The sequence below is a fragment of the Scyliorhinus canicula genome, chromosome 6 (assembly GCF_902713615.1).
Source record: "Scyliorhinus canicula chromosome 6, sScyCan1.1, whole genome shotgun sequence".
In the NCBI taxonomy this organism is placed as follows: domain Eukaryota; kingdom Metazoa; phylum Chordata; class Chondrichthyes; order Carcharhiniformes; family Scyliorhinidae; genus Scyliorhinus; species Scyliorhinus canicula.
The window spans coordinates 90,519,370-90,591,458 of record NC_052151.1 but is presented as its reverse complement, the minus strand read 5'-3'; positions in this window follow the sequence as shown (position 1 = coordinate 90,591,458).

Sequence of the window (72,089 nt, the reverse complement as noted above, 5' to 3'; positions counted from 1 at the left end):
GGACAAAGCAGCCCGCTTGATTGCTCTCCCTTCCACAAACATTCAAATCCTCCATCACCGACGAACATTGGCAGCCATGAGTACCATCTGCAAGATGCACTGCAGTAACTCACCAATGTTCCTTAGACAACACCTTCCAAACCCATGGCCACTACCATCTAGAAGGACAACAGCAATACATACCTGGGAACCTTACTACCTGGAGGCTCCCCTCCAAGTCACTCACACCCTGACTTGGAAATATATTGCTGCTCCTTCACTGTCACTGGGACAAAATCCTGGAACTCCCTCCCTAACAGCACAGTGGGTGTACCTACAGCTCAAGGACTGCAAGTAGGCTTATATTAACAGTGCAGTGAAGTTACTGCGATTATCCTCAAGTCACCACACTCCGGAGCCTGTTCAGGGACACTGAGGGAGAATTCAGAATGTCCAATTCACCAACAGCACATCTTTCAGGTCTTGTGGGAGGAAAGCAGAGCACACGGAGGAAACCCACACAGACACGGGGAGAACGTGCCGACTCCGCACTGACAGTGACCCAACCAGGAATCGACCGGGTCCCTGGCACTGTGAACCACTATGGCTAACCACTATGCTATTGTGCTGCCCATTCAGGCGCCCTGCTCATCTGGAGTCTTTGGTGTCATGCCCGGTCCTTGAAGGGCAGGCACTGCTGATAAGCATGTGGCCTAATGCAGTGCCCTCTTCCCTCCTCCTCCTCAGCCTGTTGGTCAGCCAGCTCTCCACTCACACCAGCTGTTTCCTGTTCCTCTGGGGAAGGCACCGCTGCTGCAGGGCCTTCCCTGAACAGTTCCTGCTCGTACAGCCTCAGTGCATCCCCCAGGGCTGATGCGGCTAGGATGATACAAAGAACAAAGAAAAGTACAACACAGGAACAGGCCCTTCGGCCCTCCAAGCCTGTGCCGACCATGCTGCCCGGCGAAACTAAAATCTTCTACACTTCTTGGGTCCATATCCCTCTATGATGGCAACCGTTCCTGGCTGGATCCCAAATCCATTATCGGCAGGAGGTGAAAGGCAGATATTTTTGCATGATGTGCACCCCCATGCCCAACCAGGTCCACCAGGTTGGGCCCAGCCTGCACTACAGACCCTGTCCCTGCATGTTCCCCCTCTCCCCCCCCCCCCCCTCCTCTCCCATTCCCATCCCCAACCGTGGTCTTTCTCCCTAGCACTCCATCCTCCGCACCAGACACCTGGCACCCTCTGTGCCTGGCACTGCGGGGGCCTCTGGCCCCGACACCTGTCTCTGCCAGCAGGGGTACCAGTGGCTGGTGATAGCCATGCTCTGTGGCCCCTGTCTGTAGGAGCTACTAAAGGCGTTCCCCCTTGGGGGGTGTTGGCCCATTCAATGGGGATTAATGGGTGTTTCTCTGGTTGGCAATCAGTAGCTAGTGGTGTCCCTCAGGGATCAGTGTTGGGCCCACAATTGTTCACAATTTACATAGATGATTTGGAGTTAGGGACCAAGGGCAATGTGTCCAAGTTTGCAGGCGACACTAAGATGAGTGGGAAAGCGAAAAGTGCAGAGGATACTGGAAGTCTGCAGAGGGATTTGGATAGGTTAAGTGAATGGGCTAGGGTCTGGCAGATGGAATACAATGCTGACAAATGTGAGGTTATCCATTTTGGTAGGAATAACAGCAAACGGGATTATTATTTAAATGATAAAATATTAAAGCATGCTGCTGTACAGAGAGACCTGGGTGTGCCGTGTAGCCACCGAAGTTGGCCATTTCCTAAATACAAAATGGAGGAACACAAAGCATACAGGATAAAATGGACAATGTTTGCAGCACCAGCAGGCTGCACCAAGCAGGTGTGGATTCTGTCTGCTAAGAAAGCAGACAGCACCGAAATGAACATTCCGCATACGAATGAGGCAATCTCCGGGATAGTTAGCATATTAATGGAACGATTCCAGAGACAATGGACACAAATGGGGAAGTAACTGCAACATTGTAAAGAATAGCAGACACCCCGGCACCAGTGGAGTTCGAAAACAAAGAGCATGAAAGCCCGCCCAGTAGCTAAGGAACAGCCCCAGTATTGGGGGGAATCAAACATATCGATTGGGAAGAGACCCAATCGATTCTGAGCAGGTAAGGGACTCTGCCCAAAGGGGCGTGGATCCCTGGGACCTATAAAAGACAGGTCCCACACATGGTTCATTCTTCTTGTCCAGCCCCCCTCTCTCCTTGACCAACCCTCCCTTGTGGACCAGCATCTCGACCAGCTTTTGCCAAGAAGACCTTGAAGGAGCGAGAGAGAGGTTTGGGGACAGCAGCCGCCAGCAAGTAAGTGTCTCACAATGATCGCTACCAGAGATAGACACTCCTGACCCTTTTAACCTATACCAACCTGAAGTCTGCAGACCAGAGCAGAGCAAGAGGCCTTGTTCCCTGGTCCGGCAGTTCCTTCGAGATAAGTATTAGTTTATTTAGCGGTAGGAATAGTTTAATCCTTTTAGCGTGTGCATGGGTAGTTTTATAATTGTATTATAATAAACTCAGTTGTTTGAACTTACTAATTGGTGTATGGTTTTATTGCTTTGAACTTCACCTTGAAATTGTGGCGGTATTTTAACGATACCTGGCGACTCCAGAGCTAAGTAAAGAAACAGAGCCAAATTGCGTGTTAAGCACACTCACCGAGAACGAGCAACAGCCAGTGCATGAGTCGCAAAAAGTTGGTTTACAGGTGCGACGGGTGATTAAGGCGGCGAATGGAATTTTGTCCTTCATTGCTAGAGGGATGGAGTTTAAGACTAGGGAGGTTATGCTGCAACTGTATAAGGTGTTAGTGAGGCCACACCTGGAGTATTGTGTTCAGTTTTGGTCTCCTTACTTGAGAAAGGACGTACTGGCACTGGAGGGTGTGCAGAAGAGATTCACTAGGTTAATCCCAGAGCTGAAGGGGTTGGATTATGAGGAGAGGTTGAGTAGACTGGGACTGTACTCGTTGGAATTTAGAAGGATGAGGGGGGATCTTATAGAAACATATAAAATTATGAAGGGAATAGATAGGATAGATGCGGGCAGGTTTTCAAAATAAGGGGAAGTAGATTTAGGACTGAGATTAGGAGGAACGTCTTCACCCAAAGGGTTGTGAATCTATGGAATTGATTGCCCAGTGAAGCAGTTGAGGCACCTTCATTAAATGTTTTTAAGAAAAAGATAGATAGTTTTTTGAAGAATAAAGGGATTAAGGGTTATGGTGTTCAGGCCGGAAAGTGGAGCTGAGTCCACAAAATATCAGCCATGATCTCATTGAATGGTGGAGCAGGCTCGAGGGGCCAGATGGCCTACTCCTGCTCCTAGTTCTTATGAGTCCGCACCTTCCCGTGGAAAAGGACCCGAGCTATGCCCATGCCTCCATCCCACCCCCGCAACCCAGCAACCCCACCTAAACCTTTTGACAGTAAGGGGCAATTTAACATGGCAAATCCACCTAACCTGCACTTTTTTGGACAGTGGGAGGATACCGGTGCACTCGGACGAAACCCCCACAGACACGGGGAGAAAGTGCAAACTCCACGCAGAGTCACCCGAGGCCGAAATTGAACCAGGGTCCCTGGAGCTATGAGGCAGCAGTGCTAACCAATGTGCCACCATGCCGCCCACTGCACTGTACATGCAGTGTAGAATCATTCATGTGGCTGTCAGGGAATCTGAGCATGGCATTCCTTTGGTGAACCGGTGCCAACCTCAATTTTCGGCTGATGCCATATTCTAAACCTGATCGTAATTTGCATTCGTTGCTGATGGAAAATGCTGGCCCATATATTTTCAAGGAGTTCAATATAGCTCTTGGGGCTAATGGGACAAAAGGATCTGTGGGGGAAAGTGGGAACAGGCTACTGAGTTGGATGATTCAGAATGAACAATGGAGCAGGTTCAAAGTGGCCTCCTCCTGCTCCTATTTTCAATGCTTCTATGTTTGTCAGCATTTGGCTGGGATACCCCCAAATTATTATAATCGTGCGTGAGGAGGAATGAGCTGGCTCCCCATCACAATTCAGCACCCTCTGCCAGTCACAACAAGATTTAGGGGTGAATTCTCCCTTTGGGAAGCTATGGGCGGGATTCTCCATTGCCGAACGCCGATATTGTAATCTGTTTTTGGTGCGGGAGCCCGGAGTTTTACCCGGTGTGGCTGCTCGCCCTTCACCGGTCCTGGAATCGGTGAGGGTTCGGCGCCAATTTTAGCATCATAAAACACCACATTTCTGGCATTGCCACATAGCCACAAAACTGGAGAATTCAGCCCCTTCCCCTGCCGGAGGAGATTTGCAATCAATTTATATTCTTCCCAGGAGTGCAAATTGAGAAGCAATTCAATATCCTTGCCATGCAAATTTATGAATGGCGAGGAATATGAGGGATTTCTGATGGAATACCACTATCGGGCCGCAATTTTGAGTGGGTGGCCTGATCGTGAAGTCCTGCAGGCGGCCACCCATCCCGCACCACAAAGTAACCCCCCACCCGCAGATTGGCTGGCTGTCACCGCCAGAAAAGAGACCCCTGTCTGGAAGTTAGAAGTCTGGAAGTCTGGAAGTCACCTGAGGAAGGAGCAGTGCTCCGAAAGCTAGTGTTTGAAACAAACATGTTGGACTTTAACCTGGTGTTGTAAGACTTCTTACTGGAAGTTAGAGAGCAGTCCAGACAGGGGCACTGAAAATAATTCCAGCTGTAACACTTACTTGGAGACTTGAGGTGCTCATTCCTTAAAGGAAAACATCTGTGACCTGTGTTTCAACCCTTCAGATCCATTAGCTGCAAGCCATTCATTCCTTTCTAATAGTGGGCTGTGATTGGCGGCTTCCATAACCAGCTGCAGATTTGATTCATTCATCTCCCTTCATGGATGAGTAACTCTAAGTGATGAAGCCCCAATGTTTACGAATAACAACCAAATCAAAGAGAGGTAAGTGCATTGCAATCACATGCTTGTGTGATTGGAATGCACTTAATGACTGGACTGCATTCAGACCCATTTGCATTCATTTACATCCTCCCACTGGTGCGTGGTCGTGCACCTTGATCCCGGTGCAAATGGGGATTGGAGCATCATGTTTCCCCTGACACCCGATTCTCCGTCCCATTGGGAAACATGCTTCAGATATTGTGTGGCAGAGAATCCAGCCCTTAATATAAAAAGTATCCCTTTTCTTAGACACCCAATAGTTATGTTTTAAAAGGAACCAATTTATTTATTTGTTCTTTTTTAAAATAAATTTAGAGTACCCAATTTGTTTATTTTTCCAATTAAAGGTAATTTAGTGTGGCCAATCCACCTATCCTTCACATCTTTGGGTTGTGGGGGTGAGACCCACACAGACATGGGGAGAATGTGCAAACTCCAGACAGACAGTGACCTGGGGCCAGGATGGAACCCGGGTTCTCGGCACTGTGAGGCAGCAGTGCTAACCAGTGGAGTGGTGTAACGACAACAATCTCTCCCTCAATGCCAGCAAAGCTAAAGAGTTTGTCATTGACTTCAGGAAGCAAAGTACTGGACACACCCCTGTCAGCATCAACAGGGCCGAGGTGGAGATGGTTAGCAGCTTCAAATTCAAAGTTGTGCACATCACCAACTATCAGTCCTGGTCCACCAACGTCAATGCTACCACCAAGAAAGCACAACAGCGCCTATACTTCCTCAGGAAACTAAGGAAATTCAGTATGTCCAAATTAACCCTTACCAACTTTTACAGATGCACCATAGAAAGCATCCTATCTGGCTGCATCACAGCCTGGTATGGCAACTGCTCGGCCCAGGACCCCAAGAAACTACAGAGTCGTGAACACCACCCAGTCCATCACACAAACCTGCCGCTGCTTTGGGAAAGTGGGCAGCATAATCAAAGACCCCTCCCACCCTGCTTTCTCACTCTTCCAATTTCTTCCATCAGGCAGGAGATACAAAAGTCTGAACACGCATGAACAGATTCAAAAACAGTTTCTTCCCTGCTGTTACCAGACTCCTAAATGACCCTCTTATGGACTGATCTAATACACAAGCATTGTGTACCTTGTGCTGTCCTATTATGTATTTTCTAAATAATCTGTTTGAGATGCACGCAGAACAATGCTTAACACTGTTCCTCAGTACACGTGACAATAAACAAACCCAATCCAATCCATTGCACCACCGTGCTGCCGCCTAACAGGAATTAATTCAACCAGGCTTTCTTGAGTTACAGATGGAGTGAGTTTAATAACTACTGAAGGCAAGAAAATTGTAAAACAAATGCATTCATATAGGTTAGTGGAGAATTGAGTTCTGGAGACTTTGAATTCCGAATTGATATTGGCAATATTTAGGTCTAGTGGGTGTGAGAGTACATAAAACCCCTCGACACAAATTACCTCTCTGGCTGGTGTCAAAATGAGCATGGACATTGAAAGAGGATACATTTCAGCTTGCCAGCAAAAGCTAAAAATTGTGTGTGCCATTTGTTACTCAATGGAATCATGATTTGTGTAATTATCAAACTGCCTCCTTGTCTAACTGATGTTGGCCGCACAGACAGAAAGTAATCAAAGAGTGTGCGAGGCGAACATACATTTCTGCTCACCTCCAACTCTTAAAAGCAGTCAGTCCCTCTTAAAAGAAAGCTGCACTGGCTAATGGAAAGCTATAAATAACTCATGTTGATACAGTCAAAATGAAGAAATGTGGAAAACTAGACCAAGGGTGGAGGCACTGGTATCAAGCATAGACTCAAGAAGTGAGGCTATGTTTCTGTGGGTGAGCCAGGACACTCAGCAGGTGGAAAGGAAGTTAACCATCCAGAATCTGGTCCTAAGGACCTGGCAGCAGTGCCAAAAGAAATTCCTACATCTCACCCCAATATCAAGGGTGGGGTCCAATCATGTACCAAATTTGATGGAGCCCTGCTACTGGCACAGCAGAGCCACATTTTTTCACCCTGTTTGTCCCTTCTTAGCTCTTGTCTTGAGTAGATGGCTTCTGTGTTCTTCTGGATGCTGTGAAGTCGGCAATGTCTCCAGCTTCCAACAAAGAGGCATAAAAAAACAGAAGCATTGAAAAAGGTGGTGGCCTTTATGGTACTTAAGGACTTCTAGACCTGCTGTCAAGCTTCAGGTCAGGTTGACGATCGTGGTACAGTTCAGCAACCACCTCCTTGTTGAGCCTGAGTTGGCTGAGGCACTGCTTCGGAGTCAGGTATGGGTATGAGAAGTGCTCTCTGAAAAGCTATGGCGGAATCAAGCCTTCTGTGCAGTGTTCACCTCCTCTTCCATTTCAGAGAGAATACATTTTCTTCATTTTCTCTTTATTTCCTGACCATTTTCAGACCAAGAGAACCTGTAATCTGACTGTCCACTGTGATTGGGAGCACTAGCTCTCAAAAATCAAATGCAAAAATAAAATAAACTTTCTTCATGAACTCAAGCTGGGCAAAATTGAGTCAAACACACCTCACGTGCATCTTGATAACTGGTTCTTTATAGAGCATTAGTGCAGGGCCCACCTTGCAACGAACATATTGGGCGCGATTCTCCGATGCCACGGCCGAGTTTCACGACGGCGCGAAATGGCCCCATTCCCGATCGATTCTGGCCCCAGAAATTGGCTAGGAGCGGGGCCGGGGAAAACACGTGGGGGATGACGACTAAAGCCCGCGACGCCCGAATGACGCCAGAATGATGCCCGAATGACACCGCTCCGCGTCGTAAAAGGGCGTGAGCGATGACAACAAGGGAGGGGGTAAAAATGTCGGAGCCACGGAGGGCCGCCCCGAGGTTCGGTGAGACTGACCTCGAGACCCTCCTCGATGAGGTGGAGCAACGGAGGGGCATCATATGCCCCAGACCAGGGCATCGCCACCCTTCCAGCACCGTGCGACGGGCCTGGCGTGAGGTGGGCATGGCAGTCAGTGCTGTGGGGCAGACCCCTCGGTCTGGGGAGCAGTGCCGGAAGAAGCTCCACGACCTCACAAGGGCTGCCAGGGTAAGTGCCAAGAGGGTGCCCCCGGGTCACCGGAGGGAGTTCACCCATTCTGCACCACCTGACAGTCTTTGAACAGAGGGCACTGGACCTTGTTGGGGGATCTGGCACCCGGGAGGTCGCGCAATGCGAGGTTGGAGGTGCAGAACCAAGTGAGACATCCCTGCATGACATCCCCCCCCCCCCCAGCCCATACTCTGTCCCCTCACACTCTGCCCACTGGAACCCCCCCATCCTCTATCCCCTCACACTCTGCCCACTGGACCCCCCCATCCTCTGTGCCCTCACACTCTGCCCACTGGACCCCCCCCCCCCCATCCTCTGTGCCCTACTGGACCATCCTACGCCCGGCCGAGCGTGTCGAACTAACCCCATACTATTCTGTTCCCTAGGGCGTGGTGACGAACGTCCAGGGCCATCTGGTGCCACACACAGGCGCCCATCTGCCACGACCACCCCACCCAGGGCCGCACGCCAAAGGGTGGTAGGAAGTCAGCCAGGAGTGCCATCCTCCCAACCTGGGACCGTCGAGCAGGACGCACACAGGACGGTGACACAGTCAACAGACTCACCTGACGCACAACCAGACATAGGCCGCATGCAGCCTGCGCTCGGATATGACTGGGACCAGGACACTGCTGGTTTTCTGATGGACGAGGACCTAGAGCTTGCGGCACTGCTGTCTCCCACACCATCCACCATCCCAGAGACACTCACCTCGGTTGGGCAATTAAGTAATGAGGCTCCTGGGTCACGGTCTGGTGTGCACCACACAGCTGAGCCGGTACAGCAGGTGGAGGTCGGAGCAGCCGAGGGCCCGGACTGTCGGAGGGCAGGCTAGGCCCAGCATTCAGCTGCCGCCCAGACGTTTCCCGGGTTCCTGGATTTACTCGACCCACGTGGACAGCCGATGCATTTTGAAACCCAGGGACACAATGACGGGATGAGGGCCGTCTTCCAGCAGCTGCAGACGCAGTTAGAGGAGTCAAACCGCGTCCAGGAGCAGGGAGTGGTGCCACTCATGGCAGCCACCCAGGCCGACACCGCACGGGTGGCGTCCGCGGTCGAGGCAATGGGTGAAACGGTTTCGGCCATGGGTCAGGTTCTGCAAGGCATTGGGCTTAATGTGCACGCGTCATCCTCGGACCTGGAGAGAGCTGCTCTCTCACAGGCAGCAATGAGCCAGAGCCAAAACGACATTGCCGGCGCGCTACGGGCCCTGGCCGAGTCTCACCAGGCCATGGCCCAGTCCCAGCACGCCATGGCACAGTCCCAGCAGGCCATGGCACAGTCCCAGCAGGCCATGGCATGGTCCCAGCAGTCAGTCGCGGAGAGCATCGACCGCCTGACACATGTGCTGGATGGCGTCGTGCACTCACAGGTTGTGGTCACACAGTCCCTGGCGGGAATGTCTCACTCCCCGGACTCCGTCTCAGCGAACCTTCGGACCCTGGTCGATACGGTTGCAGGCCTCCAGGACTGGCAGCGCCAGGTGTCGGTGGGGCGACGGGGCACCTCCCCGCTCGCACCTCCGTCCCACAGTGAGGCCCGGGGGCCACCGGGCTCCCCGAGGGAGGAGGAGGTTCTGGGGCCCGTCCCATTAACTCCATCACGGGACGTCTCTGAACGCTCGGCCTACCCCCGTCCCATCCCTGGTGCATCGGGTGGGCAGCGGGTAGAGCAAGGTGGCACCACATCATCCGAAACGTCCGCGGAGCTGCCTGGCCCATCAAGGCCGCGCCGCCCCAGGAAACGAGTGCCGACGGGGAGACATGTCGCAGGGCGTGATTCTCAGCAGTCCGCCTCCACTCCCGCTGTACCATCTGGGGATTCACTTAGACGTAGTGGTAGGGCCTGTAGGGCAATGAAGAGGGACACATAGTAAGTTGGCATGGGTGAAGGGCACAGTTTATTTGTAGGGGCTAGGGCATCTGTACATAATATTCACCATTAAACCCACTGTTGCACCTAACTTGTAAGACTGTGTGATTTTTTCCGTTGCCACGGGAATCGTGATGGTGACCGAGTGTCGCTGGGGTTGACGAGCAGTGAAACTTCGGTGTCGGATGTGCAGTACCTTCTCCCCCACCCTCTCCCACAGCAACCCCACGCGGGCACGTGATGGAGTGTCCCTGACGAACTCAGCGACCACCGAGATTGATGGTTCAGCTATTGCCATGGGTCAGACTTTGTCTAACGATTCTGAGCTCACAGCTCATCGCAGAGCGGGCTGTCATCATTCAACATGGCACTGATCACACCCGCTGACACAGCCATCAATGTCGTGCCATACCGTTGTGCCGCAGTGGTAAGGGTGATGTTGAAGTGGAGCAGTGTACGCAGAGCGGGGATGCGGTGGGGGGTGGGGGGGGGGGGGGGGGGTGGTGGTGGCAGTTGTGTGCTGAACATCTGCACGACTGGCGATGCAGGTGGTAGTGGTAGTGTTCAGCGGTGCCATCGCACGCAGCGCGTGAATCTTGCTGGCACCAACGTGTTGCGTGCCCGCTGTCCTCGCCGGTGCCGTCGTGCAGCCTCCTGGACATTACCAGCACCTGGGTCGTGTCTGTGTGCTGCGCCCGACACACCACCAACCTCCTCCACCTCCTCCTCTTCCTCCTCCATCTCCGTGTTGGCACCACTGCCAGTGGCTTCTCCCTCCGACTTCTCCACCAGGGCATCTCCCCTCTGCATTGCGATGTTGTGCAGCGCACAGCAGACCACAACAATGCGAGCGACCCTCTCGGGCTGGTACTGCAGGACCCCTCCGGAGTGGTCCAGGCACCTGAATCTCATTTTCAACAGACCGAAGCAACGCTCCACCACACCCCTGGTTGCTGCATGGGCCTCATTGTAAAGGGTCTCCGCGTTGGTCTGAGGCCTCCGTATGGGCGTCATCAGCCAAGACCTCAGTGGATAACCCCTGTCGCCCAGCAACCAGCCCCTCAGCCAGGGGGGCCGTCCCTCAAACATAGCAGGGATGAATGACTGCGCAAGAATGTACGCATCATGCACACTCCCAGGGAACCTTGCGCACTCGTGCATGATCTTCATGTGGGGGTCGCATACCACCTGGATGTTCATGGAGTATGTCCCCCTCCTGTTTGTGAACACTTCCCTGTCCCCTGCAGGCGGGCGCATGGGGACGTGAACACAATCAATGACCCCCTGCACCATCGGTATCCCGGCCACGTTAACAAATCCACGGGCTTGTGCTTCTTGATTTGCTCTGTCCTCGGGAAAGGTGATGTAGCGGTTGGCGATGGCATACAGGGCGTCGGTCACATCCCGGATGCACCTGTGGACCGATGACTGCGAGATCCCGGATAGGTCCCCACTCGGAGACTGGAAGGAACCGGTCGCATAAAAGTTAAGTGTCACCGTCACCTTGACGGCAACCGGGATTGCGTGTCCTCCTCCCGTTCCACGTGGGGTGAGGTGCGCCACGAGGTGACAGTATGTGTGACCGTCTCTCTGCTCAACCGGAGTCTCCTCCTGCAGGTGATGTTTGGCATTGTCTCGAAAGAATCCGGCCACAGTACACCCTAGGCCTCGCTCGTCGCCTCTGGCACCCTGGTTCCGCCATAAATGTCTCCTCCTCCTCCTCCTCCCCCTCCTCCTCCTCCTCACCCCCCCATGCTGCTCGACGATGAACCACTCCGCGGCCATTCCCTCTGCTGCTGCAGCTGCCCCTGCATCCACTGTGGGATGTCGCTGTGGATGCTGCTGGATGTCCAACTGCAGTGCAGCGGCCCCAACCACTGCGGTGAACATTGCCGTTCTGTTCAAATACATTATGGTCACCTACAGAAGGGTGGTGGGGGGCAGAGAAACGACATGTTAGACGGAGGTTAGTCAACACCTCGGCAGCCGCCTGCCACGGGATACCCGTGTGTCCCGGTGGCCTGGTCAAGATGCTGACACACAGCCTGCCTAACCCCTGGTCACTTTCTGCGTCCAACGGGCAGTTAACAACACGTCCTCCTCACCGGTGCGTCAGTGGGCTATGGCCATCACCACAGGGCAACCAGCGGCAGTGTCCTCGTCACCGTCCTGCCATGGCAGGGTGGCTGACATGTTGCATCCGGGGGTGGACGACCCACTCCACTCACTCCCTCTGCCCCCCCCCAGTACTCTCTCTCCCCCCCCACTACTCGCTCTCTCCCCCCCACTTCTCTCTCTCTCCCCCCCCACTATTCACTCTCCCCCTCTCCCACTTCTCCCTCTCCCCCCCCACTACTCGCGTTCCCCCCCCCCTCCCACTACTCGCGCTCCCCCCCTCCCACTACTCGCTCTGCCCCCCCTCCCACTTCTCCCTCTCCCTCCCCCCCCACACTGGCCGCTGCATTCTCGGGGATGACTTCCCCAGTTTGCGGAGACTCCGGGACGGTTCGCTCACCTCCTCACTCCTCGTCAGCCAGCACGACTGGCTGGTGACTTTAAAAAGCAGGGGCGAAATTCTCCGACCCCCAGCAGGGTCGGAGAATCGCCTGGGGGCGTCTAAAATCCCGCCCCCGCCGTGGCAGAGATTCTCCGCCACCCGAGAAGTGGCGGGGGCAGGAATCTCGCCACTCCGATCGGAGAGGTCCCTGCGGTGATTCTCCGGCTCGGATGGGTCGAAGTCCTGCCGCTGGGAGGCCTCTCCCGCTGCCGAGGTTTAAACCACCTCTGGAACGGCGGGCTCAGCGGCGCGAGCAGGCCCCCGGGGTCCTGGGGGGGCGGGGGGGTGATCGAACCCCGGGGGTGCCCCCACGATGGCCTGGCCCGCGATCGGGGACCCCCCTCAGAGTCCGGGCCAGTACCCTGGCTGCTCTATTTTCTTCTGCGGCCGCCACGGCCTCCGCCATGGCGGAGGCGGAAGAGAACCCCACATCGCACATGCGCCGGCAGTGACATCAGCGGCCTGCTGCCGCTGATGTCACTGCCGGCGCATGCGCGGACCGGCTAAAGCCTTTCGGCCAGCCCCGTTATCGGGGGCGCCGGTTTTTTGCGCCTGTCTTCTGGTGGCAACCGCTCCGGCGCGGGGCTGGCCCCCAAAGGTGGGGAGAATTCCCCACCTTTGGGAAGGCGCGACCCCTGAGTGGTTGGCGCCACTCCCCTACTCCGGGACCCTCCGTCACGCCGGGTAGGGGAGAATGCCGCCCCAGGTGTGGACGGCGACGGCGTGACCTGGCATCACGAAGTCGGGACTTCGGCCCATCCGGGCCGGAGTATAGAGGGGGTGCTGGAGAATCACCATTTTGGCTGCATCGGGCGATTCTCCGTGTTATTTTTGCGCAAAACACGATGAGACAAATTTGGCCGGTTGGGAGAATAGCGGGAGCACGTCAGACCGGCATCGGTGAAAAAACGGCGCGGCCCGCTATTCTCCCAACCGGCGTGACATTGGAGAATCACGCTCTTGATCTTTGTGACTGGCAAGTGAGTTTATCAACGAACCTGCATCTTGCAAGTTTAGCAGTTGGATATCATATTCAATGAATCATAGAACCACTACAGTGCAGCTATTTGATACATGTTGGTTCCAAGTGGAAGGAATATAGGTGACTCCAGATAAATTGTACACTGTAGTTGTTCTTTTTTATATTTTTAAAAAATAAATTTAGAGTACCCAATTCATTTTTTTCAATTAAGGAGCAATTTAGCATGGCCAATCCACCTACCCTGCACATCTTTGGATTGTGGGGGTGAAGCCCACACAGATATGAGGAGAATGTGCAAATTCCACAGGGATAGTGACCCAGAGCCGGGATCGAGCCTGGGACCTCGGCTCCTTGAGGCAGCAATGCTAACCACTGCGCCACCGTGCTGCCCACCTTTTTTAGATTTTTACCAACTATGGGAGTACATCATTAGCTAAAACTTTTAATGTTTCAGACAAATTCAGGCCATCAATTCCTGAAAAAGATTCTTCATCATGTTCAAAACTCTCACATCAATTCCAACGTGTCCACCAGAGCAACCTGAAAAATATTTGCAACCAGATCCAGCAGTAGTGCACCAACTGTCTGTTCCAAAAGTTCCTAATCATGCACAATCACACTTATGAATAAACCACATAATGAATTTGTGTTTGAATTATGTGGCTTGATTCCTCCCTCAAATTAACTACTTGGATAGAATTGTTCAATCCACAATATTGTATCAAATTGTGTGGTGTGGAAAATGGTACAGCATGATGCGCCACGACAAGTGTCAATTAGTTTTGAATCAGAAGCTAACCGAGAAATGTTTCATCATCAAGTTCACAGGTGAAGCACGGGTTAGAAGCAAAGAACCCAGAGGCTAGTGGTGGAGCAGACTCGATGGGCTGAGTGGCGTAATTGTGCTTCTATATCTTATGATCCAGTGATAGCACTCTGTGAATCCCTGAATGGTGAATTCATTACATGAAAGAAAAATATGGTCCGAGATTTTCTGGCACCTCTGCAAAGGGCCTTGGAGGTGGTGGGGTGGAGCGGGGCGCAGGGACAATGAAAGATCATGGAGTTCTGCATGGCTGCACTGCTGACTGGTGGTTCAGAGGTTGGCTGAAGCAGGTATGGGGCAGATGGCTGCCTGAGTTGAAGCAGGACTTTGGCTGCATTCCTGAGCTGGCAGCTCTCTAAAGATGGCGCAACACATTTGTCGCTGACAACTGACGACACGGCCATTGCCTCATTCCGTACCTCCAACTGCTGAATAGCCGGTCACCCAGCCCGACAGCTGTTAAACTGACAACTTGCGCAAGGTTTCAGTGAGATTGGGAATTGGAATGACTGCATCATACTCTTCCAGCATGGCCATACCCTCACCAATTCATGCAAAATCATGGTGTTCATTAAAATAGAAAGTGCTGGAAACACACAGGACTATGATGAAAATCAGGGTTTCACTTTCAAATGCTGACTAACTTAATTTATCTCTTTAACTCTATAGTAGTTAACTAATTGGGACATAATTTCCTCTTTTAACACCTGGGCATAAGGCACCAGATGGAGAAAAGAAATGGGTGAAAATTGTACCAAGGAGATGGCACACACATTGGAGCTCCCTCCCTAAATCTCTCTGTAGCTCCACCTTTAATTCCTGCTTTTAGTCGCATGTTCACCGTACCTGTTTTGATATCGCTTTATATAGTTTGTTGTCAGATTTTGTTGGTTAATGCTCATGTGAAGCACCCAGAAATCCTTCTGCTTATAAGCTGGGTTTTCTGTCTCTAGTCCCTGGCCATAATTCTAGCACGTTGTCAGTCGGCATTGGAAAATTGTCGTCCGATTTCCCATGATGCTCTCTTTATTGACAATATGTGGGAAAATCACAGGTGAATGCCATTGTGAGTGAACACTGCTTTGCATCCATTATAATGGTTACAAATGGTTAAATGTATAAAATTGTTATATGTATAAAATTATACATTTTTGTTATAAAATGTTTATATGTATAAAATTGCACTTCCGTAGGCGATAAGTCATGCTGTATTTATTGTAAATTATTACCTGAGAAACACTGATAATTGTCTTCACTGAAATCATTCTTGACAGAAAATAACTGTAATTTGTAAAGTCCAATTTTTTGTTTCCAACGTTGATGCAAATTGCTCCTAGATTCTCTGTACTAAATCTTTTGCAGTTGCCAGTAAGATTTTGCAATCTGATGCATGATGCTGCCAGTATTTCAGTGGGCAATCCTGTTAAAAGATTATGTACAGAGGCAGCTGAGGACACTCGGTTATTCCCCATGACTTGACTGTCAGACCTCGCTTGAGTCACTGTTGCTGATATTCAGTTTCTGTTTTTATCTAAACCAAGACTGGATCATCTTCCTTCCTCTAACATTTATTTGTGGTTATTTTTAAAATTCCCCTCAGTTCCTCATTCAACCAAAACTATTTGTAACAATGCAACTCAGATACGTTGCAGAATTTTCAACAGTTTTTGCAGGCAGGCTGGTGAATAGGCAGATGTTTGGCAGATGAAACTTTATGCAGAGAAGTGCAACGTGATATATACCTCGGGGAGTTCCATTAGCCTCAGGGAGTTTCTCCCCATCAAAACCGCACTGAAAGGGATTTAATTGCTGGTGAGCGTCAATCTGCCAGCAAGGAAGGCTCCTCACAGATGGTGGCTCCCTTTTGTCCAGCAGACCCGACATTTCCCTTCCTTTCCCATTAAGGCTCCCCCTCCACTTTTTTCAACCCCCTCCCCACCACCCCCAACCTTGAGGAGGTGGCCGGAACACCCCGCTACCCCCACCTCCTTTATTAGGCAAAAGTACCCCCAGGCCTGACGACTGAAAATGCCACCTGGGCACCTTGGCATTGCCACCATGGCATCCTAGTTGTCTCCTGGCACCCTGGCAGTGCCACCTAGTGGATCCGCGCTGAGCGCAATGGTGTTGCTGAATCATGCCCACCGTATCCAATTCTAGGTACCACACATTAGGAAGAATGTGAAATCATTCGTGCCATTGTACAAGGTTTACAAGAATGATGCCAGTGATGAGACTTCAGATCTCAGGATGGATTGGCAAAGCTGGGACTGTTTTCTTCAGAGAAGACACGATTGAGAGGAGATTTGAACAATGTGTTCGAAATCATGAGGGGCCCAGTGTAGCCATCTCATAAGGCCACCTGCAAAGGACCATGGGAATTATGACCAACCCAGGAGTCAGACAGACTCAGGGCTTGTGTGTGTATTTGCAACCCAGATAGCTAGACGCGATCAAAACCCCCGCTCGTTTACATTCTAATGGCCCATTTCCCCAGAACAAAAGAACTGTACTCAGGTAACCGATACAGATACAGACTAATTGGCGTCACTCCCTTTACTCAGGGACTCAAAACAGCCGCTTTGATGACCGCTAAGGACACTCCCAGCCATCAAGGCACCTGCCCCTTTATTGGCCAAAATCGAAGGCAGTGATCGAAGCCTGTCGAATTATTGCGTCCAAGTTAAGGACCACCCCAAAGAGCGTGAAATCCCAGAGGGATAAGAAGAGACACAGCCATGTGCTCGGTCTCTCTTGGATCCGGCCTATGCCAACCCAAGTGTGGCATAACGACCAGACAGACAAGTTCAAGACCAACGATCGCTCCCAGACGGATGAGCCCAGCAGAAACAGAGCCACTTCTTCCACCCAGCCACGCAAGATCCGGACAAAGGCCTTGTCCATCTGCATAGAGCCGGTTGCCCTGCAGTTAAGTATAGGTATTGTAGCTGTTAGGTGTAGTTTAACTTGTAGTGTTTTGTGTTGCATGTCGAAGTAATCCTTGTATGTAAATAAACCATCTTTGAACTTGAACTGACTAACTGGTTGTGTGGTCCTTTGATCGATATCTGGTACAGCTTTGTGGTGGTACCATTTGATACCTGGCGACTCTAAAGAGCATCATTATTAATTGGAAACATTACTCTGGTGCCGATTGGCAACATTATTGGTGGCATCTGACAGGACTCGAATTAGAAGTGATTTTGTCACTCCGCGAGAACCGACAAACTTTGAAATCCAATTTTGTGAAAGAGAAAGAACCACAAGTGCAAGCCCATATCGACCAAATCACTGAATTTCGGAAGTGTGCACTAACCTGCATGCGTACTAACAGGGATATGAGATAAACTCGTTAGATTATGTCAAAACTATCGATCGAATTGTGAACTGGAAAATAGCTTCGGCCATACCCGCAGTTCAAATCACCGCCTTATCCCTCTGTCCCAAATTAAAGGTAGGGAAAGAGAAATCAAAGTAGTGCAAGAGAAATTAATGATAGGAAACAGAGATTAATGGTAGGAAATAGAGATTAAAAGTAGAGCAAGAGAGATTAGAAGCAATGGCCACAAAAGAGATGGAACGTTTAATGAACCCACAGGAACCCGAGGTCGCAGCAACCAACAGAACAGAGCAGTGCCCCATGTGGGAAAAAGAGTTAAGGAAGTATTTGAAGGGCAAAGGATGGCTCCTTTGGTCCGATTTTGTTCAAATGAAGAGTCAGGTCCAGGGAGCATAGGACAAACTTGGTGGGATAACCAAACCGAGGCGCATAAGAAAAACACAGCGAAAGTGCGAAAGCCGATGGCAATATTGTCCTGTTTGGTGCAGTTGCAAGGCACAGAGGAGGTCGTGAGGATGCTCCGCAGGCAGCTAGTTGAGAAAGAAGAGAATAATGAGGAAAAAAATAGTGAAAGCAAAGAGATTATTGAGCAACTCCAGGATCAGTTGGCAGCTAAAGTTAAAGACATGGCTGATGTCAAACGGGCACACCAATCTTGTTTTGTTCACCTTAGCAGCTTTCAGACCCAGTATGATAAAGCCTACCAAGATACACAGCACGTAGTCTTGGTACGAGAAGAGACAGAACAGCAGGTAGTACAGTTGACGAGACAATGCACGGATTTAAAGGCAGCTTTACGAGCGCTCCATAGCTCCACTACAGAACAAAGACAGAGCACAGTAGACCATGCGAAATGTACACAACAAATAGAGAAATTGCAATCACTGCTTTCAGTGGAAAACGGATTTAGAGATACCTTTGGACAAAATTTAGATGAGGAAGGTGCCCCCAATTGGCAAGAACTAAATGAAACTGCCCAGAGATATGTGGAGGACACAGAAAAATCACAATAGAGCCCCCCATGCCCCAAAAAGGAAAGCACCCGCACCACCGACTGCACAGGCAGCACACACCCCCATGAATCCGGTCACCACACAGAGCAAGTCATCGGATCGGAAGGAGCCCAATTGCGTTTACACCACCCCATTATCCATCACCCAATTGAGAGATGCCTATGCTAAAATTGATCCATTCAAACCCACTGCAGACCCGCATAATTTCTTTGAGAGAGTACGACAGCAAAACGTTATGTACGGTCCAGATGAAAGGGAGGAAGTTAAACTTACAGTAATGAGCCTTGACCAGTCCATCAGCCCAGCTTTGCCAGAACCCCAGAATGTAGGAGGAGGAAGCCTACAGGAGATGAAAACGGCCATTTTAGATGCATTCGGGTACAACAAGGGAGAGACTCCGTAGAAGGTTTGAACAGTTGTAGGTAAAAGAAGGGAGAGCATCCGACCGCATTTCCAGGTCGCCTTTGGATCCATTTTACAGCAGTATTTGGGGATTTGAACAGCGCACACTTAGATAATGACGACACAACTAAATGGGCCCGCACTTTAGTCTCCCACGCCACAGAAGCAGGGCAAAAGACTTGTGTGAATTACGACCCCGCAGACTCCACACACAATGAAGTTTGGGTTTTAAAGTGACTCTCCAGAGCTTGGGAACAATCCCGACACAGGAAGGCAGATCAGGAACAGGTTGAAGCAAATATGCACCCAGTTAGAACTAACCAGAGGAGAAGTCCAATATCTCAGGGAACCATACCCAAGGGAGCAATACACCAGAGAGCCTGCTCCACCTTATGTGCCCCGGGGGTCATGTTACAACTTTGGGCAGTCAGGACACGTTGCCCAAGATTGCAGGAGACCCCCACCACCAGCTAGACTAGCCCCCAGATATGAAAGAGAACACCACCCACAGCAGCTACAAGGTCCCAGCTGCCCCATACAAACGGTGAGCGCTTACCCGCCACATCTCATGGCAGGGACACCTCAGCAATGCCACTTCATTTTTGTTTCTCTCCTCCTTCCTCTCCTCTTTGGTCACACTCCACCGACTCCATATGCTAGTTACACCCCAGGCCAAATGTGATTGCGGCTAACAAATATATAAAACTGGCCGCCCCGAAATTCGGCTGGTTAAGGTAAGCGTTAAATCCCAGAGGGATAAGAAGAGACACAGCCATGTGCTCGGTCTCTCTTGGATCCGGCCTATGCCAAACCAAGTGCAGCATAACAACCAGACAGACAGGTTCAAGACCAACGATCGGGACCAGATGGCTGAGTCCAGCAGAAACAGAGCCACTTCTTCCACCCAGCCACGTAAGATCCGGACAAAGGCCTTGTCCATCTATATCAGGGGTGGGCAAAACATTTTTTTTTTTTTCAAATTTTTTTAAATTATTTTTTTTTAATAAGGTTAATTGGGGGGGGGGGGGGGCTGTTGGGTTACTGGTATAGGGTGGATACGTTGACTTGAGTAGGGTGATCATTGCTCAACACAACATCGAGGGCAGAAGGGCCTGTTCTGTGCTGTTCTATGCTGTATTATGGGAGAACTGTACACAGTTCTCCCATAATAAAGAGAAAGTCTCCCCACCCACACCCTTTAAACAGTCTGTCAATATGCCAAGTTCAAAGATCTGTGAGATGAAGGTAAAAGTATTCCCTGTAACATGGTTGAAACCTTTGACGTGATTTTCTCGCAGTCAATTTCATTGCCCATTAAAGTATCAAAGAACATAGAACTATGTTCTATATGAGGCACCCAGAATCATAACCGGGTGAAGCGCCATTTTTGGAAAGTAGAGAAAAAGAGGGCTAAAGGCAGGATGCCGCCGGGGGAAGCGCTGAGGTATATGCCGCACGCTAATTGGTTACAACCGGGACTATTAATTAATATACTATGCGGCCCTTTAAAATTGTGAATTTCTGAATGTGGCCCTTGCACGGAAAAGTTTGCCCACCCCTGATCTATATAGAGCCGGTTGCCCTAAATATAGGTTATTGCAGTTGTTAGGTGTAGTTTAACTTGTAGTGTTTTGTGTTGCATGTCGAAGTAATCCTTGTGTGTAAATAAACCATCTTTGAACTTGAACTGACTGACTGGTTGTGTGGTCCTTTGATCGATATCCGGTAAAGCCTTGTGGTGGTACCATTTGATACCTGGCGACTCTAAAGAGCATCATTATTTTTTTTTTCTATATGTTTTTATTGGGTTTTTGAACAAGGTATAATTACCATTATGTACACACATATTTGTGCCGGGGAGAAAATCACAGTGTGCGATATTTGGCTGTGCTGTGTGTTGTTGCCGTCCGCCCCTCCCGGACGGGTCTCGCTGCCGTCCCACGCTTGCCCCCGCTTCTGCCGCTCCTCCCGTCCTCCATCTCCATTTTCCTCGTTCCCCGCTCCTGGAGGTGTCATGCACGTTTCAGCATCCCGTGCCCTCCCTCCGGCTCCCGCTTCCTTGCCCCCACCCCACCCCGCCGGCCCTCCTCTCCCATACCCCCCTCCACGGATCGCCTCCTTCTCCCCAGGTTTAGCTGTCTTCCCCCCTCCCCCCCCCCCCCCCACCGTGGTTCGCCCCTCCTCAAATTTAGTCCCCCCCCACCCTCCCTCCCAGTCCATCTCTCCCCTCCATGCCCGGCTACCTTCCCCTGATTCCCGACCATTTTCCCCTGATTCTTGGCCACCCGGCTATTCTTCCTCGTTGGCCACAAACAGGTCCCGGAACAATTGCGTGAATGGCTCCCACATTCTGAGGAAGCCGTCGCCTGACCCTCGGATGGCGAATTTGATTTTCTCCATTTTGAGAGATTCCGATAGGTCGGACAGCAAGTCTGCAGCTCTGGGTGGTGCTGCTGACCGCCAGCCAAACAGGATTCTACTGCGGGCGATCAGGGAGGCAAAGGCAAGGGAAGAGCATCATTATTAATTGGCAACATTACTCCGGTGCTGATTGGCAACACTAGACAGAGTAAGGAGACAGAATCGCTACCCATTAGTGGAAGGATTGAAAGCCAGAGGTATTTTTTTTAATAAATGTTTTTTTATTGAGTTTTCATATTTTATATATGACAAATTACAAGTTATTAGAGAGAGAGAAAAAAAAAAGGAAAACACAAAAATTTTTTACATGAATATTTACAGGTAAGCATCTTCATAACAATAATTGTGGCCGCCCCCTTTAGCCAGCATACATATTTTACATTCCCCAATATGGCCGAGGCACATGTTTATAGGCATTTATTTACAGTTTGGTTTTGGGCCTTAGCTAGCCATCAAACCCCCATAACGAACGAACCCGTAGCCCCCCCCCCCCCCCCCCCCCCCCCGGGCAACCTTCCCCCGATTCCCATCCATTTTCCCCTGATTCTTGGCCGCCCGACTATTCTTCCTCTTGTTCGTTGGCCACAAACAGGTCCCGGAACAATTGCATGAATGGCTCCCACGTTCTGTGGAAGCCGTCGTCCGACCCTCGGATGGCGAATTTGATTTTCTCCATTTGGAGAGATTCCGAGAGGTCGGACAGCCAGTCTGCAGCTCTGGGTGGTGCTGCTGACCGCCAGCCAAACAGGATTCTACGGCGGGCAATCAGGGAGGCAAAGGCAAGGGCGTCCGCCCTCCTCCCCAGGAATAGATCTGGCTGGTCTGAAACCCCGAAGACCGCCACTATCGGGCATGGCTCCACCCTCACCCCCACCACTTTGGACATAGCCTCGAAGAAGGCTGTCCAGTACTCCACAAGTCTGGGGCAAGACCAGAACATGTGGGCGTGGTTGGCCGGGCCTCTCTGGCACCGCTCACATTTGTCCTCCACCTCCGGGAAGAACCTACTCATACGGTTTCTCGTTAAGTGGGCTCTATGTACCACTTTTAGTTGCGTCAGGCTGAGCCTTGCGCACGTGGAGGTGGAGTTGACCCTATGCAGTGCTTCGCTCCAGAGTCCCCACCCTATCTCCATCCCCAGGTCGTCCTCCCATTTCCTTCTTGTTGCGTCCAGTACGGTGTCGTCCCTGTCTACCAGTCGGTCATACATGTCACTACAGTTCCCTTTCTCTAGGATACTTGCGTCCAGTAGGTCTTCCAATAGTGTCTGTCGTGGCGGTTGTGGGTACGTCCTTGTCTCCTTTCGTAGGAAGTTTTTGAGCTGCAGGTACCGTAGCTTGTTCCCCCCAGCTAGCTGAAATTTCTCTGTCAGTTCGTCCAGTGTTGCGATCCTGTCGTCCGTGTATAGGTCCCTGACTGTCAGTGTCCCCCCGTCCTGCCTCCACCTTTTGAAGGTGGCGTCGGTCAGTGCTGGTTTGAACCTATGGTTGTTGCAGATGGGAGCCTTGTCCGACATTTTGTACAGGCCAAATTGCTGCCGCAGTTGGTTCCAGGATTGGAGGGTGGCTGTCACCACTGGGCTGGTGGAGTGTTTTTTGGGTGGGGATGGGAGTGCTGCCGTGGCGAGGGCCCGGAGGGAGGTTCCCATGCAGGAGGCCTCCTCCGCACGCACCCACTCGGCTTCTGGTTCCTGGATCCATCCCCTTACTCGCTCGGCTGTTGCCGCCCAGTGGTAGAATTGTAGATTCGGGAGGGCTAGCCCCCCCCTGGATTTTGTTTTTTGTATGACCTTCTTTGGGATCCTAGCATTTTTACCCCCCCATACGAACGCCATGATATGTTTGTCCAGCGCTTTGAAAAAGGCCTTGGGGATGTAGATCGGAATGGATCTAAACAGGAAAAGGAACCTGGGCAGTACGTTCATTTTGATCGTCTGGACTCTCCCCGCGAGGGAGAGCGGGAGTGTGTGAAAGCCAGAGGTATAAGGTGAATGGCAAACAATCTAAACAGAGGGGGAACCTTTTGTTAACACACTGAGTGATCATGCTCTGGAATGCATTGAGAGTGTAGTGATAGCAAATTCAATCATTGATACAAAATAGAAGTGGATAATTGTCCAAATGGAAAAAAAAAACAGGAAAAGGACAACCTTTGGGACTGGCTTCATCGCATCTGCAGAGAGCCAGCATGGACACTTTGATGAAATAGACTGTGTCTGTAACCAAGAGGAATCATCCGTTCTCAAGGAGTTTCTTCGGAGTGACACCTCCTCCTTTTCAGGAGGGATGTGGAGGAAGGGAGGCCTCCATGTCTGCCTACAACTTGGCATCCTCCCTCTCTTCCCACACACCCGAGCTTGGCCGTGGGATGTGAAAATTCCACAAAAATGGACATGGCCTCAGGCTCAGGTTTGGTCACAGCATCATATCTAGGGACTCATAGGAATACATGCTGTCAAAATCAGAACCACAGTCTGGTTTTCATTACTTGGTGACTCACCATAATGTGTTTGGTTATTCATGACGCCTTTCTTCTATGTGCCTGTTCCCCTATCCCCAGCAGTAGTTGCAGTGAAATTGACCATCAGAATTGACTGCACACTCAAGGATTCTGATGAGAGAATAAGAGTGGGGGAAGGGGGTGAAAGTGCCAATCTCGGACACCAAGATTATTTTGGCTTCCCAGAAGGCATAGCGGATGTCCCCCACCTCCTTACTAGCATGACACTGCACACCGTCCACCATACAGAAAATGCAATAGATGGTTTCCTGGTACTGGATAGAGAATACACTCACTATATCATTTTCCCACACCATGTCCACAAACATTAGTCACCTTCTGCTCTGAAGTTGAGGAGAATTGGCACATCCTCTTCTCACCTGTCCCAGTTGCCAAATGTGGAGTAAGAGCAGCTCAGCTGGGTTAAAGGACGAGACATTTGAAATAAGATCTGCTGCACAGTGGCCTCAAGAGGGTCCACCAGCTGGAAGGTCCTGCCCACCATGAACCCCTCTTGAGGGTCAGATGCACTGCCCGCTCTGTTTTCAAATTTATTTTTTTCCAATTAATGGGCAATTTAGTGTGGCCAGTCTTTGGATTGTAGGGGTGAAACCCACGCAGACACAGGGAGAGTGTGCAAACTCCACACGGACAGTGACCCAGCGCCAGATTTGAACCCGGATCCTGAGCGATGTGAGGCAGCAGTGCTAACCACTGTGCCACCGTGCCGCTCTCGCTCTGTTTTCAAAATGAACACAGCCTTCCCATACATCTTTGCGCAAAGTGTAGAGCACCTGCACATCAATCTGTGTGGTAGTCAGTCATTTCAAAAGGCTGTTCAAGATTTTGTCTTGTCCTGTCCCCAATTAATACTCAGTTACCCTTACACCTCTATTACTGTCCTGCTTCCCAGAAAGGCCTTGACAAAAATTTGGACTTAACCCCTTTGACTTTTACGGAAAAGCATACCTCATTACGTTGACAATTATTCCAGGTAGTTAGAAACACTGCGATGATTGAGACCGTGATAAGGGCTTTACAGAACATAGGCTCCACTCACAAGTTTAGAGGTGGAATTGTTTCGGATGAAGGGCTGCAATTCGTCAATGAACACTTCAAAACATTTACAGATGACTGTAAATGGATCACCCATTTTACCAGTTCTCCTCCCTACACACAGCCAAAGAGAGAGGCTGAAAGGGCCACGAAAACCATCATGGTGTGAATGACCAAGAATCCTGACTGCAATTAAGCCTTGCTGAATTACAGAGCTACACCTTTAACACTGGCCGATGGCTGAAGACACAAATCCCTTTTTTGCCACTTAATAATACAGCCACTGACCACAAAAGAGTGAGGAACATGGAGACCAGTTTACATGAAAAGCATAAGAACTGGTATAACTCCAGACACAGAGTCAAGACTTTAACCCATTTCATAGCAGACCTGAAAGTTCAGATTTGGGATCAGAAATCTGAAGGCACAATCCTTCAACGAAGAGAATAATCATATTCCACCCCCTTCCGAACTCCATCAGGCACTTTCAGAAGAAATAGGATGAACGTCCAAAGATTATGAACGTATGAATTAGGAGCAGGGTTTTTATCCGCCATTCGATAATATTATTGCTCAGTTAATTTTAATCTCAACTTCACATTTCTGCCTACCCCGATAACCTTTCACCCCTTTGCTTATCTTTTGCCTTAAAGATAGACAAAGATTCTGCTTCAACCACCATTTGAGGAAGAGAAAGTCTCACAACGTCCTGAGAGACAAAAAATTCCTCATCCCTGTCTTAAATGGGCGACCCCTTATATTTATCAGTGGCTCCTAGTGATAGATTCTCTCACAAGAGGAAACATCATTTTCACAAACACCCTGTCAAGTCCCCTTAGGATTTTATATGTTTCAAACAATTTGCTTCTTACTCTTCTAAACTGCAGCAGGTTCAAGCTTGGCCAGTCCAGTACTCATAAGCCCATTCCAGGTATTAATCCAGTAAACCTTCTCTGAATTGCTTCTAATGCATTTACACCTTCCCCTTTCCTTAAATAAGGCGACCAATTCTATGCACAGTACTTCCGATGTGGTCTCAACAATGTCCTGTATAACTGAAGCATAATCTCCCTACTCTTGTGTTCAGTTCCCCTCACAATAAACAATCACATTTTATTAGCTTATCTAATTGCTTTCTGTACTTGCATACTAACCTTGTACTAACCTCTAACCTTGCACAATTACTGCACGAGGACACCCTGATCCCTCTACATCTCAGAGCTTCACAATTTCTCACTATATAGATAATATGCTTCTTTTTTATTCTTTCTGCCAAAATCGGCAACCTCACATTTTCCAACAGCATATTCCATGCCATATCTTTGTCCACTCACCTAACCTATCTATATCCATTTGCAGCACCCTTATGTACCCTTCTCAACTTATTTTCCTACTCGTGCGGTCAGCCTAAGTCGAAGGTGGTTTGTGGAGAGGCTGTTGGCAAGAGACAGTTAAACCCGAAACACTTCGTGAGTGTTTCCCACCCTACCTCCTCCTCTAACCAACCCCCCCACCCCACGGTGGTGGGGAAGCGGGAGCAGGGGCCTGTCGTGAAGGTGAGTGAGTGCCTTTAAATTTGCTTACCTTTCAGCGGGAGCAGGGTTTGAGGTAATATCAGGTAAGCTCTTCCTTTCTTTTTCTTTTTCCTGTTTTTTTTTAAATCTAGAGGTGATGTCAGGGAAGGCAGTACAATGCTCCTCCTGCAGAATGTTTGAGGTGAGGGACGCCATCAGTGTCCCTGCTGATTTCATCTGTGGGAAGTGCACCCAACTCCAGCTCCTCAAAAACCGTGTTAGGGACCTGGAGCTTGAGCTGGATGAACTTCTGATCATTCGGGAGGCAGAGGGGGTCATAGATAGGAGCTTCAGGGAAGTAGTTACACCAAAGACTGGAGATAGATGGGTAACTGTAAGAGGGACTGGGAAGAAGCAGTCAGTGCAGGGACCCCCTGCGGTCGTTCCCCTGAGTAACAAGTATACCGTTTTGGATACTTGTGGGGGGGACGACTTACCAGGGGTAAGCCATGGGGTACGGGCCTCTGGCACGGAGTCTGTCCCTGTTGCTCAGAAGGGAAGGGGGGAAAGGAGTAGAACATTAGTAATTGGGGACTCAATAGTCAGGGGCACAGATAGGAGATTTTGTGGGAGCGAGAGAGACTCACGTTTGGTATGTTGCCTCCCAGGTGCAAGGGTACGTGATGTCTCGGATCGTGTTTTCCGGGTCCTTAAGGGGGAGGGGGAGCAGCCCCAAGTCGTAGTCCACATTGGCACTAACGACATAGGTAGGAAAGGGGACAAGGATGTCAGGCAGGCCTTTAGGGAGCTAGGATGGAAGCTCAGAGCGAGAACAAACAGAGTTGTTATCTCTGGGTTGTTGCCCGTGCCACGTGATAGTGAGATGAGGAATAGGGAGAGAGAGCAATTAAACACGTGGCTACAGGGATGGTGCAGGCGGGAGGGATTCAGATTTCTGGATAACTGGGGCTCTTTCTGGGGAAGGTGGGACCTCTATAGACAGGATGGTCTACATCTGAACCTGAGGGGCACCAATATCCTGGGGGGGAGATTTGTTAGTGCTCTTTGGGGGGGTTTAAACTAATTCAGCAGGGGCATGGGAACCTGGATTGTAGTTTTAGGGTACGGGAGATTGAGAGTATAGAGGTAAGGAGCACAGATTTGACTTCGCAGGAGGGTGCCAGTGTTCAGGTAGGTGGTTTGAAGTGTGTCTACTTCAATGCCAGGAGTATACGAAATAAGGTAGGGGAACTGGCAGCATGGGTTGGTACCTGAGACTTCGATGTTGTGGCCATTTCAGAGACATGGATAGAGCAGGGACAGGAATGGTTGTTGCAGGTTCCGGGGTTTAGGTGTTTTAGTAAGCTCAGAGAAGGGGGCAAAAGAGGGGGAGGTGTGGCGCTGCTAGTCAAGGACAGTATTACGGTGGCGGAAAGGATGCTAGATGGGGACTCTTCTTCTGAGGTAGTATGGGCTGAGGTTAGAAACAGGAAAGGAGAGGTCACCCTGTTGGGAGTTTTCTATAGGCCACCTAATAGTTCTAGGGATGTAGAGGAAAGGATGGCGAAGATGATTCTGGAAAAGAGCGAAAGTAACAGGGTAGTTGTTATGGGAGACTTTAACTTTCCAAATATTGACTGGAAAAGATATAGTTCGAGTACATTAGATGGGTCATTCTTTGTACAATGTGTGCAGGAGGGTTTCCTGACACAATATGTTGACAGGCCAACAAGAGGCGAGGCCACATTGGATTTGGTTTTGGGTAATGAACCAGGCCAGGTGTTAGATCTGGAGGTAGGTGAGCACTTTGGAAACAGTGACCACAATTCGGTGACCTTTACGTTAGTGATGGAAAGGGATAAGTATACCCCGCAGGGCAAGAGTTATAGCTGGGGGAAGGGCAATTATGATGCCATTAGACATGACTTAGGATGTGTTGGTTGGAGAAGTAGGCTGCAAGGGTTGGGCACACTGGATATGTGGAGCTTGTTCAAGGAACAGCTATTGCATGTTCTTGATAAGTACGTACCAGTCAGGCAGGGAGGAAGGGGTCGAGCGAGGGAACCGTGGTTTACCAAAGAAGTGGAATCTCTTGTTAAGAGGAAGAAGGATGTGAAGATAAGGGGAAGAGAAGCATGTGAAGATGAGGCGTGAAGTTTCAGTTGGGGCGCTTGATATTTACAAGGAAGCGAGGAAGGATCTAAAGAGAGACCTGAGACGAGCAAGGAGGGGACATGAGAAGTCTTTGGCAGGTAGGATCAAGGAAAACCCAAAAGCTTTCTATAGGTATGTCAGGAATAAAAGAATGACTAGGGTAAGAGTAGGGCCAGTCAAGGACAGTGGTGGGAAGTTGTGTGTGGAGGCTGAGGAGATAAGCGAGATACTAAATGAATACTTTTCGTCAGTATTCACTCAAGAAAAAGATAATATTGTGGAGGAGAATGCTGAGACCCAGGCTATTAAAATAGATGGCATTGAGGTGCGTAGGGAAGAAGTGTTGGCAATTCTGGACAAGGTGAAAATAGATAAGTCCCCGGGGCCGGATGGGATTTATCCTAGGATTCTCTGGGAAGCCAGGGAAGAGATTGCTGAGCCTTTGGCTTTGATTTTTAGGTCATCATTGGCTACAGGAATAGTGCCAGAGGACTGGAGGATAGCAAATGTGGTCCCTTTGTTCAAGAAGGGGAGTAGAGATAACCCCGGTAACTATAGGCCGGTGAGCCTAACGTCTGTGGTGGGTAAAGTCTTGGAGAGGATTATAAAAGATACGATTTATAATCATCTAGATAGGAATAATATGATTAGGGACAGTCAGCATGGTTTTGTGAAGGGTAGGTCATGCCTCACAAACCTTATCGAGTTCTTTGAGAAGGTGACTGAACAGGTAGACGAGGGTAGAGCAGTTGATGTGGTGTATATGGATTTCAGTAAAGCGTTTGATAAGGTTCCCCACGGTCGTCTATTGCAGAAAATACGGAGGCTGGGGATTGAGGGTGATTTAGAGATGTGGATCAGAAATTGGCTAGTTGAAAGAAGACAGAGAGTGGTAGTTGATGGGAACTGTTCAGAATGGAGTTCAGTTACGAGTGGCGTACCACAAGGATCTGTTCTGGGGCCGTTGCTGTTTGTCATTTTTATAAATGACCTAGAGGAGGGCGCAGAAGGATGGGTGAGTAAATTTGCAGACGACACTAAAGTCGGTGGAGTTGTAGACAGTGCGGAAGGATGTTGCAGGTTACAGAGGGACATAGATAAGCTGCAGAGCTGGGCTGACAGGTGGCAAATGGAGTTTAATGTGGAGAAGTGTGAGGTGATTCACTTTGGAAAGAATAACAGAAATGCGGAATATTTGGCTAATGGTAAAATTCTTGGTAGTGTGGATGAGCAGAGGGATCTCGGTGTCCATGTACATAGATCCCTGAAAGTTGCCACCCAGGTTGATAGGGTTGTGAAGAAGGCCTATGGTGTGTTGGCCTTTATTGGTAGAGGGATTGAGTTCCGGAGCCATGAGGTCATGTTGCAATTGTACAAAACTCTAGTACGGCCGCATTTGGAGTATTGCGTACAGTTCTGGTCGCCTCATTATAGGAAGGACGTGGAAGCTTTGGAACGGGTGCAGAGGAGATTTACCAGGATGTTGCCTGGTATGGAGGGAAATTCTTATGAGGAAAGGCTGATGGACCTGAGGTTGTTTTCGTTAGAGAGAAGAAGGTTAAGAGGTGACTTAATAGAGGCATACAAAATGATCAGAGGGTTAGATAGGGTGGACAGCGAGAGCCTTCTCCCGCGGATGGAGGTGGCTAGCACGAGGGGACATAGCCTTAAATTGAGGGGTAATAGATATAGGACAGAGGTCAGAGGTGGGTTTTTTACGCAAAGAGTGGTGAGGCCGTGGAATGCCCTACCTGCAACAGTAGTGAACATGCCAACATTGAGGGCATTTAAAAATTTATTGGATAAGCATATGGATGATAAGGGCATAGTGTAGGTTAGATGGCCTTTAGATTTTTTCCATGTCGGTGCAACATCGAGGGCCGAAGGGCCTGTACTGCGCTGTATCGTTCTATGTTCTATGTTCTATCTTTGAGTCATGAGCAAAGTTAGAAATAATGTCATTGGTCCTTTCATCCAAATCATTTGTATAAATTGTAAAGAGTTGAGGCCCCAGTACTGATCACTGTGGAACACCACTTGTCCATCTTGCCAACCAGAAAATTCCCCATTTCTGCCAACTCCTGTTTCCTGTTCGCTTGCCAATCTTCTATTCATTCTTCTATATTACCTCCTACACCTTGAGCTTTTATTTTCTGCAAAAACTTTTGATGAGGCACCTTGTCAAATTCTTTCTGTAGATCTAAGTACAGAACATCCACCGGTCCCCCTTTATCCACAGCACCTGTTATTACTACAAAGAACTCCAATAAATTAGATAAACTTGATTTCCATTTCACAAAACCATGTTGACTCTGCCAGATTACCTTGAATTTATCCAAGTATCCTGTTATAAATGTTTAAGAATAGTTTCTAACAGTTCCCCTGTGACAAATGTTAAGCTAACTGACCTGTAGTAAGTTTAATTCTTTTTGAATAAAAGAGTTACATTAAGTATTAACCGTCGCCAAATCTAGCGAATTTGGAAAAATAAAACTAACTTACAAACATACTAACATACAAAATAGAAGCAGAGATAGGACTTTTGGGACGTTCAGCCTGCTCTGCTATTCAATCAGGTCATGGCCTTTGTGTTTCAAGTATCACATTCCCATCTAGCTCCAATAATCCTTGATTCCCTTGCCGAACAAGGATCTATCTATCTTTTCTTAAACATATTCTGCCTTCTGGGTGGCACCGTGGTGCAATGGTTAGCACTGCTGCTTCATGGCCCTGAGGACCCGGGTCCGATCCTGGTCCCGGGTCACCGTCTATGTGAAGTTTTCACATTATACCGATGTCTGCGTGGGTCTCACACCACAGCCCAAAGATGTGCAGGGTAGGTGGATTGGCCACGCTAAATTGCCTCTTAATTGGAAAAAAAAATTACAATCTATTCTGCCTTCTGAGACAGAGAGCTCCAAGATCACACAACATTCTGAGAGAAAAAGATTCTCCTCAACTCTGTCCTATAAGGGTGATGCCCAATTTTAACACAGTGCCCCTTAGTATTAGACTCATCCACAAGAGGATACATCCTTCCCACATCTACCTCGTCGAGACCATTCAGGATCTAACTATCGCATTAGCTATCTCACTATTGTCATGGGAATGTCACTTTACGAAATGTTTGTCTTCTCAAGTGGCTGCAGTGGTGTCATTGTGTGGGTTGAGCTGGGCTCTGCCTCTGTTTTTTTTACTTTTGTTTTGAGCTGGAAGCTGTTTGTGACTCTGAGTTTTACTTTCGACTTTCAGTTGGGGAGGTGTATTTTAGTCTCTCGCTCTGTATGCTAAAGAATGTCTCCAGATCACTTGATAATTTCAAAGTAATACTGTTTCTGTAAGGAATGCAATACTACTGTTTTTGTAGGAAAAAATGGTGTTTGGCTTATGGAACAATATCATGAAATAAATACAGGCCTTTCCAGTCACTTTCATATCCAAGGACTGAATGAAATAAAACAGAAAGGGCCAGATTCTCCTTCCCACTGCACCAGATTTCTGGTTCGGCATGCTGACAGGATGCTCCATTTTTCTGGCTGGTCAATGGGATTTCCCATTGTAGGCAGCCCCACGCAGGTGGGAAACCCCAGGCTGCCAGCAAAACGGAGCACCCGACGGCAGAGAATCCAGCCCAAAATTTGCGTGCTGCCTGCATCAGAAGCAACAGTGCAAAACCACATTGCAATTTTGGACCATGTACAATTTTGAGACCATTATCTTTTATTGTCTTCTTTAAAAATATACTTTGAAGCACTGGTTTAAACAATCGTAATTTTTTTCTGTGTTTTTAATTAATATTCATATACACCCACCGAAGAAGAATTTTTTTTGCTAATTGAGATAACCTCAATTACGACACAGGGGAGAAGATCGGTAATTCAAAGGCTTTAATCATCAGAGAACTGAACAGCTGCCAAGAAGTGTGCTCACCAAATGCTGCCGAGTGAGCCTCATCTTATATACCGTTTCCTGGGGGCGGAGCCAGAGGCGGAGCCCCCCAGGATTCCAAGCCCGGTCTTAAAGGGCCAATGTATTAAAGGTAAGGTACAGTTACAGCAGTTACTAATACCATTCATCACATTCACCCCCTGTTTAAAAAAACACAGTCCGTCAGGGGTGAAGTGGAGTTATAAGTTCAGTCTTTTGGGTGGTCTGACCGTCCGTGCTGACCTTCTCCGCTCCGGTGGTGCTGCCGTGGATACGGTCGGTTTCGGTGGTGGTATATCCAGTAGCACGGTTGACTGAGCCTTTGCCCGCTTTGGAGCAGGGGGGTATCCGGGATGACTTGGGTGATTGGTGCCGGCGCTGGCTGGGGGGCAGGGGGCGCTATGGGGGGGGCGCTGTCGGGGTCGGCAGTCAGTGCAGGGAGGGGAGCGTCGGTAGGAGGGGGGGGGATCGGTGGGGAAGCCGGCGGGGTTGGTGGGAGAGTCAGCGGGTGCCAGGTGTCGCAGGGAGACGGTATCCTGCCTGCCATCGGGGTGCTCGACGTAGGTGTATTGAGGGTTTGCGTGTAGCAGTTGGACCCTCTCGACTATGGGATCTGATTTATGGCTCCTCACGTGTCTCCGGAGTAGAACTGGTCCCGGAGTCGTCAGCCAACATGGAAGCGAGACCCCAGAGGTGGACTTCCTGGGGAAGACAAACAAACGATTGTGGTGGGTCTCGTTCGTGGCTGTACAGAGGAGCGACCTAATGGAATGTAGGGTATCGGGTAGGACCTCCTGCCAGCGGACGATTGGGAGACTCCTTGACCGTAGGGCTAGAAGGACAGCCTTCCAAACTGTTGCGTTCTCCCTCTCAACCTGCCCGTTTCCCAGCGGGTTATAGCTCGTCGTTCTACTCGAGGCGATGCCCTTGCTGAGAAGATATCGACGCAGCTCATCGCTCATGAATGATGTAACCCGGTCGCTGTGGATATAAGCGGGGAAACCAAACAGTGTGAAGATGCTGTGCAGTGCCTTGATCACGGAGGCCGAGGTCATATGCAGGGGACAGCAAAAGGGAAGCGGGAGAATTCATCGATCACGGTGAGGAAATAGATGTTGCAGTTGGTGGACAGGAGGGGCCCTTTGAAGTCTACACTTAGTCGCTCAAAGGGCCCAGAGGCCTTTATCAGGCGTGCCCTGTTTGGTCGATAGAATTGCGGTTTGCATTCCGCACAGATCTGGTATGCCTTAGTCATGGCCTTGACCTCCTCTGTGGAGTAAGGTAGGTTGCGGGGCTTGATGAAATGGGCAAGCCGGGTGACCCCCGGGTGGCAGAGGTCATCGTGGATGGCTCTCAGGCGGTCTTTTTGCGCGTTGGCGCATGTGCCGCGGGACAGGGCATCCGGGGGCTCGTTCAGCTTCCCCGGGCGATATTTAATATTGTACGTATAGGTGGAGAGCTCTATCCTCCACCTCAGAATTTTGTCATTCTTTATTTTGCCCCGTTGTGTGTTATCGAACATAAAGGCAACCGACCGTTGGTTGGTGACAAGGGTGAACCTCCTACCAGCTAGGTAGTGCCTCCAGTGCCGCACGGCCTCCACTATGGCTTTTGCCTCCTACTTGACTGCAGAGTGTCGAATTTCCGAGGCGGTGAGGGTTCGGGAGAAGAATGCTACTGGTCTGCCCGCCTGGTTGAGGGTAGCAGCCAGGGCGACGTCTGATGCGTCGCTTTCTACCTGGAAGGGAATGGCTTCGTCCACCGCGTGCATGGATGTCGGCCTTGATACAGCTGAAAGCTGACTGGGCCTCAGCCGTCAGGGGAAAAACCGTGGTCTTAATGAGTGGCCGGGCTTTGTCCGCATATCTGGGGAACCACTGGGTGGAATAGGAGAAAAGTCACAAGCACCGTTTGAGTGCCTTGAGGCTACGGGGGAGGGGCAGCTCCTTAAGGGGACGCATGTGGTCGAGGTCTGGGCCTAGGACCCCGTTTTCCACAACGTAGCCGAGGATGGCTAGCTGGGTTGTGTGGAACACGAATTTCTCTCTGTTGTACGTGAGATTGAGGGCCCGGGCAGTCTGGAGGAACTTCCTCAGGTGTGCGTCGTGGTCCTGCTGGTCATGGCCGCAGATGGTGACATTGTCCAAGTACAGGAAGGTAGCCCGTAAGCCGTACTGGTCCACCATTTGATCCATCGCCCTCTGGAAAACGGAGAATCCGTTTGTGACACCAAAAGGGACCCTGAGGAAGTGAAACAGCCGACCGGCTGCTTCGAAAGCCGTGTAGGGGCGGTCCTCTGGGTGGATAGGGAGTTGATGATAGGCCGATTTAAGGTCAACCGTGGAGAATACCCGATACTGGGCGATTTGAGTCACCATTTCTGCTGTGCGGGGAAGTGGGTAAGCATCGAGTTGCGTAAAGCGGTTTATGGTCTGGCTATAATCCACTACCATTCGTTGCTTTTCCCTGGAGCGGACTACCGATACTTGAGCCCTCCAAGGGCTGTTGCTGGCCTCTATGACCCTCTCTTTTAGTAGCCACTGAATCTCTGACTTGATAAAAGTCATGTCTTGGGTACTGTACCGGCAACTCCTGACGGCGACGGGTTTACAGTCGGGAGTGAGGTTCGCGAAGAGGGGGAGTGGCGCAACTTTGAGTGTCGCCAGGCTGCATACCGTGAGTGGGGGCAGGGGTCAGCCGAACTTCAGTGTCAGGCTCCGGTGGCTGCACTGAAAGTCCAGACCGAGCAGCAGGGGGGCGCAGAGGTGAGGGAGGATGTAGAGTTTAAAACAGGTGTATTCAGCGCCTTGAATTGCGAGGTCAGCGATACAATACCCCGTGATTTGAACCGAATGGGACTCAGAGGCGAGGGCGTTAGTTTGGGAGGCAGAGTGGGTGCGCAGAGAGCAGCGCCTTACCGTGTCTGGATGGATAAAGCTCTCCGTGCTCCCGGAGTCGAATAGGCAGGGAATGTCGTTGCCGTTGATTTGTACCCGCATCATTGAGTTCCGCAGGTGCTTTGGCCGTGATTGATCGAGCGTGATCGCTCCTAGTTGCGGGTAGTCAGAGACCTCGGTTAAGTCGGACTCACAAAATGGCCGCCTGGATTCACAAAATGGCCGCCGCCATCGGTCGCATGTGTCAGGGTTCGAAGATGGCCGCCACCAAGATGGCCACTCCCATGACTCGCACAAGGTCGATGACGTGTCGGAAGTGGGCGTGTCCAGCCACAGCGTGGCCGCGTTGCGGGGCCTGTGAGGCCGGGAGCTTGATTTCTGCGCCTGGTGAGGATTTTGTTTGTGGCCTTTGGACCCAGCCAGGCAGACTTTAGCGAAGTGCCCTCTCTTTCTGCAGTCGTTGCAGATCGTGGAGCCGGGACAACGTTGACGTGGGTGCTGGCCTTACCCACAGAAATAGCATGGGGAACCCCCGGAGTGAGCGGATCACCGCGGGGTGCAGGCCTGTAGCGTGGCCAAGTCTGGAGGAGATCAAGAGGGGTTTGCAAGGTCCACGGAGTATGTACGGAGGTTACGGTGGGCCGTTTCTAGAGAAGAGGTGAGCGTTACCGTGCCTTGGAGATCCTTTGCCCCGTCTTCTAGGAGCCGCTGCCGGATGTACGAGGACCTGATACCGGACACAAAGGCATTGCGAATATGCAAGTTCATGTGGGCTTCTGCCGTCACTGCTTTATGGTTGCAGTTCCTCGTGAGCGCAGTGAGTCTCACCCCGTACTCGTCCAGAGTTTCCCCGGAACGCTGGCTGCAGGTTGAGAGCAAATGCCTGGCATGTACCTCGTTAATTGGCTTTACAAAGCGTTTCTTCGTTATCTCGACCACAGTTTCGTAGGTCGTAGCGTTCTCGATCACGGAGGAGAGTCCGTGGCCCACCCGGGCATGCAGTAATCTCAGCTTGCTAGCGCCGTCGACATCAGTCGCTGAGGAGTCAAGACAGTCCTCAAAGCACCGGAGCCAATATTTAAACATTTCCGGGGGCTTCCGGCGACCGAGCATCCAGGTTGAGTTTCTCCAGCTTTAGAGCGTTGTCCATCTTGATGCGTCTGATGATTAAATTGAGATACCCTCAATTACAACACAGGAGAGAAGATCGGTAATTCAAAGGCTTTAATCATCAGAGAACTGAACAGCTGCCGAGAAGTGTGCTCACCATATGCTGCCGAGTGAGCCTCATCTCATATACCGTTTCCTGGGGGCGGAGCCAGAGGCGGAGTCTCCCAGGGTTCCAAGCCCGGTCTTAAAGGGCCAATGTAATAAAGGCAAGGTACAGTTACAGCAGTTACTAATACCATTCATCACACTAAGTGTGAATCATATAGACTTACGAGTGTCAATTGATATTAAGGATAGCCAAGATACAGTCTCAGTGCCTGTGTATGCACCTATGCTATTTGTCAGGCCTTAAGACTACACTGGATTCCAAAATGTGGATAATTTTAATATTTTTCATATCCTTTGTGAGTCTTGCAGAGGGAGCATTGGGAGCAGAAACCTTAAAGAACAAGGTGTACAACTCCAAAACAGCTGCTGCCCAAAATTAATGGGAAAGGGTTGCATTTAAGAACGAAATGTTGAAGTTTTCAAAAGTGAAGTAACCAGGTTTTGACATTTGCAAAAGCTGTAGGCGAAGAGAGTAAATAGGGCATTGTCATGCCAGTGAAGGCATGTGTTATTCAGAACTTCAACCATGGACTGAGTTTGTATATCATTTTTCAGAACTGTCCTTTCTATAAAATTGAACACTGCGAAGATTGTTCAAGATGGCTGCCAAGGTCCAGTGACATTTTCAATTTGCACCTCAAACCTTCCAGAAAGCTCCTGCTTAAATAACCATGTGTGAGGGGCTTCCCCCATGAATGGACACACTCAGTCATGTGACAAAAACCCACTTGAGATAACAAGTTTTTATCTAAAGACTCAGAAAGCCCTGGGCAATCTGCAGAAAATACCAAAAGAGATAGCAGCTGTAGCAAAAGGCTGTGTTATCTTTGCCTTAAAAACCTGGAGGCCATACATCTTAAAACAAGCCTCCCAGCCAGATTCCAAAACTTCAAGCCCACCTGTGAAAAAATTGGATCTCCTGGTATAATATCCACAAAGGCCTAACTCCGTGACCTGCTAAACATCCATCTCTTTGAGAGAATCCCATAAAGATCCCTATATCCCACTTCAGCTCTTTGAATCCAGGTTAGATGTGCAGGTTAGGTAGGGTTATGGAGATCGGACGGGGGAGCGGCCGCAGGAGGGTGCTTTTTCAGATGGTCGGTGCAGACCAGATGGGCCAAATGGCCTCCTTCTGCACTGTAACAATTCTATGGTTCTATGATTCTAATCTGAATTACAATTCAGGAGTGGACAAAGACTCCTCTCTTTGTTGAGCCTGCTGAAACTGTTCTTCCACCACACCCCCAACCTGTGAATTATGGACTATTATTTGTTTACAACTTCGAAACATATCTTATTTTCTTTAACTGTATCTTTCTTGTGTGTGAGAGAGTGATTGACATAGCATTTAGACTTTTAGGTTGAATGCGGCATAAATAACTTGCTTTATTTAAATCCATGAAAGTTTGCAACTTTTATTTCGAAATTGATCACGCGCCCCCGGGCCTAAGAAACACACATAACTTCCTCCCCAACCCACACTGATTACGGGTAGTAAGAGAACTCGGGGTTTCAGTTTATCTCTCTTCCCATACCCATAGCAGCATTTACTGATTACCCCAAAATTAGCATGTGACTTCTGCATTCAGACATTGTCTTTTTTATATTATTAATCAAAAATACTACATGCTTTCTACTTTTTCTGGTGTCATATACATACATGTATGATCATGAAAAGGCATGTTTACAATAAGTCAAGGAGTAGTTGGCATAATGGAAAGCACAAGAGTATATCACATTGAATGATTATAAAAGTCTTGAAACATTGATATTATTTCAATTTATGCGCCAAGCTACAACTCAGAAGCTAGTTTTTTGAGCTTTGCAGCATAGCCTTGTGTAAAATGAATAGGTTTCATATTCTCCTTCTTCCAACTCAGTTGTAATGAACGGGGTAAGTGAGTAAGCAAGTTGGATTGGATCGAATTTATTTATTGTCATGTGCATCGAGGAATAGTGAAAAGTAATGTTCTGCGTACAGTTCATACAGATCATTCCATACATGAAAAAAAACATAGGGCAAACATAAAATACACAATATAAAAACATAGATATAGACATCAGGTGAAGCATACATGAGTGTAGTGTTAATCAGTAGAGAAGATGTGTGAAGCGATCAGATCAGTCCATAAGGGGGTCGTTTAAGAGTCTCTCACGCACTGTTTTCACTGTTTATCATACTCATTCAGTGTTTAACTCACCCATTCCCATTCATTCTAATAACCATTCATTTTGACAGTTCACACACTCATTCTTGCACTGTATCACTCAATCTTTCTAATACCAAAGCTTACCTAAAGGAAAGGGAAGTGAACCCAGATCAAAGGGAATGAAGGGATTTTGCGCAATTTCTCTCTTTCAGTCGTGATTCCATATCCCTCACTGCCATCCCATCCGGGTTCCGCAGAAGAGTCAGATTGAATTCCATGTTAACTCCTTTTCTCACCGTAGATGCTGCCAGACTTGCTTCTGCTTTTATTTCAGATCCATAGAATCCATACAGTGTATAATGTGGCCGTTCTGCCCAACGAGGCGAAACCTCTGAAAGAGCATGCAACTTAAGCCCACTCCCCTGCCTTATCCCCATAGTCCTGTGCATTGATCATGGCCAATCCACCTAACCTGCACACATTTTGACTGGGAGGAAACTGGAGAACCCAGAGGAAACCTATGCATGACACAAGACGAACGTGCAACACCCCCACACATGCAATCACCCAAGGCCAGAATTGAACTCAGGACCCTGGCACTGTGAGGCAGCATTGCTACCCAACATGTCACTGTGCCACCCAACACCCATCTCCAACACCTGCAGTATTGCTCTGGTTTTGAACCCTTCTGCAATTGGAAATATTTTCTTTCTATTTTTACTATCAAACCCATACAAAGATTTTGAACACCAGTATATAAGGATCCTTTCTGTTTATTTCCTTTGTTCCCATTTTTTTTCTTTTATTTCATTATTTTTGGTCCATGGACCCATAATCAGGATGTGCCTTTAAGATGAAGACTCAGTTGAAACAGTCTGCTTGCCGGAACACTGTGTTCCCAGGTTTTGTTTTTGGAGAGAAGAGGGCTGGAGGTCATCCCAGTTCATCAAAGATCCTTTATCCTTTTATTTAATTAATATTTTCTTTACCTTTCCAGGATCCCTTTTCTGTCTGTGTTGTTTGTCTGTGTGTGTGGGGAGAATGGGGGTAGTTAGGAATAGGGGTTGTGAAAGGGGTATTTGATAGTCAATTACATTTTCTGTCCATTGTAATTGTAATACTCTACATACTAAGAAGTTACTAGTGTTTTAAAGTTACAAACCTGGTGACTGTAGTTTATTGGGCCCAGCCAAGGATCTCAGGTATTTTAAATAAAATGTAATTTTACCTATGTTACGACTCCGGGTCAAGTGGAGCCCAGGATGTTGTGACATTATCAAATCTCACTTTATTCCACCCTGCTCTATTCCATGATTTATAAAACCAGGATTATGCATAGTTTACAGCTTTATCAACTTATCTTTCCATTTTGAAAGATTTCTGCATCTGAGCGCTGAGGTTCCTGCTTACGTAGTCCTTTAAAATTCTGAACCGTTGATGTATATGTCCTGTCCTTAGTCTTCCCTCCTCCAAACCTCCAAAACAAGTTTCTTTACAATTCTCTGCACTAAATTTCATTTATCTACTCAATTTATGAAATCCTGGTGAAGTAACTAACAGTCTTCTACAGATTTACATCACATATCATGTTAAAGTTGTGTCCTTAAAGTGGTCCTTAAGCTTAGGATTTCTGTTTGCGTGTCCATTAGCCCCTTTCAATTTGTGAATGGTTTGATTTAAAATTAACCTGTAGTACAGCTTCACTCTTAAATAAGATAAAGATTAGTTTATTGCAAAAATACTGCTGTACTTTACTTAAGTAAAAATGATAACAGTATCACAAGGCTGGTTTAGCTCAGTGGGCTAGGCAGCTGGTTTGTGATGCAGAACAAGGCCAGCAGCGTGGGTTCAATTCCTGTACCAGCTGAGAATTCTGAATTCTCCCTCAGTGTACCCAAACAGGCGCTGGAATGTGGCAACTAGTAACGTCATTGCAGTGTTAATGTAAGCCTACTTGTGACAATAAAGATTATTTACCTTTTTATCAACTAAAGGACAGACACAAAAATTATAATGCAGATAAAAAATACTTAAAGACGAGATTTTCAAATCAGACTCTGAGATATCATTGCGGGCCCGTTGCTTGAAGTCTTTTTTCTTGAAACGTGGAGGTTTGCGTTTTCAGCTAGACTTAGCAGGTCAGCAGTTTTTGGGAGAGAGAGAGACGTTTACTATGCCTCACCAATTATGCAGTTATGGCACTTGTAGGTTACCAGGACTCTTTTGTCAGAACAGCAGTTGGTTTCTTAATACTTTCCTCTTTGCCCTCACTTGGCAGAAGGATACCCCTCTGAAGCCGACACTCAAAGATCTTTCTGGGGTCCAGCATACTGCCTCCAAAGATGACAGCCTTCTTCATTTTTGAAAAGGACAAAAATGGTTGCTATGTTGAATTCAAAGGAGTCATTGTTTTACCAGGCAAATAACTTAATTACATAATTACACTGTGGCCTTTTGAAGTCTTATCCTTTCTCCTATGCCTTCAGAAGTAAAAGCCTTTTTCACACCTTTTAGAAGATTCAATGAACATCCCTAAAGGAGTTGTTTGTATTTTAATGACTCTTTACAACTAGCTCTAAAGATATGGGCCTGACAAGGTTTGAACAAACTCAGAAAGGTGCCATAAATTGCCTGCTGTTCTGCACTTCCATCCTGGACAAGGCTCTTAAGTTCAGCATAAAAGTTTGAAAACAGAAATGTCCCATTAAAACAATTGCCCTTAAAATCTGTAATATCGTAATTACACGTTTGTGACAATTTATTTTCCAATTAAGGAGCAATATAGCTTGGCCAATTCACCTACTCTGCACATCGTTTTGGTTGTGGAGATGAGACCCACCCAGACACGGAGAGAATGTGTAAACTCCACACGGATAGTGACCCGGGGCCGGGATCGAATCTGGGTCCTCGGCGTTGTGAGGCAACATTGCTAACCATTGCGCCACCATGCAGCCCCACACTTGTGACAGTTAACTAAGTTTTACATAATTTAGATACATTCACTTTATGTTCTCTGTATGCAAGCCCACATTATTTAAAGATATCAAAAAGATCAATGGCCCAGAGGCAGGCCCCAGGGAACACCCATGTCTATCTCTGCTCTGTCTATAAAACATCCACTAATGGTTACTCTTGGTATTAGAACATAGAACAGTACAGCACAGAACAGGCCCTTCGGCCCTCGATGTTGTGCCGAGCCATGATCACCCTACTCAAACCCACGTATCCACCCTATACCCGTAACCCAACAACTCCCCCCTTAACCTTACTTTTTAGGACACTACGGGCAATTTAGCATGGCCAATCCACCTAACCCGCACATCTTTGGACTGTGGGAGGAAACCGGAGCACCCGGAGGAAACCCACGCACACACGGGGAGGACGTGCAGACTCCGCACAGACAGTGACCCAGCCGGGAATCCAACCTGGGACCCTGGAGCTGTGAAGCATTTATGCTAACCACCATGCTACCATGCTGCCCTATATTCTTTTCCAGTTTAAAAATGTATTCACTCTTGGAATGCGAGCATTATTAGCAAGGCCAATATTCATTCATAATCTCCAGCTACCATTGAAAATTAAAATGCTCAACTTCTAGTGGTGACCATGAAGTGAAAGGTTGCACAGAAGGTGGTTCCTGCCTGAGAACTTGATATTTGGCCCCTTTTGCTCATTTAGCAGGTGTTCTGCAGATGAAAAAGTGATACAAAGGAAGAGTTGGGTTTTCTCCTCCAGCGTGGGATATCTAACGGTTACCAAATGAGGAGTGTGTCAAGTAAAGGGCTGTCTTCGGACTCAGAAGACACGTGTGGCGTAAGGGGAGAAAGCATGGTGGAAGGACGCGTGGCGGCATTGCCCGCTCAGTGGACAACTGAGAAGTTGGTGGAGTTTCTGACAGGATAGTTTAAAAAGCAAAGGCACGATCGGGCAAAAGAGATTGAGCTAATTCGGACAGCTCTGGAAAGGGTGGAATAGAGGTTGGAGGTGCAGAGTTTGTCGAACCAGAAGGAGGAGGAGACAGTCTCAGATGATGGGGATCGGATTGCCTCCTTAGAAGCAGAGGTGATGATGATGGTGGAGGGGCAAAACTGGTGAAGTCCAAGATTTAAAAAATAAATAAATATAGAGTACCCAATTATTTTTTTCCAATTAATGGGCAATTTTAGTGTGGCCAATCCATATACTCTGCACAGCTTTGGATTGTGGGGGTGAGACTCATGCAGACACAGGAGAATGTGCAAACTCCAAACGGACAGTGACCTGGGGCTGTGATCGAACCAGGATCCTCAACGCCATGGGGCAGCAGTACTAATCACTGTGCCACTGTGATGCCTGTATTCCAAGGTTGACGACTTGGAGAATCGCTCCAGATGACAAAATCTGAGGGTCGTTGGACTACCTGAGGGCATAGAAGGTGCGAAGACCACAGAGTATGTGTCAAAGATGTTTGGGCACAGGAGGTCTTTACGCGCCCTCCTGTAGTGGACCAAGCCCATCAGTCGCCGAGGAAGAAGCCCAGAACCGGAGAGCCGCCCTGGGTGATCATAGTCTGGCCACACAGATCCTGAAAAGTTCCTGAGGTGGGCAAAGGACACATGAGAGTACAAGTGGGAAGACCACACGATTAGAATTTACCAGGGCTTGGGAGCGGAACTGCTGAAAAGGAGGGTCAAGTTTAATGAGGCCAAGTAGGCTCTTTTTAAGAGCAAGGTGAAGTTTGAAATGGTGTACCCAGCCCGTCTGTGGGTCACACATGGGGGCAGAGACGATTATCTCAACACGCCAGAGGAGGCGGACAACTTTATCAAGGAGCATGGACTGGGGGACACATGAGTGTATTGGGTGGTTTCATCTGTTTGTAAAAATTTTGGGTGTGTGTTTTGTTTTGTTTTCACTGAAATGTCCTGGTATCTTTTGTATATTTATTTGGGGTATGGGTTATTTATATTTTAAAGCAATTGTTGGGGACAGTTAGGAATGTGGGGCGACGGGGGGAGTGGGTGTGGGACGGATTGTTATGGTATTTAAGATTAAAATCAGGTTTGGGTAGGGTGCCTTTGTGTGGAATTTTTGAAAATAAAACTTGCATTTCTCCTCGGGTGGGGGTCACCCTGCTGGCAGAGATACCGGACATGGAGTGGGGATGAAAGCCACGGCTGATTATTTGAGGGAGGTGGAGAGGGGGGGTTGTATTCTTTGTTGGGGTAAGGAGCTTAGGGTGGTTGGGTTTTCTTTGTTTGGAATGGGAGAAGGGTAGTTGGTGGGGAATGGAGGGATAGTTGGTTTGAGGTCGGGGGGGGGGGGTGCGTGGAGTGGGGAAGAGTGGAAGGGGGTGGGGTTGGTGTGGCGGGGTGGGCTGATGATGGTGAAGGTCTCTTTGTTGACTTGCTGGGTGGAGGGGGGTGATGGCCACCTTGGGTGGGCCTGGAATCTGTTGGATTTCCTTGAGAGTAGAGCTGCTCAGGGAGAGTGGAGGGAGGGGGGGGTGGGGGGGTGGGGGGGGGGGGGGGCTGGAGGCCCCTAGGCAGACTGGCCACGTGGAATGTGAGGGGGTTGAATGGACCAGTTAAAAGATCTTGGATGTTTTCCCATTTAAAGAGCTTGTTGGCAGATGTGGTTTATTTACGGGAGGCACACCTGAGGATTAGGGATTAAACGAGGTTGAGGAAAGGGAGGGTGGGACAAGGGTTCTATTCTAGTTTGGAGATGAACAGGAGGGGAACCACAGTGCTTATCAATAAGGGGGTGGCCTTCTCGCTGGGTAACATAGTGGTGTATCTGGTGGGCAGATATGTGATTGTGAGTGAGAGGCTGAAGGGGACTCCTGTGGTCTTGGTGAATGTGCACGGATAGAATTATAAGGATATGGTGTTTATCAAGAGTGTTGCCCCAGATCTGGATTCTCATTGGTTGTGGGGGATACTTTAATTGTCTGCTTGATCCAGACCGCACAGTCCGTACCCCAAATCTCTAAGATACCGGTGGTGATTAAGGGTTGCTCCAGTTCATGGAGCAGATGGGGGGGTGATAATCTATGGAGATTTAGACACCCAAGGGAGAAGGAGTTCTCCTTTCTTTCACATGTTCATCATGTTTACTCCCACATTGACTTTCTTGTAGTGGGTAAGGCATTGCTCCCTGGGGTGGTAGGGACAGAATATTCAGAAATTTTCATATCTGACCACGGTCCGCATTGTGTGGATTTGTGTTTGGAGAGAGTTTGAACCCAGCGACCCCCGTGAAGTTTGATGTGGCTTTGTTGGAGTATAAGGAGGCATGTGAGATGATAGCCGCTGCTACTGAGATGTAGATGGAGTTTAATAAGAATGAGGAACTCTCACCTTCCACGTTCTGGGAGACGTTAAAGATGGTGATTGGGGAAGCGTGTGATCTTGTTAAATGCTCACAGGGATAAGGTGGGAAGGATAAAGAGACAGAGGTTGGTCGAGACTATTCTGCTGGTGGGCCAGCAATACTCAGCTACCTCAAAGGAAAGGAAGAACCTCAAATTGGTATTGACGGGGAAAGCAATTGACCAGCTCTGTCATGTACGAAGGGCATTCTATGAGCATGGGAAAAGGCCAGCTGGTCATTGACTCACCAGTTTAGACGGCGGGCGGCTTCTTTGAAGATTGAGGAAATTAAAGACCTGGGGGGGAAGAGTAGTTTCTGATCCAAGAAGGGTAAATGGGATGTTTGAGATCTTTTTCCAGGGGTTGTGCAGGTCGGAGCCGCTGGAGGGTGGCTCAGACAGCTAGAATTCTTGGATTGTTTGGACTTCCCGGTGGAGGAGAGGGAGAATGTGCAGGTGCTGGGGGCTCTGCTCGGGCTGAAGGAAATTATGAGCTCCATTGATTCTATGCAGTCTTGGAAGGCTCCAGGCCCGGGTGGATTCCCAGATGAATTTTATTTAAACACTTGTGACGCAGCTGGGGCCACATGTACTGGGGATGTTCAACGATTCGTTAACCTGGGGAGTGCTGCCGACCACATTAGCACAGGCTTCTATCTCTTTACTCCTGAAGAAAGATGAGGATCCAGAGGAGTGTGGGTCATATTGTTGGACACATCTTTTGAATGCCGAAGGTGCTTGCAACTCGCTTGGAGAAATGCCCAGGGTAGTTTCTGAGGGTCAGATGGGGTTTGTGAAGGGTTGACAATTGCCGGCTAATATAAAGAGACTTTTGAATGTGGTGATGTCGCTCCAGTTGGATTTGGAGCTGGAGATAATAATCTCGATGGACGCAGAGAAAGCATTTGACCGGGGCGGTTGGGTTTGGACCTAGGTCAATCTATTGGATCAGATTGTTGTATAAAGCCCCCACCGAGCTTTTGTACCAATGCATTAAGCTTGGGGTAATTTTGACTGTACAGGGGAACAAGGCAGGGGTGCCCACTTTCCCCATTACTTTTTCCATTGACAATTGATCCATTGGCTATTGCACTGATGTCGTCCACAGAGTTGAAGGGTAGGTATGGAGCATTCAGTGTCATACGCAGACTACTTACTATTGAATGTAACAGACTTTCCCCAGTGTGGGAAAGATTATAGAGATATTAAGTAACTTTGGTTCCTATTCGGATTATAAACTCAATGTGGGGAGAGTGAAGTGTTCCCAGTGAACCCTGAGGGAAAGAGTGTGGGTATGGAGAAATTGACATTTCGGCTGGCCAGGTCGAGTTTTAGATATTTGGGAATACAGGTGGCACACAAGTGGGCACAGTTGCATAAGCTAAATCTGGTCGGTCTGGGAGAAGGGATGGAGGGGAATTTGAAGCGGTGGAATGCCCTCCTGTTATCATTGGTGGGAAGGATTCAAACGATGAAACTGACGATCCTTCCAAAGTTCTTTATTCCAGGGTCTCTCGATTCTTTTACCTAATTCTTTTTTTGTGAAGATTATTAAGCTGGTTTCAACCTTTGACAAAACACCTCCGGTTCGGAGAGCTTTTTTGCAGAGGGATAGGCAGTCAGGGGGGTTGGTGTTGCCTAATTTTATGATTTACTCCTTAGCGGTGAATATCGAGAATATTCGGAAATGGGTTGGGGAGAGTGCGGATGGAGGAGGTTTCCTGTACTGGGTCATGTTTGAGGGCATTGATGACAGTTCCTCTCGCATTCTCACCAACCAGGTACACTAAGGTGGTTACCTCCTTAAGAGTATGGAACAAGTTTAGTTTTAGGCAACATTTTAAGCTGGAGTCGATGTTGTTAAGGCGCCGATATGTGGGAAGCACCGATTTATCCTGGCGGGAATGGACTTGTCATACAAGACCTCGCACCAGCAGAGGGTAGGGAGTTTTAGGGATTTATTTGTGGAGGGTAGGTTTGCGAGTCTGGAGGAAATGGTAGAAAAGTTTCAGTTTTGAAGGGGGGGGGGGGGGACTTTGTTCGGAAGGTGCTTTCTACATTTCCTTGGTTGCCGTCCTCCTCTGATGGATAAGGTAGTGCCTTTTGGTGAGATAGGGGAAGGGAAGATCTCTGATATTTATGGGCAGTTGATGGGGAGGGAGAGGGCTTCACTAGGGGAGATTAAGAGAAAGTGGGAGGAAGAGTTGAGTTATGCATTTGGGGGAGGGGGGGTGGGGAGAGTGCTGTGTGAGGCCCTACAGAGGTTAAACTCTCCCTCCTTGTGTGTGAGCATGAGTCTAATCCAGTTTAAAGTGGTACACATGGAGGACAGGCACGAATGTTGTTCAAGGGAGCCAGCGAAACACTCACAAATGTTTTGCTCCTGCCTTCAATTAGAGAAGTTCTAGGAGCCCTTTTTCGAGACCAGCTCAGAGATTTTTTTGGTAAAGGTGGCGCTGTTCCCGTGGATGGTGTTTTTGGGGTTCTTCATGAACTGGAGCTGCAGAAGGGGAAAAGTGCTGATGTATTGGCTTTTGCCTTCCTGATTGCACATGGGCAGCACGGTAGCATGTGGATAGCACAATTGCTTCACAGCTCCAGGGTCCGAGGTTCGATTCCGGCTTGGGTCACTGTCTATGCAGATACTGCACATCCTCCCAGTGTGTGCGTGGGTTTCCTCCGGGTGCTCCGGTTTCCTCCCACAGTCCAAAGAGGTGCAGGTTAGGTGGATTGGCCATGATAAAATGCCCTTAGTGGCCAAAATTGCCGTTAGTGTTGGGTGGGGTTACTGGGTTATGGGGACAGGGTGGAGCTGTTGACCTCGGGTAGGGTGCTCTTTTCAAGAGCCAGTGCAGACTCGATGGGCCGAGTGGCCTCTTTCTGCACTGTAAATTCTATGATAATCTATGATAGGAGGATTCTGCTGGGCGGGGGGCAGGAGAAAATTAAGTAGCCCTGTAAGGGGTCGGAGCAGGAGTTTTATTTGAGGTGGAGGCTGTTCATCCTCTTTAAGAATTGGTGGTCGTGCAGCCTCACGGCGCTGAGATCCCAGGTTTGATCCTGGCCCTGGATCACTGTCCTTGTGGAGTTTGAACATTTTCCCCGTGTTTGCATGAGTTTCGCCCCCACAACACAAAGATGCGCAGCGTAGGTGGATTGGCCACGCTAAATTGCCCCTTAATTGGAAAGAACGAACTGGGTATTCTAAATCTATATTTAAAAAAAGAATTGGTAGTCATCAGCAAGTGGGGGGTAGTTGGGGTGTGGGGGTGCATTTGCACAGAAGCGGGGATGCGCTGGGAGGCTGTTTGCTCATTATAAAAATTGTATAAAATTGAGTAATTAGAACATAGAACATAGAACAGTACAGCACAGAACAGGCCCTTCGGCCCTCGATGTTGTGCCGAGCAATGATCACCCTACTTAAACCCACGTAACCTGTATACCCGTAACCCAACAATCCCCCCATTAACCTTACACTACGGGCAATTTAGCATGGCCAATCCACCTAACCCGCACATCTTTGGACTGTGGGAGGAAACCGGAGCACCCGGAGGAAACCCACGCACACACGGGGAGGACGTGCAGACTCCACTCAGACAGTGACCCAGCCGGGAATCGAACCTGGGACCCTGGCGCTGTGAAGCATTGATGCTAACCACCATGCTACCGTGAGGCCCCGTTGTGTATATTGCAAAATGGAAACTGTTCTGAATTAAAAATTAAAAATGAGAAGATTAAGGTGCTGGTGAGCTATCTTCTTGATCCGCTGCAGTCCATGTATTGTCGATACACCTACAGTGCTGTTGGGGAGGGAGCTTCTGGATTTTGACCCAGCAGCAGTGAAAGAACAGTGATAAATTTACAAGTCATGGTTCCCAAACTGTGGGTCCTGGCCCCCACTGAAATTTTGGAGCTGTGATTCCAAGGTCGCAATGGCTGCCATGGAACTTTGAGTGATTTCTGACAACTGCGAGACCTCTTTAAATCCTTGTGGGGGGCTTTTTGTTGGTGGGTGTGGCTTAACAGATTATTTCTAAGGCCTGACTGCTGCTACAAAAACCATCTATGAATAGGTAGATTAATTTTGAGAAATGCTGCCTCAGGTTGAGATGAAGCATCGCGGAGGCCCTGAAGAATACCAGGTCAGGTCCACTAATGATACGCAAACGGTGTTTACTGCACGTGCGAAGTGGAATGAATTGAGCCGCTGTCGAGGCACAGGAGAATTGCAATTTGGCGTCAACCCAATGCCCGCCATGATTTCACTGCCCAATCGCCTTTCCCGATTTCGGCATCGCCCGATGTAGAATCCCACCCAATTGTTAAGTGTTGTTGAAGCTGCACTCTCAGAATCCTGAAAGTGCAGAAGTGGATCCGTTGAGTCTGAACTGACTCGCTGAAAGAGCATTCTACCTTTTTACACACTCTGCCTTATCCCTGCAACCTTACACATTCATTCTTTTCAGAGAGCAATCCAATTTCATTTTCAATAATTTGATCAAACCTACACCCATCATCCTTTCCTGAGGTTTGTTCCCAACTTTGCCCACTCTCTGGGTGAAAAAATATTTCCTCACATCATTGTTGCTCCTTTTGCCAATTACTTAAAATCTATACCATCTAGTTCTTGATGCTCTATTGAGTGGGAACAGTTCCTCACTATTTACCCTGTCCATACCCCTCAGGATCTTGAATATCTCTATCAAGTCTCCTCTCAGCCTTCTTTTCCCCAAGGAAAACAGACCCAACCTCTCTAACCTATCTGAATAGCTACAGTTGTTTATCCCTTGACTCATTCTTGTTTTTCTCCTCTGTACTTTCTCCAGTGCCTTCATATCTTTCCTCAAGCATGGCACCCAGAACTAGTAGTAGTATTCCAGATGAGACCGTACACGTGTCTTATACAAGTTCAACATGACCTTCTTACCTTTATACTCAATGAATGGCCTTCTCAACCTTGCCTCTCGCCTGAGGTGTGGTGATCCTCAGGTTAAATTACCACCAGTCACCTCTCCCCCTCAAAGGGGAAAGCAGTCTATGACAATCTGGGACAATGGTGAATTTACTTTACTCTTTTACTCAATGCCTCTGGTAATAAAACCTAGGCTTTATTAACTGCTCTCTCAACATGCCTTGCCACCTTCAATGAATTATGGATATACACCGAGGTCCCTTTGTTCCTGCACCTTCTTAAGAGTCTCTCTCTTTATTTTACACAGTCTCTCCATATTCTTCCTGCCAGAATGAATCACCTCATATTGCTCTGCATTGAGTTTCATTTGTCACTTGCCTGCCCAATGAATGGCCCTGGTGGAACTGACACTGAGCAGGTTGTTACTTTAATTAATTTTATTTAGTTCAAATAAGTAAATTGATTTCTTATATGTGATGCTGCAGATCCTTTATCCACGTGTCTTAACTTTATTAGCGCCCTCCTATTTTTTTTATAAATGTTTTTTTATTGAGTTTTCATATTTTATATATGACAAATTACAAGTTATTAGAGAGAGAGAAAAAAAAAAAGGAAAACACAAAAATTTAACATGAATATTTACAGGTAAGCATCTTCATAACAATAATTGTGGCCGCCCCCTTTAGCCAGCATACATATTTTACATTCCCCAATATGGCCGAGGCACATGTTTATAGGCATTTATTTATAGTTTGGTTTTGGGCCTTGGCTTGCCATCAAACCCCCATACCAAGCCGGTAGCCACCCCCCCCCCCTCCCCCCGGCTACCTTCCCCCGATTCCCGCCCATTTTCCCCTGGTTCTTGGCCACCCGACTATTCTTCCTCATGTACGTTGGCCACAAACAGGTCCCGGAACAGTTGCATGAATGGCTCCCTCGTTCTGTGGAAGCCGTCGTCCGACCCTCGGATGGCGAATTTGATTTTCTCCATTTGGAGAGATTCCGAGAGGTCGGACAGCCAGTCTGCAGCTCTGGGTGGTGCTGCTGACCGCCAGCCAAACAGGATTCTACGGCGGGCAATCAGGGAGGCAAAGGCAAGGGCGTCCGCCCTCCTCCCCAGGAATAGATCTGGCTGGTCTGAAACCCCGAAGACCGCCACTATCGGGCATGGCTCCACCCTCACCCCCACCACTTTGGACATAGCCTCGAAGAAGGCTGTCCAGTACTCCACAAGTCTGGGGCAAGACCAGAACATGTGGGCGTGGTTGGCCGGGCCTCTCTGGCACCGCTCACATTTGTCCTCCACCTCCGGGAAGAACCTACTCATACGGGTTCTTGTTAAGTGGGCTCTATGTACCACTTTTAGTTGCGTCAGGCTGAGCCTTGCGCACGTGGAGGTGGAGTTGACCCTATGCAGTGCTTCGCTCCAGAGTCCCCACCCTATCTCCATCCCCAGGTCGTCCTCCCATTTCCTTCTTGTTGCGTCCAGTACGGTGTCGTCCCTATCTACCAGTCGGTCATACATGTCACTACAGTTCCCTTTCTCTAGGATACTTGCGTCCAGTAGGTCTTCCAATAGTGTCTGTCGTGGCGGTTGTGGGTACGTCCTTGTCTCCTTTCGTAGGAAGTTTTTGAGCTGCAGGTACCGTAGCTCGTTCCCCCCAGCTAGCTGAAATTTCTCTGTCAGTTCGTCCAGTGTTGCGATCCTGTCGTCCGTGTATAGGTCCCTGACTGTCAGTGTCCCCCCGTCCTGCCTCCACCTTTTGAAGGTGGCGTCGGTCAGTGCTGGTTTGAACCTATGGTTGTTGCAGATGGGAGCCTTGTCCGACATTTTGTACAGGCCAAATTGCTGCCGCAGTTGGTTCCAGGATTGGAGGGTGGCTGTCACCACTGGGCTGGTGGAGTGTTTTTTGGGTGGGGATGGGAGTGCTGCCGTGGCGAGGGCCCGGAGGGAAGTTCCCATGCAGGAGGCCTCCTCCGCACGCACCCACTCGGCTTCTGGCTCCTGGATCCATCCCCTTACTCGCTCGGCTGTTGCCGCCCAGTGGTAGAATTGTAGATTCGGGAGGGCTAGCCCCCCCCTGGATTTTGTTTTTTGTATGACCTTCTTTGGGATCCTAGCATTTTTACCCCCCCCCATACGAACGCCATGATATGTTTGTCCAGCGCTTTGAAAAAGGCCTTGGGGATGTAGATTGGAATGGATCTAAACAGGAAAAGGAACCTGGGCAGTACGTTCATTTTGATCGTCTGGACTCTCCCCGCGAGGGAGAGCGGGAGTGTGTTCCATCTTTGCAGGTCCTTTTTAACTTCCTCCGTCAGGCTGGTGAGGTTTCCATTTGTGGATCCCTTTCCAGTCATGGGCTATTTGGATCCCCCGGTAGCGGAATTTATTTCGGGCTTGTTTGAACGGCAGGCCCTTTAGTGCTGCCCCCCCCCCCCCCCCCCCCCCCCCCCCTTGCGGGTGTACTGGGAAGATCTCACTTTTGCTCATGTTGAGTTTGTAGCCCGAGAAGGCTCCAAACTCTTTCAGGAGCGCTATGATTCCGTCCATGCTGCTTTGTGGGTCCGAGATATAGAGGAGCAGATCATCCGCATAGAGTGAGACTCTGTGCTCTCTACCTCCCCTTCGGATCCCCCTCCAATTTTTTGCTGCCCTGAGCGCGATTGCTAGCGGTTCGATTGCTCGTGCGAACAGCAGCGGGGACAGTGGGCATCCTTGTCTGGTGCCCCTGTGCAGCTGGAAGTATTGGGAGTTGGTATTGTTGGTCCGTACACTCGCCATGGGAGCGTTGTATAGGAGCTTTACCCAAGCGGTGAACCCTGTTCCAAGCCCGAACCGCTCCAGTACCTCTATGAGGTATTTCCATTCGACTCTGTCGAAGGCCTTTTCTGCGTCCAGGGAGACGATCACCTCTTGTGTTCTCTCCCCGGAGGGGGTCATTATCACGTTCAGCAGGCGCCTGATGTTCGCGGTAAGCTGTCTACCTTTGACGAAGCCCGTCTGGTCCTCTGTGACCACCTCAGGTACACAGTCTTCTAGCCTTTTGGCTAGGATTTTGGCCAGTATTTTGGCGTCTGCGTTCAGCAGAGATATGGGTCTGTATGACCCACATTCCGTTGGGTCTTTGTCTTTCTTAGGTATCAGCGAGATTGAGGCCTGTGCTAACGTGGGTGGCAGTGTGCCCCTAGCTAGCGAGTCTGTGAACATCTCCCGCAGGTGCGGGGCCAGCGCTGTCGCGAATTTTTTGTAGAAGTCCGCCGGGAATCCGTCCGGTCCCGGCGCCTTCCCCGTCTGCATGGAGCTAATGCTCTCCATGATCTCTCCCAGTGCTAGTGGTGCTTCCAGATCCCGTTTTCTGCCCTCTCCCACGACTGGTATGTCCAGTCCATCAAGAAACCGGTTCATCCCAGCCTTCCCCGTTGGGGGCTCTGAGGTGTATAGCTCTTGGTAGAAGGCCTTGAAGGTTTCGTTAATCCTCTCTGGTTCTGTTTCCCACGTGCCTCTGGTACCTCTGATTTGCGCAATTTCCCTGCTGGCTGCCTGCTTTCTCAGCTGGTGTGCCAACAGGCGGCTGGCTTTGTCTCCGTGTTCGTACAGGGCCCCGCGTGCCTGGCGGAGTTGGTGTACTGCTTTCCTGGTGGAGAGCAGGTCAAAGTTCCTTTGTAATTCTTTTCTCTCCGCCAGGAGCTCTACGGTCGGGGCCTCGGAGTATTTACGGTCTACCTCCAGTATGGAGTCGACCAGCTTCTGCCTAGCCACCCTTTCCTCCCTATCTCTTTGCGCTTTGTAGGCAATGATTTCCCCTCTTAGTACGGCCTTAAGCGCTTCCCAGAACGTGGAGGATGAGACCTCCCCGTTTTGGTTGTTCTCCGTGTATTCCGCTATGGCCCGCGCTATCCTTTCGCTGAAGGCCTTGTCAGCTAGTAAGGCACCGTCCAGCCTCCATGTGGGGCGCTGGGCCCTTCCCGTCTCCAGCCGCACGTCCATGTAGTGTGGGGCGTGGTTAGCGCCCTCCTATGAAGTAACTTATCATTCATCTTTTGTGTATACTAATCTATGCATCCTTGCATCTAGTTCTACTATGGTGGAAAGGACTGAATGTTTACTGGATGGCATTCTTCCATCATTTCAGTATTGAACATCATCTGCACATCCAATGTCTTTTCCTGCCCTTGACCATCAGGTTCTACTGAAAAATTGGCAGATTCAGGGCAGATCAGTCCAGAGATTTCTGTAAATATATAAACTGGTCGTGTGTGCAGCAGTTATAGAGAATGAGGATGGAGAAGTTGAGGTTTCACTGCTACAAACAAACTAAACGTGGTTTTGCAATCACTCCAGAAACTCAGTCCGACAACAGTAATAAAATTAGAGTAATCATTTTTATCCTGTGTGTTTCACAGCCAGTGGTTCAATAGTACCATTGCTGTGATTCAATTATTTTTTGTGAAGACATTGACCGAAGTTCTTTGTCGAACAACAGATGCAGTGTAGAGGTTCTGTGGAGAGTGTGTGGGAGCAGGGAGAAAATAAGCAGGGATTATGTGTGGATAAGTTGTGACAATTAATGAAGCAAATACAAAAATAGACTATTAATATCAGACCTAAGTGCCTCAAACAGACCAGAAACACAACAAATTAACTTTTTAAAAATATCATTCAGGGGATGTGGGCGTTGCTGGGCCAGCATGTATTGCCCATCCCCTAATTGACCTTGAACTAAATGGTTTGTTAAGCAAACTTAGATGGCATTGTAGGCCAGATCTAGTAAGGTTAGCAGACTTCCTTCCTGAAAGGACATAAGTGAAACTGATGAGTTTTTAATGACAACAATAATGGCTTCATAGCCATCATTGGACATCTAATTTCAGATATTTATTGAACTCAAATTGCACTGTTTGCCTGGTAGGATTCGAACCCGGGTCTTCAGAGCATTATCATGGGACTTTGGTCCAGTTCCCACCATCTCTCCTAATGCCACCGACTCACCTCCAGCTCCCATATGTGATTTAAGCCATCAATTTGGTGGATTTTGCCATCATCACTGAAACAAAATCATATCAGATTTTTTTTTAAATAGTCTCCATGGATATTTGCATTCAACAGTCAGGGAGTTAGTTAACCGTGTCGAAAAAATCTTTTGTTTCTAAGATTTTATTTGGCTAGTCCTCCCTAACCATTAATCCACTCATTAATATGTCATGGGGTTGTCCAATCAGAAACTGACTGAAAAAATAACTTACAATGCTAATGGAATGTGCATCTTCACCTCACATTCCCGGCGCCTGTTCGGGTACACTGAGGGAGAATTCAGAATATCCAACTCACCAACAGCACGTCTTTCGGGACTTGTGGGAGGAAACCGAAGCACCTGGAGGAAACCCACGCAGACACGGGAGAACATGTAAACTCCACACAGACAGTGACCCAAGCTGGGAATCGAACCTGGCACCCTGGAGCCAATCACTCTGCTACCGTGCCGCCCAAGTAAGCACCCCAATAAAAACTTTCCTTGTATTATAAATTGTGTAATTGAAGTGTGCTTCTTGGATGTCATCGCACACAGATTGTCATATCAACAACAATGATGCAACTTCTCTGAACACATACATGGAAAATATTTATCCACACAGCTGTAGGGTTGAGAATTTTTTTTAATATTCATTTTTATGGGATGTGGGCTTTGATGGCTAGGCCAACATTTGTTGCCTATCCCTAATTGCCCTTGGGAAGGTATTGGTGAGCTGCCTCATTGAACCACTGTAGTCAGTGTGGTAAAGGTGCACCCACAGTGCTGTTAGGGAGGGAGTTCCAAGATTCCAGCAGTGGGGTTTCCATATATCTGCTAACCTTGTCCTTCTGGATGGTAGTGGTCATACATTTGGAAGTTGCAACCTAAGAAGGCTTGATGAGTTCCTATGGCACATCCTGTAGATGGTGCACACTGCTACTACTGTGTGTTGGTGGTGGAGAGAGTGCATGCTTGTAGAAGGTGAACCAATCAAGCAGGCTGCTTTCTCCTTGATGGTGACAGGTATCTTGAGTATTGTTGGTGCAGCACTCATCCAGGCATGGGGAGTATTCCATCACACTCATGATTTATGCCTTGTAGGTGGTTGGCAGGCTTTGAGGGGTCAGGAGCTAAGATACTCACCGCAGGGTTCCTATCCTCTGACCTGCTTTTGTAGCCATGGTATTTATATGGCCAGTCAGAACAAAGGACAAAGAAAAGTACAGCACAGGAACAAGCCCTTCGGCCCTCCAAGCCCGTGCTGACCATGCTGCCCAGTTCAGTTGCTGGGCCAGCATGTATTGCCCATCCCCTAATTGACCTTGAACTAAGTGGTTTGCTCAGCATATTTAGACGGCATTGTAGGCCAGATCTAGTGAGGTTGGCAGATTTTCTTCCATGCTGTCAGGTTCAGTTTCTGGTCAATGGTAACTCCCAGGATGTTGATAGTGGGGATTCAGTGATGGTAATGCCACTGAATGTCAAGGGATAGTGGTTAGATCCTATAGGAGATGATCATTGACTGGCATTTGTGTAGAACGAGAGTAACTTGCCACTTGTTAGCCCAAGCCAGGTCTTGCTGCATTTAGACATGGACTTCCTCAGTGTTTCCCCCCCTACCTCCTCCTCTAACCAAAAAAAAACAACCACGGTCGTTTGGAAGCGGGAGCAGGGGTCTGTCATGAAGGTGAATGAATATTTTAAAATTTGCTTACCTTTCAGCGGGAGCAGCCTCCAGATTTACGGTGGAAGTAGGGGCCTGTCAGGAAGGTGAGTGAGTGCCTTTAAATTTGCTTACCTTCCAGCGGGAGGGGCCTCCGGATTTTCGGCGGGAGTAGGGGCCTTTCGGGAAGGTGAGTGCCTGTAACAAGTTGGGCGGTTGCTAAACCTGAGACACTACACTTGCAGTGTCCCCCACCCTTCCACCTCCTCTAACCGAAGGGTTTGAGGGAATATCAGGTAAGAAGCTTGCGCAGGTCAAAGAGACACAGTCGGAGTGAGGCACATCCAGAGTGGGAATTGCAACTTGGTAATTTGGTGCAGTGAGGTAATTCGGTGCAGAGTGAGAGAAGGTGCTTTTTCGGAGGTGCTTTTTAACCCTGATAAGTGACTGGTAAGTAGTTTTTCTTTTCATTGTCTAATTTATTTATTTTTATTTTGAAATTGTAGTTGTATAAGTTTACCTAAGGTTTAAGACATGGCAGGAGATCCCAGACCCATGTCATGCTCCTCGTGTGCGATGTGGGAGCACAGGGACACGTCCACTGTCCCTGTCTCTTTCACGTGCAAGAAGTGTGTTCAGTTGCAGCTCCTGTTTGACTGCTTGACGGCTCTGGAGCTGCGGAAGGACTCACTTTGGAGCATCCGCGATGCTGAGGAGGTCGTGGATAGCACGGTTAGCGAGTTGGTCACACCGCAGGTGAAAATTAATGAGGGAGATAGAAAATGGGTGACCAAAAGAAAGAGCAAGAGTAGGAAGGCAGTGCATGTGTCCCCTGCGGTCATCTCCCTGCAAAACAGATATACCGCTTTGGATACTGTTGAGGGAGATGGCTCACCAGGGGAAGGCAGCAGCAGCCAGGTTCATGGCACCGTGGCTGGCTCTGCTGCACAGCAGGGCAGGAAGAAAAATGGCAGGGCTATAGTGATAGGGGACTCGATCGTAAGGGGAATAGACAGGCGGTTCTGTGGACGCAATTGAGACTCCAGGATGGTATTTTGCCTCCCTGGTGCAAGGGTCAAGGATGTCTCGGAGCGGCTGCAGGACATTCTGGGGGGGGGGGGGGGGGGGGGGTAAACAGCCAACTGTCGTGGTGCACATAGGCACCAACGATATAGGTAAAAAACGGGATGAGGTCCTACAAGCTGAATTCAGGGATTTAGGAGTTAAACTAAAAAGTAGGACCTCAAAGGTAGTAATCTCAGGATTGCTACCAGTGTCACGAGCTAGTCAGAGTAGGAATGTCAGGATAGATAGGATGAATGCGTGGCTCGACAGACGGTGCAAGAGGGAGGGATTCAAATTCCTGGGGCATTGGGACCAGTTCTGGGGAGGTGGGACCAGTACAAACCGGACGGGCTGCACTTGGGCAGGACTGGAACCGATGTCCTAGGTGGGGTGTTTGTTAGAGCTGTTGGGAGGGTTTAAACTAATGTGGCAGGGGGATGGGAACCAATGCAGGAAGTTGGAAGGTAGCAAAACAGGGACAGAAGCAAAAGGAAGTAAGGGGGAAAGTGCAAGACAGAGAGGACACATTCAAAAATCAAAAACGGCGACAGTACAAGGTACAGTGCCTGAGGGGAGCTCAGTGAATAGGCCCAGTAATAGTAAATGGAGTAAAACTGGAGATGTTAAGATTCAAAACAGAGGTAAAAAAACCAACATAAGTGTCGTTTACCTGAATGCTCGTAGTATTCGGAATAAAGTAAATGAGTTGATAGCGCATATCATCGTGAATGACTATGATTTAGTGGCCATTACTGAAACATGGTTAAAGGATGGTCACGACTGGGAGTTAAATATCCGAGGGTATCGAACTATTCGGAAGGACAGAGTGGATGGTAAGGGAGGTTGTGTTGCTCTGTTATTTAAGGATGACATCCGGGCAATAGATAGGGATGATTTTGGTGCTATGGAGGATAAGGTTGAATCCATTTGGGTGGAAATCAGGAATAGTAAGGCAAAAAAGTCACTGATAGGAGTAGTCTATCGGCCACCAAATAATAACGTTATGGTGGGGCAGGCATTAAACAAAGAAATAACCGATGCATGTAGAAATGGTACAGCAGTTATCATGGGGGATTTTAATCTACATGTCGATTAGTTTAACCAGGTCGGTCAAGGCAACCTTGAGGAGGAATTTATAGAATGTATCAGCGATAGTTTCCTAGAACAGTATGTAATGGAACCTACGAGGGAACAAGTGGTCCTAGATCTTGTGCTGTGTAATGAGACAGGATTGATTCATGATCTCATAGTTAGGGATCCTCTCGGAAGGAGCGATCACAATATGGTGGAATTTAAAATACAGATGGAGGGTGAGAAGGTAAAATCAAATACTAGTGTTTTGTGTTTAAACAAAGGACATTACAATGGGATGAGAGAAGAACGAGCTAAGGTAGACTGGGAGCAAAGACTTTATGGTGGAACAGTTGAGGAACAGTGGAGAACCTTCCAAGCAATTTTTCACAGTGCTCAGCAAAGGTTTATACCCACAAAAAGGAAGGATGGTAGAAAGAGGGAAAATCGACCGTGGATATCTAAGGAAATAAGGGAGAGTATCAAATTGAAGGAAAGAGCATACAAAGTGGCAAAGATTGGTGGGAGACTAGAGGACTGGGAAATATTTAAGGGGCAACAGAAAGCTACTAAAAAAGCTATAAGGAAGAGTAAGATAGAGTATGAGAGTAAACTTGCTCAGAATATAAAAACAGACAGCAAAAGTTTTTACAAATATATAAAGCAAAAAAGAGTGGCTAAGGTAAATATTGGTCCTTTAGAGGGTGAAAAGGGAGTTTTAATAATGGAGATGAGGAAATGGCTGAGGAACTGGACGGGGTTTTTGGGTCGGTCTTCACAGTGGGAGACACAAATAACATGCCAGTGACTGATAGAAATGAGGTTATGACAGGTGATGACCTTGAGAGGATTATTATCACTAAGGAGGTAGTGATGGGCAAGCTAATGGGGCTAAAGATAGACAAGTCTCCTGGCCCTGATGGAATGCATCCCAGAGATGGCTAGGGACATTGCAGATGCACTAGTGATGATTTAGCAAAATTCACTAGACTATGGTGCGGTCCCGGTGGATTGGAAATTAGCAAACATGACACCACTGTTTAAAAAAGGAGGTAGGCAGAGAGAAGGAAATTATAGGCCAGTGAGCTTAACGTCGGTAGTAGGGAAGATGCTGGAATCTATCATCAAGGAAGAAACAGCGAGGCATCTGGATAGAAATTGTCCCATTGGGCAGACGCAGCATGGGTTCATAAAGGGCAGGTCATGCCTAACTAATTTAGTGGAATTTTTTGAGAACATTACCAGTGCAGTAGATAACGGGGAGCCAATGGATGTGGTATATCTGGATTTCCAGAAAGCTTTTGACAAGGTGCCACACAAAAGATTGCTGCATAAGATAATAATGCATGGCATTGTGGGTAAAGTAGTAGCATGGATAGAGGATTGGTTAATTAATAGAAAGCAAAGAGTGGGGATTAATGGGTGCTTCTCTGGTTGGCGATCAGTAGCTAGTGGTGTCCCTCAGGGATCCGTGTTGGGCCCACAATTGTTCACAATCTACATAGATGATTTGGAGTTGGGGGACCAAGGGCAATGTGCCCAAGTTTGTAGATGACACTAAGATGAGTGGTAAAACGAAAAGTGCAGAGGATACTGGAAGTCTGCAGAGGGATTTGCATAGGTTAAGTGAATGGGCTAGGGTCTGGCAAATGGAATACAATGTTGACAAATGTGAGGTTATCCATTTTGGTAGGAATAACAGCAAACGGGATTATTATTTAAACAATAAAATATTAAAGCATGCTGCTGTGCAGAGAGACCTGGGTGTGCTAGTGCATGAGTCACAGAAAGTTGGTTTACAGGTGGAACAGGTGATTAAGAAGGCAAATGGAATGTTGTCCTTCATTGCTAGAGGGATGGAGTTTAAGACTAGGGAGGTTATGTTGCAATTGTATAAGGTGTTAGTGAGGCCACACCTGGAGTATTGTGTTCAGTTTTGGTCTCCTTACTTGAGAAAGGACGTACTGGCACTGGAGAGTGTGCAGAGGAGATTCATGACATTACTCCCAGAGCTGAAGGGGTTGGATTACGAGGAGAGGTTGAGTAGACTGGGACTGTACTCATTGGAATTTAGAAAGATGAGGGGGGATCTTATCAAAACATTTAAAATTATGAAGGGAATAGATAGGATAGATGCGGGCAGGTTGTTTGCACTGGCGGGTGACAGCAGAACTAGGGGGCATAGCCTCAAAATAAGGGGAAGTAGATTTAGGACTGAGTTTAGGAGAAACTTCTTCGCCCAAAGGGTTGTGAATCTATGGAATTCCTTGCCCAGTGAAGCAGTTGAGGCTCCTTCATTAAATGTTTTTAAGGTAAAGATAGATCGTTTTTTGAAGAAAAAAGGGATTAAGGGTTATGGTGTTCGGGCCGGAAAGTGGAGCTGAGTCCACAAAAGATCAGTCATGATCTCATTGAATGGTGGAGCAGGCTCGAGGGGCCAGATGGCCTACTCCTGCTCCTAGTTCTTATGTTCTTATGACTGCTTCAGTGTCTGAGGTGTCAGGAATGGTGGTGAAAAGGCAGCATGGTGGTGCAGTCGTTAGCCGATGTCCCAGGTTCGATCCCGGCTCTGGGTCACCGTACGTGTGGAGTTTGCACATTCTCACTTTGTTTGTGTGGGTTTCTCCCCCACAACCCAAAGATGTGCAGGTTAGGTGAATTGGCCATGCTAAATTGCCCCTTAACTGGAAAAAATGAATTGGGAACAGTAAATTTATTTTTTTTTAAAACAGGAATGGTGCTGAACATTGTGCAATCATCAGCAATCATCAGCAAACATCCCTGCTTCTGCCTTATGATGGAAGGAAAGTCATTGATGATGGTTGGGTCCAGGATAGGACCCTGAGGAACTGCTGCAGTGACGCCCCGGGACTGAGTTGACTGACCTCCAACCACCATCTTCCTTTGTGCCTGATATGATTTCAACCAGCAGAAGGTTTTCCCCTTGATTCCCATTGACTCCAGTTTAGCTAGGGCTCCTTGATACCATACTCAATCAAATGCTGCTTTGATGTCAAAGGCAGTCACTCTCACCTCATCTCTGGAGTTCAGTTCTTTTGTCATGTTTAGCCAAGGCTGTAATGGGGTCAGGAGCAGAGTGACCCTGACAAAACCCAAACTGAGTGTCAGGGAGCAGACTATTGCTAAGTAGATGCTGCTTGATAGCACTGTTGATGACCCATTCCATCACTTCATTGATGATTGAGAGTAGACTGATCGGGCGGTAATTAGACGGGTTGGATTTGTTTTGCCATTTGCATACAGAACACACCCGGGCAATTTTCCACATTGCGGGGAAAAGATGCCAGTGTTATAGCTGCACTGGAACAGCTTAACTTGGGTGGTGTAAAGTTCTGGAGTAGATCAAAAAGAACCATTACGCAGATCCCAATTTAATATGATGACCTCAAATATTGGAACCCGGTCCCTACACCACGATATAAGTTAAATTGTTCACCCAGAGAATTGACCTGAATTACTATTGAAATGGGACAGTGGGAAATTAAAACAAATCATTGCTGAGATTGCATTATGGCAATATTTGATCAACCAGATTTACATATTATTGTGTCACTTCTTAAACAGAAACAGGATAAGGTTTATATTGATCGGAGTTGAATTAGAACTCAAACTATTGTGGCAACATGGTGGCACAGTGGTTAGCATTGCTGCCTCACGCCACTGGTGACCTGTATTGATCCCGGCCCCGGGTCACTGTCACTGTTCATAAGACTATAAGACCATAAGACACAGAAGCAGAATTAGGCCACTCGGCCCATCGAGTCTGCTCCGCCATTCAATCATGGCTGATATTTTCTCATCCCCATTCTCCTGCCTTCTCCCCATAACCCCTGATCTCCTTATTAATCAAGAACCTATTTATCTCTGTCTTAAAGACACTCAGTGATTTGGCCTCCACAGCCTTCTGCGGCAAAGTTCCACAGATTCACCACCCTCTGGCTGAAGAAATTCCTCCTCATCTTTGTTTTAAAGGATCGTCCCTTTAGTCTGAGATGGTGTCCTCTAGTTCTAGTTTTTCCTACAAGTGGAAATATCCTCTCTACGTCCCCCTATCCAGGTCTTGCAGTATCTTGTAAATTTAAATAAGATCCTCCCTCATCCTTCTAAACTCCAATGAGTACAGACGGAGAGTCCTCAAATGTTCGACAAGTTCTTCATTCCAGGGATCATTCTTGTGAACCTCCTCTGGATCCTTTCCAAGGCCAGCACATCCTTCCTTAGATACAGGGCCCAAATGGGGTCTGACCAGTGCCTTATGTAGCCTCAGAGGTACACCCCTGGGTCTTGTATTCCAGCCCTCTTGACATGAATGCTAACATTGCATTTGCGTTCTTAACTGATGACTTAACCTGCATGTTAACCTTAAGAGAATCGTGAACAAAGACTCCCAAGTCCCTTTGTGCTTCTGATTTCAGAAGCATTTCCCCATTTAGAAAATAGTCTATGCCTAAATTCCTCCTTCCAAAGTGCATAATCTCACACTTTTACACATTGTATTTCATTTGCCACTTCATTGCCCACTCTCCTAGCTTGTCCAAGTTCTTCTGCAGCCACCTTGCTTTCTCAATACGACCTGTCCCTCTTCAAATCTTTGTATCTTCTGCAAACCTAGCAACAGTGCCTTCAGTTCCTTCCTCCAGATCATTAATGTATATTGTGAAAAGCTATGGTCCCAGCTCAGACCCCTGAGGCACACCACTAGTCACCAGCTGCCATCCTGAAAAACACCCCTTTATCCTCATTCTCTGCCTTCTGCCAGTCAGTCAATCCCCTATCCATGCCAGGATCTTACCCTGAGCACCATGAGCTCTTAACTTATTTAATAGTCTCCTTTGCGGTACCTTGTCAAAGGGCTTCTGGAAATCTAAATAAATCACGTCCACTGGTTCTCCTTTGTCTAACTTCCTTGTTACCTGCTCAACAGATTTGTCAGACGTGACCTCCCTCTGACAAAGCCGTGCTGACTCAGTCCTATTTTACCATGCACTTCCAAGTACTTCGCAATCTCATTTTTAATAACAGACTGTCCGTGTGGAGTTTGCACATTCTCCCTGTGTCTGCGTGGGTCTCACCCCCACAACCCAAAAAGATGTGCAGGGTAGGTGGATTGGCCACGCTAAACTGCCCCTTCATTGGAAAAAAAAGAATTGGTTACTCTAAATTTATATTTTAAAAAGCTTGTTTTTAAACCTCCACTGTTATTCGGGTGTCGTTTATCCTCTTCCCATCTAACAAAGAGTGAGTTGGGTCCTAGATTATTCTATGAATGTCATTCTAAAGTGGTTGGACAGGAAGCAGTAATGAAATTGACATGGGAAAAAGAAGTATGTTTATCTTTCAATTACAATGTCTCTTTAATCAAGTTGACACAAAAACTGATCAACATGGTCCACTGGAGAGAAAATGGAGGCCCTTTCACCTTGGGAGTAGAGTGACCTGTTACATACTAGGCCACCCATTGGAGGAATATTTTATTCAGAATAAGCACCAACAATAAATTTAAATTGTTGCTATGACTTAAATAACCATTGTCATTTCAGGATGAATCGGACTTCAAAGCTGTTGTATAAGTCAACAATAAGATTCCACCAAATTTCAGCCGCTGCCGTCAGCCTTCACTGTAGTGTTTGCTGTTATCAGCAGCTAGATGGAATAAGTGATAGCACAGGATAGCTGATGGTGACCCTTTAACATAGGGGTCAAAACTGGACTGCTTGTGTTTACTTACAAAATACTTCTCAGTCCTCAATTGTGAATCTGAGCTTACTCCTTAATCAGGCTTGTTTTCACAGTTGCTTCCAAAAGGCATCTGTGCAGTTACAACCAGTAGCTGTATAATGTGCATTGACTGACAGTGTTTAGCTGCTCAGAATGTGTCTCCTTGAGATTTTCTAAACACAGTGAGTTGATTGTTTACAAAAGAGGGATGCAGGAGGATAGTGTATACAAATAAAAATCAATCAGTGTCCTGGGCCTTTTCTTGATGAATTAATTAATAACAATGGATCCTTGTGTCCAAATGCAAACTGTTGTTGCCAGTCCTGCTGTTGTTTCAAAATCAAAATTTATTTACTGGTCAAATGTAGAGGAGACTAATTGAAGGTATTGGGTTGGATTCTTCCATCCTGCCCGCCACAGGAATGCCACGTGCGAGACGTCGACAATGGAGAAATCCATTGACCTCAGGCGGGATTCTCCCATCGCTGGGCAGATGCAGCCGGAGAATCCAGCCCATTGTTAGGGGGTTAACTTCTGGGCGCAATTCAGTCACGGCGAAACAGGTGAGTTGCACGAGGGCCCCAAATCGGGCTCCGCGAATCGGGCTGATGCGAATCTCCCGACTCGATTCGTCTGGCACAATCTGGATCTCACGTGATCCAGATCTGCATATTTACCCTGACAGTGCCACCTCAGCACCCTGGTAGTGCCCAGAGGCCCAGAAAACTGGCAAAGTGCCGGTGAATGGGTGCCAAGGGTGCTTATTGGCACTGCAGCCGAGAAACACTCTGCCAAATGTGCCCAAAAACAAACAGGCCCACTGTCTCCCATTTCAGTGACAGACTTAATCACTTCCATGATAATTGATTCATTTCCAATCTGCAATCATTTTAGGTGAAAAATATAATGTATTTCCACTACTTTAAAATACCAAGTTCCCATAGAATATCCACGGTGCAGAAGATTGCCATTCGGCCCATCGAGTCTGCATCCGACCCTCCGAAAGAGCACCTCACTGGGACTTACTCCTCTGCATTCATCAGCCACGGAGATGATAGGACCAGTCAGCATTCCTATTTCTAACTGCTATCCAGCAATGCTTGTTAGAAAACACACGTGGGTTGAAAACCTGGCTTGACAGTGATGACACCAATTGACCAAAGCACTCCCACACCATGCTAACTAACACAGGGAGGATGACCACTTGTGCAAGGTAAAAAAAAATGTTTTTAAATAATCTTTATTGTCACAAGTAGACTTACATTAACACTTCAATTAAGGCACTGTGAAAAGCCCCTAGTCACCACATTCTAGCACCTGCTCGGGTACACAGGGGGAGAATTCAGAATATCCAATTCACCTAACGGGTACCAGAGTGCTCCTGAGACTCTAGATCAGGAAGAGTCAGTGGGCGAGATTCTCCGCAAATGCGGAGAATCGTAAAGGCTGCCATGGGACAGGCCGTGACCCACGACAGCCTTCATGGCTACTTCTGGGACCGATTCCCCCCCCCCGGGCGGGGCTAGGAGCACGGCCTTGTGCGTCATGGCGGCGCGGCCTTGACGATGGTCGTCAAGGCCGCACGTCAAGCGTCACGGCGGCTGACGCGGCCGATGACGTCAGCCGCGCATGCGCAGGTTGGACAACGCCAACCCGCGCATGCGCAGTTGGCGTCTTTCTCCTAAGCCGCCCGGCAAGACATGGCAGCTTGATCTTGCCGGGCGGCGGAGGGGAAAGAGTGCGTCTGTTTTGGATGCTGGGCCGATGATCGGTGGGCACCAATCGCGGGTCTGTCCCCTCCCGAGCACAGTCGTGGTGCTCCCGTGCCAATCGGGCCTCTAGATGCCCCAAACGGGCATCTGGCGCCCATTGCACGACGGCAGCGAGCAGGTGTGTTTGCTGCCGTGGTGAAACGGGCGTGAAGGCCCGGCCACTCGGCCCATCGGCCTCGAGAATCGCCGCTGGCCGTAAAAAACGGCGAGCGGCGATTCGTGGCGTGTTGGGCGTGGGGGGGGGGGGGGGAGAATAGCGGGAGGGCGTGAAAAATGTTGGGAGGCCCTCCCGCTATTCTCGCACCCGGTGTGGGGGGCGGAGAATCGCGCCCAGTACTTTTGAAGAATAATGTAGAAGAAAAACAGATCAAAAATGTATTGATACCTAATTTTACATCATATGTGGGTTTGTGTTACTGAGACTTTTTCTATTAGTTGTTCTCAATATTCTCCTCCGCAATATTCATCATGTCAAAATGATTTGTGTATGTATCAGTAAAAAGAAAGGTTATACTAATGTTAGTACTTCCGAGATAGTTTCTCAATCTTATATATCGCCCAGGGAGCTTTGCTTATCGATTGTACTTGTAATCAATTTAGGTGAGTTGTACATGATTTTTATCATGGCTTATATTAAAGATGGAAAATTATGCACTGCGTGCATCCCATTTTCCAACCTAAACACTTGCTGGGTTTGACTCGGTGCTGTAAGTGCGGCCTGGTGATTACACCCAGATACAAAAGATTTAAGGAGAAATATATCAATTTTTTTGCATATTTTTACTTTGTAAAATCTGCACCAAACTTAAAGGCATATTGGATGCAAAGATTGTTACTCAAAATAAAGTGTGGAAATATGGTATGAGTTATAGCAGCAATAAGTAAAGTGAATCCCTCGTAAATGAATCATGTTACCTTGTTGGTTAGCAAAAGAAAGATAATGATCTCTCAGTTCAGCCTTAACCGTCAGTCTGGCAGCATTACAGTTTTAGAGAGTGTCAGAAATGCATCTTTGACTCTTGAACCAAGTGACTGTCTGCCTCTGCAAAATTAATAGAAACAGTAAAAATATGTAAAACATCAAAGTATAACAAGCTTATGTCAGTACTGTGTCAAAATATGACAGTAAACATTTGCATCATATAATGGTGATTATTGGGCGTACTGAGGAATGGATTGGAAAGGCTCTCCACATGCTTTCAGGATCAGCTTTTTTGCCTCAACCTTAGCTTCAGAAGGTCACCTCCGACACAAGTGACATTTTCTATTATACACTTCAGCATTGCCTGTGCTCCCTTGAGTAAGATTGCCAATTTGGTGCCAATTAGTGCATCATTATTGTAATTTTGTACTGTGTGTTTATGCTTTCAAGGAACTGGATTAAGATTACCAAAAAGCATCTCATGTTGGACTCTCACAGTCAGCAGCAACATTAGAGTCCTATCAGTTTCAGCTGGATTGGGTTCAGTGCAACATTATACTAGCTAGTCCTACAGCACTACTAATATTGACAATTATTTAATTAAGAATGAGGTAATTGACCCTTTTGCCACCCTTCCTAGTTTTACTAATAAAACTACATTAAAAGTTGTTTTGCTGACATTCAGAACATATCAATGTCAATCTTTCAAATTGTAGCATTTCATTGACTGAATGGTCTATGGATCAGAATTTGAGCCCGAAAACTGTCATTGAACATAAGAAAGGGAGGAGACGATTCAGCCCTTCAAGCCGAATGAAATGGATCGTTGCTGCTCTAGAACAAAGCGCATTTTACCCATCTCGACTCCAGAGACTCTTACTTGTGATGATCTTTCAGTCTAATTTTTCTAGTATTCTGCTGACTGTGCCTTAACAGCTTTTTAGAGTTAACGTTCCGGATTTCTGCGACTATTTTGTGTGAAGCCATTCTTCTTGATATCACCATTTAATGGCCCAGCCCTAATTTTAAGATGATGCTCTTTTGTTACAGACACAGTCACCAGTGGAAACAGAGGGTGTGATTTAACCACTGCATTATGCCCAGTGCGGACCTGGGCACGCTGGTTAAATAGCGGGGAAGCCGAAAATCGAGATTCGCGCTGAGTGAAAATCGTTTGCTATCAAACCGGCCCACTCCTGATAGTGAGTTCCGGATCAGGTCTAAATATGGTGAGCATATCATTGACGAGATTGAGTCTAATGTAACAGCCTCCTGGGAGTTAATCCAGATCGCCAATGAGAAATCACGTGGGCATTGTTCAGTACTTCCTTTCAAAAATGTGAAGCTAGCGCAATGGCTGCTGAGAGGAACTGAGGACGTGAGTAGCCATTTCTATTTTCTGGCATGCAGCTCAAGTGCACTGGGGGGGGGGGGGGGGCGGGGGAGAGTGGTACCCCTCAGGTGATTGGGCTTTATCGGAGAGGGGGGAGGGGGGAAGGGGCGCAGTTGAACCTTTCAAGGTCGGGGGTCGTCCCCGGGCCAGGGGAGGGATGGGGGGTTTGAAGGGTTTTGGTCTGTGAGGCCTTCAAGCCACCTTTAAGTGGGTACCCATAACAGGGACAACTAGAGCTGCAGCCTGTCTGTCCCATCAAACACTTCCAGGACAGGGCCCTAATCTTGGTATTATGCTGAAGGTCACTTTAACTCCCTTTGACTGTGATCAGCCTCTAGGTTCACAGGTGAAAACTATTGTTAATAAGGGAGTGGCCTTATTAGCTGTGAGAGCACTTCACAGCTGCAGGTTATGTTTGCTACTTGCTCCTGCTAGTGGCTGCAGATGCCTGGAAGCTGCTGTTGCTGGTTCCTTCATTTTCTGTAGCCGGAAAGAAGGACACATTTTCTAATATGCCTGGGTCCTGGAACACCGGGGAACGTATGAGTCCAGAATACAATCCAGTTTGAAGTACGAAGATGGATGGCACGGTGGTGCAGTGGTTAGCACTGCTGCCTCATGCACTGAGGACCCGGGTTGGATCCTGGCACCGGGTCACTGTCTGTGTGGAGTTTGCACATTCTCCTCGTTTCTGCATAGGTTTCACCCCCACAACACAAAGATGTGCAGATTAGGAGGATGGGGCACGCTAAATTGGCCCTTAATTGGTAAAAAATAATTGGGTTCCCTGAATTTAATTTAAAAAAGGAAGTAAGAAGATGCTGCGGGACCATGATCCAATTGGGCCACCTGATGACGGCGTTGAAGAAATGTTTCACCGCTTGCTGATGCTTCTATTGCTGGTGTGGTGAGTGCTGCGTGTAACTGGCACATCACCATGGGTTAAACACGGTGGAAGTCAAGGATGTTCAAATACAGCTTGTGAGCCAGTGCAGAAAGAGGCCATTCGGACCATCAAGTCTGCAACGGCTCTTGGAAAGAGCACCCTACCCAAGCCCATGCCTCCACCCTATCCCTGTAACCCAATAACCCCACCTCACCTTTTTGGACACTTAAGGGCAATTTAGCATGGCCAATCAACCCTAACATGCACATATTTGGACTGTGGGAGGAAATCGGAGCACCTGGAGGAAACCCACGCAGACACGGGGAGAATGTGCAGAATCCGCACAGACAGTGACGCAAGCCGGATATTGAACCTGGGGCCCTGGAGCTGTGAAGCAACTGTGCTAACCACTGTGCTAACGTGCTGTCCTAGGGATGCTCTTTCTCTCTTCTGGTGTTCTCTGCATTGGTATGACTTGCCATTGTTGATCGTCTACTGTTGGGAGCTGCAGGAGGAGGAGGGTGAGGATGATTGATCCGAATGAGTAACGTGGTGAAGGTGTTGAAGAAAGCTTTTGCAGATTGCTGGCAATTTTATTATACTGATAACTGTTTAATGTTTCAAGTATGTTTGATTTTCTTTGTGTAAATGCACAGTTGTAGCTTTGTTTGTACCGATATTCTGTAGCGAAAATGTGCGTGTGTGTGTGTGTGTGTGTGTGTAGCAAGGTGCCTTTTCCTTGTCGGTTACTGGTTCGTGTGATATGTGGATTATTTCATAGTTTATATTCATCTTTTGTGTAAAGGTACTGTTAACCTTTAAATACACAAAATATTCTCAAGTGGATTCACATGGGTACACATGCTATGTCTCAGATGATAATTACTGCACTGCATTTCAATCAAACTTTGAAGCCTGAACAGTTTGCCTGAATTCCAGACATGATGTGGAGATGCCGGCGTTGGACTGGGGTGAGCACAGGAAGAAGTCTTACAACACCAGGTTAAAGTCCAACAGATTTGTTTCAAACACTAGCTTTTGCAGCACTGCTCCTTCCTCAGGATTCACCTGTCAGAAAAGATGGCCCAACCCCATGAGATTGTGTTCCTGCGAGAGAATGGAAGTGTAGTCAGTGAGAGGGAAGGATCATGTTGTTTGACATGAACAACTCACTTGAGACAGATCTTCTGGGTGAAGGGGCAATTGACCCTCACCTCTGCAGCACAGGCTGACCTTGCTGTTGGTTACTGCTCTCTCTTTGGTCAACCCTGCCATCTCCAGGGCCCATTCTTATAGAGGGGAAGGACCTCTGGTACTTCACCCACCGTCTTAGTCCTTTCCCACTTAACGTGGCCTATCTTCTTCTGCAGGGATAAAGAGAGGGCTTTCTGATCCGCAAGCTTGGTGGATCGGGAGGGTCTATAGCAAGTTGCATATATTAGCTCCACAACTGGACATTAAGGTGTTGTGCTGGTGGGTGCCAGGTGGTTCTGAGAAGCAAGCATGAAGATTGGATGTGGGGAGAGTGTGAGGTGTCAGCCAGTGATTTATGTTGGGGGGTCCGGGGGACCAGGGGCCTGCTGCCAGTAGAGATATCTTAACTTACCCTTGCAGCTCGGTGGAGGTCATTGATCTTCTTGCTACATTGGACGCTGGTCCTCCTGATCATGCTGCCCGCACTGACAGCTGCTGCCACTGACTCCCAGGTGGCATTGGTGACCCTTCTGCTAGTCCTCCGACCCCCTTGGGGGAACAGGATCTCCTTCTCGCATCCACAGTGTTAAGAAGCCTGGCCTGGTTGGCATCGCCAAAGCGAGGCACAGGCGTCTGCACTGCCATGCTTGTGTGTTGACTGGAGTGAGTGGTGAAGGAGTGTTTAAAAGCAGCTGCCCCTTGTTAGCGGCAAGCTGCTGAAGTGCGAGTCTGGAGAATCAGATGGCAAGACAGCCAGTATTGGCGAGAAGCTCATGGGGGCTCATTTCCAGAACCAAGTGCCGTTAAATATGGGCCGCGATCTCGCCAACGCAGCCATTGAGAAACATCACGCCAAAAGTGTCAAAATGACAGATAGAAATTTTTCCGTTAAGTCTTGCCCAGATTCTCTGCATCAAATCCTTGAATCATCTTAAAAATTTTAATTAGATCAATCTGTGGTTGTGGAAATGCAAGTTTTTAAAAAATTGACATTTAATGGCGCTTTTGAAATAAAAGCAAAGAATTACCTTCATCAGTTCAACAAAACCTCTCTCGGTTTGCTGCTTGACCTTTTGTTGAATGCCAATGACTCTCCAAAGAAATTGCACAAACAGCCATTTATGTGCCAACTCTAAAGGTTCTGCTGTCTCCGACAAAGTTACAGCAAGAGATTGGATTTGCTCCTGCAGAATCTTTGGTC